A 72,089-nucleotide genomic window follows, 5' to 3' on the forward strand; every position below is an offset into this window, starting at 1 on the left:
CCCCCAAAGAAGGCGCAGTTGGTGGGTTTATTGTTAAGTAGATTCATCTGATCCATCCATGATTGAATCGGGGGAGGAGAAAGTGAGGAGGAGGAATTCGGTTTTCGAGGGATTCAGAATCAGTTAATGAGTTGACATCCAGTTTTGAATGGAGTCGAGAGTAGAGCTAAGGATGGAGAGATCGTGAGATTTGTTTTGATGCTAAAGGGGAATAACGCAGTATAGACCTTTCTTCATTGCAGTATTGTCCTTTCTTTGTTGCTGTAAGCTTTGAAGCCAAAAATGGGGGCGAGCGTTATGAAGACCCAAAGGAGAAAAGATGGACGCAGGGACGAGGCCAGTGAGAGTCGAGTGGCTGAAGATGCCACCGAGAGCCTTCCCCAAAGTCAGGAGTCTGGAGGAGATGGCGCAGCGCGGCTCCAAAAATTCTTCATAAACCACCACCTATAAACCCACAGAACTACTTACAAATTCTTTCAACTGGGCCCGTCCTTTCAACCTAACATTCATACACACATTTATTCTGTTCCGAGGATTCAGTATTGGTTCAAAATGGAATCGCAGTGCTATAGTGGAGTGCCTGAACTAAACTTTATTCATTATTTATAACTGCAGTTTTATTTCTAAATACCATGGTTTTCATTAAAGTAAGGGAAATAATATCACCCCACTATTCATAATTAATTTGGATCTGCTAGTAAAAGTTGACTAAAGGAAGTATCAAGTCCAGCTTAGTTCTTCATTTATTTAATTTTTATTCTCGAAATTTCATTTCTCCTAGCATGATTTTTACGTTTAAAAGGACAAGAGAAAATAATTCAGTTTGCAATAAAATCCTGAAAGAAAAGGTTATATTTTCAATAACATTCATTTATTAGCAATGACAGCAAAAGGAAATAAGACTGTGAAATATTACCCAAATGAAGAAGCGAAGACATCAGTACAAAATGTAATAATCCCAAACAAAAATCTCTCTGCCTCTCTCCCTCTCTGGACTTCGCACCCATTCAAAAGTTAAAGTCGAGAAAATTAGGCCCCATAAAATGGCCACGCTGTTCTTGACCCATACTGTTCAGTCACAGGCAGCTTGCATCTCCGATTCTGTCGCCTGCGCACTTCTGTCGCCATCTCGGAATTTCAATCAGACTCCATTTTTTGTTTCTTTCTCATGTGCTCGCTTAGGCCTCAATTTAGGAACTATCGCGGAAACAAACACAAATAGATGTAAGTTTATGAAATGAAGCCCTTTCTGTTTACCTCCCCCCTCTAATGATAACCCAGTTAGTATTTACCTAGCTGATATTTATGCGTAATTTGACTTACCAGTCTTCATGATTTATGCCACAAGTAAACAGACAGAAGCACATTCATGCATATTCTTTTTAGATTATAATATATGCGTACATTTTATGACACAATATTCAACAAATTAGTAAATTATTGCTTCTGCAAAAACATGCAAATTAGTATCCCACGTGTATTTGTGATTGCAATTTACTCTAGGTTGGTTAATTTAAAAAACCACACGTTTAGTACTTGTCACTGTTATGGAGAGTTAACTTTACAAGGGGTATACAAAAATTTTGTTTTCCACCTTGCTCCATCAGAGACCACTACTCTCAAGGTGCAGAGGCTGCTGCGACGGAAGAAGTCGAGGATGGCGAGCAAGGGGGTCAGCTCCAGTTCTCAGGAAGCCAGGAGAAAAGGGAGGGGGCAACCACAGTGTTTTCCCTAGGCCTCAGGCAAGCTCAGCAAACCTGGGCAGTCACCAGCGAGCAGGCACCCAAGCAAGCGTCACGACAATCCAGCCCCAGGGGGGCAAGCCGGGACCTGGCGCATCACCGCATGACAGGAGGTCATGAAGCAGTCCAGTGCAGGAGCAGGTTGAAGCTTGAGGAGAGTAGTTGGGGCTACCTTGTTGAATTGACAGCAGGAATGCGTTATAATCACAGGAAGTCTGCTCTCGCATGTATTCTGTGTGACTAATACATGAAAAAGAAAGAGGAGTACCAGATGTTAAAGCATCCTCATGAGTAACCCGAATCACATGTGTACCTTAGAAATGTAACTGACAAAAGTATGCATCAACAGTTAGGGGATAACAACTAAATGTGTTTTGCTAATTTTGTTTAATATTACACTCATGACACTTATGGTTTGCAATTTATAACTGTTAAAGTATATGCGTAAAGTACAGCTTATTTGCTTGTAGCAGGGTGCACATAATGTAACCTGTGTGTTGTTAATTTAGCCTAACTTTAGGCCTGAAATTAATTTTCACTGTATTTTCCAGCTAAGCGTTTAAATTCATATTCTGCGTGCATCATGGAATGTTGCATGTATCTTGTGGACAAGTCTTATTAGTTAATAGAAAGAGTTATTGTTCCTAGTAGATAGAGAGGCCTGAGCAGAAGTTATGCAATAATGAATGGAGGACTAGTTCTCGTGGAAGAAGGAGGAGATGGCACCAAGACCTATGAAATATCTCAATGTGTGAACATGGAGGCAGAGAGATGATCCTGGAATAATGGAAAATTACTAGTAGAACTGTGGGAGGCGCCTTCATCCAGTGATTGCTTATATAGTATCGTAGTTAAGGACAGCTGACACTTCACTTTAAGACGCCTTGAGGTACAGTCTTCATCTTTGTATTTTTTGGGGGTATATAGGGTGAATCAATTCCGGAGATTTCGCTTCATCCTATTTACTTTGTATTTCTATACTATAATGCTTAGATTGGTGTACATTAACTGTTTCAGGGTTTTCAATAAACAAACTAACCCACATTTAGTTGTCAACCTGAGTTTTTGCATAGCAGTTTTAATACTTTGAAATTTAGATGTCGTGAAAGGAGTTTTCTCTTTACCACTCATACTGCACAACGAGAACCATTGACCAGGTTGCTGAGGAGGACGGGTCCCAAATTTCTCATATGGTAGCTAAAGAGGATGGTTGTGGACTTTAAGTAAGGGAGAACTTGGAACCAAATCCAGAATAGCTCTAGAACCCAACCACAGCGTCCCTAGTCTCGAGCTGAAATTCGAGACTTGGTGGACAAGCGGAGTTCTGGTGACGTTTAATGAATCCAGTGGCGGAAGAGAAGTGAGTATCAGAAGTGTTGCATGTGTGTGTGTGTGTGACTGTTATGTTAGATTGGGATGGAAAATTAGTAGTGTGATATCTGACGGAGAAATTGAGAGAGCTGTGTGAATGTGGCGACAAGTTATTGTCGAAATTGTTATCGGGTCTAACGTGGCCTAAGATCCCGGGAGATATAGTAAGGTGTAGAAGATACTGTGTTGTATTTGTCTGCTGAGTTTTGTGGGGCTTGTCGTAAGATATGGCCGACGGCCCAAATTGAGACAGGGAACTTTGTGTGAATGAGGCAATTGTGACCAGTGTGGCAGACCTTTTGCGCAGAAGGGAAACTGTACTGATTCAGGTAATTTTTCGCTGGTTGCGGTTTCATTTGCAAGAGTGTGCGTTCTTTGAGTGATTGAATTCTGTCAATTCTCTTAGTGAAGCAGACAATTGTTGTTTGAAAGGAAACGTGTGTGTGCGTGTGTGTGTGAAGAAAAATTGTTTAGGAGGGTGAGCTGCTGTGAAGAGAATAGACTCCTACCACCAGATTGAATTGTTGTTCCTAAGTAAAGATGTTACTAGAAGGGCGAAAGAGGCACATGCAAAAATATTTGATTTGGCCTCTAAGTTGGAAGTTGACATGGAATGGACAAAGACATTACAGAAAAATCATCGACTTGCATTTAGTGATCAAGGCATAGTGCATCATTACGATGGCAGACGCACTTGAGTCCGTCCGCCATCGATGGGGGTACTGGGACCTCCCGACTGCAATGCGGCGGTCCCGCCAATGTGAATACAATGCAACCCCCACGGTGGTGGTTGCATCATGCATTTTTAACAGTGCTGCGGGTGCTGCTGGCTGCAGCACCCACCGCAATACTAACAAGCATCGGCATAGTCAATAGGTCTCGCCTTTTGGACTTTATGTGTTTAGGCTGAATTTTTGGCTATGTTGTAGAGTAATGTTGCTGCTGTGCATTATGTTGAAAAGTTATAATAAATAGTGTTAATTATTTTTGTTATTTTTTAGGAAATGAAGAGGACATATATAACTAAAAATCTTTATTAAAAAAGATTTTAATGAAAAAATGTCTTCTATTTTTTGTACTTGTTTGTGGTGTGTAATTATGTTGCATTTCGTGGTATTATTTGTATTGTATGTTGCAGTGAATGTACTGTATTTATGTAGCATATAATGATGTGTCACTGAGTGGTATTGTTTGGAGTGTATGTTGCATTGAGTGTAGTGTAATTATGTTGTATATAATTATGTGGTACTGAGTGGTATTGTGTGGTGTATATTTTGTATTTAGTAGTGTTTAATTATGTAGTGGGTAATTATGTGGCATTAAGCGTTGTTTGGAGTGTATGTTGCATAGAGTGCAGTTTAATTATGTAGCATTTAATTATGTGGGAGTGTGTGGTATTATGTGGTGTGTATTAATTTTGCATTGAGTAGAGTGTAAGTATGTGGCGTGTAATGATATGGTACTTAGTAGTATTATGTGTAGTGTTTGTATGTTGCATTGAGTAGAGTGTAAATATGTGGTGTGTAATTATGTGGCACTGAGTGTTATTATATTGAGTGTGTTTATGTTGTGTTGATTAGAGTGTAATTATGTGCTGTGTAAATATGTGGCAGTGAGTGGTAATATGTGGAGTGTATTTAAGTTGCATTGATTAGAGTGTAATTATGTGTCTAGTAAATGTGTGTTATTTAGTTGTATGTGCAGTGTGTTGAAGGTGCATTGAGTAGATTGTAGGTATGTGCCTTGTAATTATGTGGTACTGAGTGGTAATTTGTGGATTGTATTTAAGGTGTTTAAGTATAGTGTAGTTATGTAGCTTGTAATTATGTGGTACTTAGTGGTATGTGTTCAACAAAAAAAATGGCTCGCTAGACCTGGAATTCACTGTGGCTGTCCGAGGAGGAAATTCCTGCCACTCAAACTCCTCCTCCTCAAAGCCAACATCCAACACTCCAGTCTATACCCAGAGAGTCTAGCACGACACAAGCAACATATATTCTAAACTCCCAAGCAAGCATCCAACATCATTAGGAAGCACACATGAAGCGAGAAACCAAGCCCTGGCATGAGGAACCCGCTGCGATACCAAAATGATTCCGAAGATGGATGTGCTGGCATCCCGCAAGAGGACAGTTGGGAACCTCCACCCTAGCGCATTAGACAGTCATTGTTTAATCTATAGAAGAGAGAGAATTATTATTTATTTGAGCGCTGGACAAAGCAGAAGAGATGAACTGAAAATCCTTTGGTGTCCTTGCGAGCGGTAGGAGGCTTGCAGAGAATATAGCAACAGTCAGTCCATGCAACTTGACTGAGCGCCCCGTCTCCATATTCGGCCTGCCTCGCACCGCTTAGTGCTGCGACCCGAGCCGCGGTCAGCACGGCGCACTGTTCACTCACACGTGACAAAAAAGCGCTTCTCTCGTGGATTCACGTCAAGTACAGCCAAGCACTCATTACAAAACACGCTTCAGTGCTCGTATTGGTGGTTGAAGCTATATCTTAATGCAGTTAGAATGCACTTGTAATCTCGGCCACGAGTGTATTGAAAACAGAACGATCATGCAAAAAGTAACATCCATCAGCAGCAGAGAACTGCTTCATAAATGCAATGCTGCCAGTTTCGTTCCTGCTCTGTGTTAATGCTATGCTCCTCAGCCTTAGGATGATCAGCATGGTAGGCCCGCTTTCGCTACACCTCCAGCAAAATTTAAGGAGAGGGTGTGGGGCAGCATTTTTTTACCCTACGGAGGCATCCAGGGCCAAGTAATACAATTTTAATACTAATCCTGCAGCACATGTGCCACTATTGGAGATGACCACCCCCACACAATGCTCCATATAGCGCCCAGCTCCAAAACCATGTGCAATGCGATGGCGGAACCTCACTATCGGCCCTGATCATTAAGAGGGAGTGTGCATCGCTGCTGCACCGAGGTGACGCAGTGAAGGCAAGAACAGTCTGTGATTGTTGGAGCCTGTATCCTCAGAGCATGAAGTGCAACAAAGGCCAACATCATCTTCCTACAGTAAAGGGGGGCAGATGAGAAGCAGCATGGCTGAACAAGCAGTGGAACCGCCGCCTCTGCATGTTACACCATGCGCCAGAGACCAGGAGGGGCGACTTTGGCTTTTTACAGCAGCAGCAGCAGGCCAGCAGCACAAATGCCTCAGCAAGAGGCATTCTGGACACTTTAGGCAGAGGGGAGATAAGGGCCAACTGGCACAATGGGCTTAACAGTAGAGCCCCCTTCTGCACAACAGCAAGCCACAATAGCCCCCACACACCCCTGTCCGAGATCACAAGCGGCACTCTGGGGCACGATGGGAGTGCACACGGAGGTGCCAAGCAACCCTCTTGGTGCTGCCCATCCCACGAGCAGTGAAAAGCAAAGCCCACTCCATAGATAGTGACTGCAATGTGCCGTGAGTCACAAGAACAACACTCTCCAACCATCGCCTGACATCTCTAGTGGTGGTGAAGAGCACAACAAACTCACAACATTTCTTTCTTTGTCTCTTGTAAATTACCGCCGCTGCCCAGAAGCGAAGCAAGGTGCCTGACTGTGTGTAAGTTTATGAAAAGATGTGTGATGGCTGTTTTGTAACAGCGCAGTGATAGACACACTGAAGTGGCAGAGAAACTACACCCTCCGGCGCACTGTTTATAGCTACCACGAGGTTAAGGAAAACAAAAACAAAAAGCGGGCACCATCTGTTTCCAATTACCGCCAACACGATAATTGGAGACAGATGGGATTGAAGCTCGCGCCCGAGGACCTAGGCAATCAAAAAAACAAGGAGGTACAATCACCCACCTTGCATCAATTGCGTGCTGTGTTTTTAAAAAAGACACATGGACAGGCCAATTGCGGGCTAAGAAAAAAAAAAGCACACGCATGAGCGTGTGTTCAGAGCTCGAAAGCCCTTACTTAATGCCTCGCTGAGCAGAGCAGCACATGTGCGCTGGCTCAGGCGAGACCTATAAAGCACCTCCCTCAGTCGGAAGAATCTGCGACCTCAGAGGGGTGGTGGGTGCGGGCATGCACTGTGGTGAGAGGGGTCCCACCTAACCGACAGTGTGTGATCCTGCAAACATAAGACATCTCCCTGTGGCTTGGTTTCTTTGCCTGAGTAACGTTGAACCCCTGGTGCCTTGGGCCAGTCTTGGGGCCAGCCTTGGGGCCAGCCTTGGGGCAAGTCTTGGGGCGAGTCTTGGGGCCAGTCTTTCTTCATGGTCATCACTGGTGGAGCCTTGACAGTCTGGAGGGGGAGGTCACAAAATGTCCAAACCCATCAGCTGTGCTCAGAAGGACAGGGTGCCCTGGGCACGGCTGAAATTAAGGACTGACGCAAGAGGTTTATTTAGACTGTGAAACGCCATCTGTTCAAGAGAAAGACTGTCTTCCTAAGGGTGCCCTGTTGCTTCTATCTGTTGCTTTCACCTTGCCTTCACATAGAGGATGTTTCATCTGAGCTGCCAAGAATATTGAGATTCCGAGGGTTTACACCGAGTGAACCCTATGTAAACATATTATACATTCAGGGGAGAGGATGTGGTTCGCCGTCTCCCCGTGCCTGAATGTGTAATGTAAATACGGTGCTCATGTAAAGCGCTCCAATACATTCGAGTCGAGTTTGCGCTGTATAAAAATGAGTTTGAACTATTGGCGTTGAAAATAACAAAGCCTTTTATTTTTGTTGTCGTTTTACAAACATAAATAAAAGGCATTGTCATTTACAATGCCAATAGCTTAAACTTGTGTAACTGTGAGACCTATTGCATTGCAAATGCTTGTTTTTCAGGCAATATATTACGCTTGTCTAGTGCATAATTTGAAATGAGTCACATCCAGGTGTTTATAGTGGGACACAATTGGGCTGTAGCTGAAGGCATTGCAAATTTCTCTCAGTGGGGTGGTACAGTGTTCAGTGGGGGAGAGGATGTCGCACTATAGGCAGACCTGCTGAATTTGGAACTGGATAACCAGGTTTAGCCTTCAGGACCAGTCCACCAGACACCTCTCCTGCGGGAGCACATTTCCATGTTAGACCTTCAAAAGACCTTAGAAGCCCTGGTGTCTTAGCACAAGCAGGTGGACACTAGCAGTGGCATGTGTGGGTTAATCTTGAAAGCCTGTCCACCACAATCCATACTGAAGCTCACCTTCAGTCTTGCAGCAAGGCCTACGAAGCTCCACAACCTAGAGCAGAGGTCTTGAAACTGGGAGACCTCAAGTGATCCCGGGTGGGGGGGGGTTGTGGGGGTGCGCAAGGCTCTGACCAAAAGAAGCATTATGCTGAAAGCAGTACTTTGTTTTAAACAATCATGTATTTGGTTGTATTTTTAAAACATAACAGAATTTACCTGCAATGCTTAAATATGTTTTGTGTTTGAATAAGTTGAGCCAACTTAATAGAATAATTGAGGGGGGGCAATGAATTATATTTTTCACTGGGTAGGGCACAGCATTAAAAGGTTTGAAGACCACTGCTCTAGAGTAACAGTGACTCTGTTACTGAGGTGACAAGACCCTTGAGGCTAGTGTGCCTCACCCATTTATACCTTCACTGACCCTGTTTCAGCAGTAGTAGTGCAATTCAACAGGGATCGGCAGTGCAGGTTTTACAATCACACCAAACAAAGCCCACAAACTTCACAGTCTCTCTGCTTCATGCGCAAGCACTTTTAACATATGCTTCATGCTTTTGGGCCACTGGAATTATGCAGCAATGGAGGACAAAATCATGTTGCAGTATTGACTAAATTATGCAGCAAAAAAAGGCTGCAGAGTAATGTGGTACACTTTCCGATACTTTATTATTTATAAATTTTTACACATACTGACAGTCTCTGCAAAGATTTTGCCTCATTAGTATCAGTGTAACATAAAAATGCAGCAGTGAGGAAGGTGACCACTCAACCTTTGCAGAGGGCCCTCCACTTCACAGCAACACAACACAAGTCAAATTTTTTTGCCACAGATGGTGTATTATGTGGCAAATATGGCAGAGCCATAATTATGTGGAAAATCTTTGCAAACTAGGATATTTTGCCATTCACGTTTGAACTACTATTGTGGAAAAATAACAGAAACTGCATGGCTCAGTGACAAATGGCTTGGGAATTTCAATTGTAAGGATTGAATTGTTATTGGAAACATATCCCACTTAGTGAATGTATTTTAATGTCAGTAACTCATATTAAACCTTAAATAAACATGTTTTTCTATTGGTTGAATTAAATGACGTAATAATTTGTAACTGGACAGTGAAATGCCAAACAAAATTGGCATGTTTTGCTCTTTCTGGTCACACCTCTGATCCACACTCTGAACCAATCCTCTGGTTACTCTAGCCCTCAGATTCTCCTCCCACAGTTCCACTACTTCGATCACTGGGTATGCTGTATTTATATCCCCGAGATATGGAAAAGCCTCAACTTTTCTTCTTTCAAAAATTAGGTTCACTCGCTCGCAGAAAGAGTTAAAGTGTGCAAGAGGCTCTACAGGGCAGTGCAGCGTCAGCACAGGTATCTGGCTTCAGTTCTAGTCTGCATGCACTTCCTCCACTTCGGCGCAGAGTGGTGGACGTGGCAGGCTGAGCTTTGGACGGTGTAGGCTGGGGCAAGCCCTCGTTCTGTAGTCAGCTGAAGGCGGGGAGCACCTCTGGGAGGGGCAGAATACTGACTCACACACCTCCCTGACCGCCAGGGCAAAGTGCGTAGGTAGTCGGTGACAGATGATGCACCACACTGCCTGAAAAACACGTGGACTAGATGGGCAAACAGCAGGAGTGTCACGTCAAGCATGCCCCAGAGCCCGGCAAAAACAGACGAAATATGTATACAGCATACAGTGCGCGCACACACTCGCTAGAGACAGGCACCAGAAACACGCACACAGCAGAGCAACACAAACTAGAAAATATACTACACCAACAGAAACTGAACTCTAGTGGACGGTGTAATGATGCAAGTTAACATTCTAGTAGTTGGGGGCGGAGATGTGGGAGGGACAGGAAGGGAGGAGCGGGGAAAAAGGAAATGGGCAGAATAGAGTAGGGACAAACAGGGACCGGACGTCTGAATAAAGCACCTCAAGAAAGTACTCGAGTCCGAGTCTTATTAATGCCATTAGGACTCTACATCTGGTGATGTAGGGTGGGATGCCAGCGCATGGCCTGAACGTGCTACCCCCATGCAGCAGATCCGTCTCTGCGACGCCGCATGTGTGGTGTCGCCGCCATGGTGAGCGTGGTCATCGGGGTGGCCCCCCCCAGCTAAACGGACCGCGCCGAGCATCGCCTGCTTTGCCCCCTGAGCCCAGTTCACGCACTGTGAGGAGTGGCACCTGCAAGCGTGAGTGCGCGCCGAGGTCTGGGTGTCCACCCCAGCCTCATGTATTGTGAGGAAAGTTGCTGCCTGATGCCAGGAGCCCACCCCTGTCTTACCTGCCGCACAGGAGTTGGTGTGTGATGCTGGGAGCCCACCCCGAGTCATTGTACCACCTTGCTGAGACTGTCTGCCCAGTGAGTGCCTGCCTGTGGAAGCCGAGGCCCCGGGGATGTGAGAATTCAAGCCAAATCTCGTGGGAAGCGAGATTTCGACGGCGGTGGCCATTTTGAGGTCAGGCATCTGCTCCTATCCCCTGTCAGGGATAGCGGGAGGCCATTTTAGAGTCAGGCAGCAGTGACTCTGCAAACAAGCACCGGCACATGCAGGCCTGAAAATTACAATTTAATACTACGAGCTTGTGTACATGTTGTGGTGATACATAAAGGGGACAGAAGACAGGCGTTCCACAAGTCCACGACCCCGACAGTGGATGCACGCAGTGAAATAGCCTGCGACACCAGCGAGTGAGTGACTTGAAGAGATTGATTTCAACGCAAGTGACTGTCTGAGAATATTTATATGTAGTACACCTGTTTCTAAAGATGTGAAAATCACCGCCACGTCAAGCCCCAGCCCCAGCTGGCACCAGCCGACCCGGCATGATGGGCGTTTCCTTCCTACGCCCACCCGAACCGCTCGCACTTGTGGCTGGAGGAGGTATGGGCCTTCGATGGCAAGAATGGCTCGAGGACTTTGAGGACTTCATGCAAGGGTCCCATGTGACGGAAGAAGATCAGAAATTAATTGCGTTGCGCAATCTCAGTGGAAAGGAGGTTGGTCAACTCATAAAAGAACTGCCCACTGGAGATGCTGGGTCATATGTCAAAGTGTGCGACGCATTGAACAAGAAATTTCTAAACGAAAGTATCGTTGACTACGAAAGGTATACTTTTAACTTAGCCTCCCAAGAAAAGGAGTAGCGCACGAGCACGTTCATCACAAGGCTTCGACGGTTGGCTCGATATTGCGAATTTGACACATTCTCTACTGAAGACGCTCTTAGATTACGCATCATAGAAGCATGTCAGTCGGAGTCACTAAGAAGGCAACTTCTAAAAAAAAGGTACACATTAGATGAAATTGAGGAGATGACCAGAGTTCACGACCAGGCGAAAGAACACGCTAAGAAAATGGAGGCAGGGCGTACTGAGAAGCGTGAACAAGCTTCAATCTCGCACCACCCGTAGGTCCCCGCATGGGAGACAAAGATCGTCGAGACCAAAAACTCATCATCAACACACAGGACACAGATGTCGCAGCTCAAGCAAAACGGACAAGAGACGGGAGCGTCAGCTCAAGTGCTATCGATGTGGGTACGACTTCCCTCACGCTGATGCATGTCCTGCCCTGGGACAACAGTGCCAGAAATGCGGAAGAGACAATCATTTTGAAAACGTCTGTGGAGAATATCGAAGAGACAAGAAGAGAACCATTGTAGGTCATCTCGCCCAACGACTACGCACCATCATGCCAAAGCGGTCCGAGATCGCCGAAGATCGTCCACTGGATCCTCACAATCAAGAGGGGCATCACATAAATCATACTGGTCAAGGAGGTCGCCATCTCAAGGATCAAGATCACCATCGCCTGTGTCACAGGACAGTGACGAATATATTTGTATGGTGGCAGACCCTGATCAACTGAAGAAAGTACCCGCGCCTTGACATCCGTGTGGGTGATCATGCGGCGAAATTTGTGCTCGACAGTGGTGCATCCCTGAACTACATTCCAGTGACGGAATATCGTAGAATGAATCTAGCTCCCCCACTAAGCCCAGCGCACATGAGAGTATACACGTGGATGTCTAGAAAGCCACTTCCCTGTCTAGGAATATTTGCAACCACTCTCACTCACAAGGACCACACTGTGCCTGCTGATATACACATGATTGAGGGACCAGAAGCAGACTGTCTTCTCAGCCTCCCCACAGCTGAACGACTCCGGCTGGTAGAGATCCTCTATCCTGTAAGTGACGACCCGAACATCATCCACAAGTTTCCCAAACTGTTCACCGGGCTTGGAAAATGGCTTGCTGTGAAGTGTGCCTACACATCAATGAGCAGGTGACTTCTGTAGCACAGCATCACAGAAGGGTCTCATTTGACCTCCAAATGGCTGTTGAAGAGGAACTACAAGAGTTGTTACAAGATGACATCATCGAGAGAACAGACTGGCCCACTCCATGGGTTTCGCCAGTTGTGATTGTGCCAAAAAATGGTACCCCAGACAAAGTGCGCCTCTGCGTTGACATGAGGGTACCCAATACCGCCATTGAGCGAGAGTGACATCCGGGGCCGCATCTGAGTGATATGATCGCATTCCTCAACGGAGCCCAAGTCTTCTCCAAACTGGCCCTTAATAAAGGGTACCATCAACTTGAGTTACATGAAAAATCACGATACATCACTACTTTTGCTACTCATCTTGGAATTTTCAGATATAAGCGGCTCAGTTTTGGAGTCTCCTCTGTCGCAGAGATATTTCAAGAAGCCATAAGAAAGACAATCCACCACATTCCAAATGCCCTAAATTACAGTGACGATATTCTAGTTTACGGTGCGACAGTGCAGGAGCATGACACAGCACTAGATAGAGTTTGTCATGCCCTCTTGGATGCTAACCTCACGTTGAACAAAAAAAAATGTGAATTTCACAAGTCCACGTTGAAATTCTTTGGACATATATTCTCAGGAGCAGGGATGAAGCCAGACCCTGAGAAAGTGGCAACATTGAATGACACGAAGAGCCCTCAGGACGTAGGAGATGTAAGATCCTTTTTAGGAATGGCGAGCTATTGTGCTAAGTACATAAGAGACTATGCCACTATCAGCTACCCATTGTGCAATCTCACCAAACAAGGGCAGCCATTCAAATGGACACCCCAATGCGAACAAGCCTTTCAAGAGATCAAAAGGGCAGTTACTTCCGCAAACAGCATGGCATACTTTAATACTAAGAGGAAAACATAAATTACAGTTGATGCCAGCCCCGTTGGTTTAGGAGCCATCCTAGCCCAGTTTGATCATGACACTGACCAACGCCATATCATTGTGTATGCCAGCAGGAGTCTCACAGACACAGAAAGGGCTTATTCTCAGCCCGAGAAGGAGAGCCTAGCCGTCGTATGGGCCTGCTAACATTTCCATATCTTTGTGTATGGCAAACATTTCACCTTGGTCACGGACCACCAAGCCTTGGTCACCATCTTTGGCAATCCACGAGCCAAGATGCCTCCCAGGATAGAACGATGGGGCCTCCGTCTCCAGGAATACACATACACCAACATACACAAACCTGGGAAGGCTGCCAATCCTGCGGACTACATGTCGAGACATCCTAAAGTCACAATCACATCAGGGCCCTCCCTAGCTGAAGAATATATCCATTTCGTGGTTGACCAGGCCAGGCCACCTGCTGTCCTGTTGGAAGCCATACGTGATGCTACCAATCAAGATTCTGTTTTGCAACAAGTGAAACATCGTCTCCGAACAAACACTTGGCGGCATTCAGATGAGGATGAACCGAGAGATCCGAGTGAGAAGCAAGAACTGAGTGCATTCAAACATGTAAGAGATGAACTGTCTGTCGCTGTGAATGGGTTTGTGCTCCGAGATCAGAGAATAGTCATCACCATGCAACTTCGCCAAGGTGTAATCAATCTGGCTCATGAAGGACATCGCGGAGTGGTGGCAACCAAAAGAGCCCTCAGAGAGAGAGTGTGGTTCCCGCTATTGGATCAGATGGTAGAACTGACTCTCAAGGACTGTCCCCAATGCCAATTGGTGAGCCTGGGAGAACCTCCTGCTCCTCTTCAAATGTCCACATTTCCCAATGGTGTCTGGCAAGACGTTGCCTTGGACTTCTCTCATCCTCTCCAATCGGGGAAATACATCCTAGTCGTCATGGATGAATATTCAAGGTTCTCCATCGCCCAGTTCGTCACGTCAACAAAAGCTGTCATCACCATTGCTGTCCTTGATGAAGTCTTCGCTGCGTGGGGCATACCCAAAACAATTAAAACAGATAATGGACCACCATTCAACGTTCAAGAGTTTGGGGAATTTGCCAAGCACCTTAATTTTAAACATTGCAAGATTACCCCTCTGTGGTCGCAAGCCAATGGTATGGTCGAACGGTTTATGGCCACTCTGAAAAAGACACTCCAACAAGCAACACTTGACAAGAAGGATATCCAAACTGCTTTAAACGAAGTCCTGCGAGCGTACCGAAAAACTCCACATGCGACCACTGGCAAGTGCCCTGCTACCCTAATATTGGGACGATCCATCAGGACCAGAATACCCACTCTGGATGAGGCCTTACAGTCTGACATGCATGAACTTGAACATGACGACATTGCTGCCACTGATTGAAAGAACAAAGAGAAAATGAAAGTATATGCGGACGCTCGAAGGAGAGCCAGAACCCCGTCCATTCATGAAGGAGACAGGGTGTTAGTCAAACAAGAGCAACAGAGGAAAACAGACTGCCGCTATCGAGCTGAGCAATTAATAGTCACCCAGCAAAAGGGAACTATGATCACCGCGGAATATGAAAACAAGAGGATCACAAGAAATGTGTCACACTTTCAAAAGTGCCCTTCTGCAGTCAAAGACGCCCTTGCCGATTCGCCAAGAATCCTGGCTAGTGAGAGTGCAGTAGCCAGTAACGCTTTGTCAAGGCCCGAGACTCTCGTTGAGCCTGAAAGTGAGAATGCAGAAGCTTATCTGAGACCGCGATGAACCATCCGAAAACCTGTGCGGTTGATTGAAGAACTGTAAATACGTGCACACTGTCATTGAGGTAACAAGCCATTATGAGCATGATTGACTTTGCATTTGCTTAAGAAGAGGGGAGATGTAATGATGCAAGTTAACATTCTAGTAGTTGGGAGGCGGAGATGTGGGAGGGACAGGAAGGGAGGAGCGGGGAAAAAGGAAATGGGTAGAATAGAGTAGGGACAAACAGGGACCGGACGTCTTAATAAAACACCTCAAGAAAGTACTTGAGTCTGAGGCTTATTACTGCCATTAAGACTCTACAGGCAGGAGCAGACTGCTCCGACATACTACTGAGTGACAAGGCAGAGCAGAGACTAACAGCCAAAAGTGACGTAGCACAGACAGACATGGCATACTGATCAATCAGGCAGTCAAGAAACACTAATAAACAGACACAAGCAACACAACACAAAAGTGACAGAAGGATTCGGCACAAACAGAAACGTTGATAGAAACGATGCACAAATGAAAAAGTTCATCAGATAAAAGTTAATACTGCACACATGCACGAAGCACATAGACAATTCCAATGTATTAACAGACAACACGGATACAAACTGTAATAATAAGCACAACACTTTACAATGGGCACAAAGCTATACTTTGCTGACAGAAACACACTAAACAGTTTCTAATGCACCAGACCCAAACACACTTCATTTTCTGAAGCTGGCGGCATACAAAGCCCAGACACTAATACAAACGTTGTATATTTGAATAAACACACACAACAGCAAAATATTACCTTTATCATATAAGAAACCTAAGTCAGTAACACTGAATGAGCTCGCAAAAAAATGACAACACGGCAAACACAAGAGTGACAGATCACACACACCGCCGTGACACAGGCATCAGGGCCCATCCTAGTTTTAGTCTCCCTTAAACCTGGGATGTTTTACGTGTCTCGAACCCTGTTTCTTCAGTCAGGGAAGTAGTGCTCACCCGTTCCGTTAGGCTGTTCCCTTCCTCTGTACCTCCAGCACCCGGTACCTCCTCCAGGTATGCCAAGCTCAGCACCGGCTGCTACACAGCAGTAGTTCAATGGAATGCCATGTCAATACATGGCGCGCACCCAGGAGCAACACTGTCACCACTCACACTGCAAAGGAAGCGCAATCTCCCGTAGAAAGAAGCCCTAACGGTGAATCCTGGACCCTTCCCAGTCAGGGTTCCGCAGCAACCACAGCACCGAGACCGCTCTCAACGCCGCCACCGACGACATCAGGACCCTGCTATACAACGGGGAGACTGCAGCACTCATCCTCCTAGACCTGTTCGCCGCCTTCGACACCGTCTGCCACCGCACACTATGCGCACGCCTCCACGCCACAGGGATCCCAGACAAGGCACTGGAATGGACCACCTCCTTCCTCTCCGGCAGAACTCAGAGCGTCCGCCTCCCCCGTTCCGTTCCGAAGCCTCCGAGATCATCTGCGGCGTACCCCAAGGATCCTCCCTCAGCCCGACACTGTTCAACATTACATGGCCCCGCTCGCACACGTCACCCGACAGCACAACCTCAACATAATCTCCTAAGCCGACGACACTCAACTGATCCTCTCCCTCACCAAGGACCCCATCACAGCTCCGCAAGATCTACAGATGAATCCCGACAGATACAAGAAAGACAGTCACCCAGGCCCTCGTCAGCAGCAGACTCGACTACAGAAACGCCCTCTATGCGGGAGCCCCGACCAAGCTCATCAATCGACTACAACGCATCCAAAACGCCTCGGCATGACTGATCCTCGATGTAGCACGACACGGCCACATCACCCCCAACCTGAGAAACCTGCTCTGGCTCCCCGTCAACAAGAGGATATCCTTCAAGCTCCTCATCCACGCACACAAGCAACTCCACAAGACTGGCCCTGCCTACCTCAACAGACGGCTCTCCTTCTACACCCCCAACCGCCAGCTACGCTCCGCCGACCTCTCACTCACCACCGTCCCACGCATCCGAAGAACAACCACCGGCGGGAGATCCTTCTCCCACCTCGCCACCAAGACATGGAACACCCTCCCACTGAGCCTACGACAGACCCAAGACCTGCTGACCTTCAGAAGGATACTAAAGGCCTGGCTGTTCGATCAGTAGCAGCCCCCAACCACCCCCCCTAGCGCCTTGAGAACCTTGCGGGTATGTAGTGCACTTAACAAATGACTGATTGATTGATTGATTGATTTATTGAAACTTACCAAATGATGTAGAGAAGTTAAAATAGCAGCAATTTTCCTAGAACCTAGGAGGCAATTTTAATGATTGTGATCGTTCATGATGCACAGCACACCAGAGGCTACAATGGATATATTTTTATACAAAGAGCTGTTCATAAATAAATCAGATTTGAGTTTACAACACGCCCTATAATCAGAAGGCTCGCATAGTTTTATACTTGTCAGAGTTCCATATTTGAGAAAGATACGGCCCGCAGCAGATTGAAGCTACCTAGCCCTAATAAACAAACATGCGAGCCTCGCGCGGCAGGGGGCGGGTGCAATTCACTTGCAGGAGCGATAATTGCTGCTAGACGGCGGCGCACGCTCCCGCAAGTGAATCTCCTGACATGCATGCGTTGCCATTGAAGGCAATGGAACGCGTGCACGTGCTTGGCTGGAAAGCCAAAGTGATCGGAAAAGGTCTTTTTACCTTTGCAGCGCATGCGCACTGCGAAGGCGAGACCTAAAAATGTATGTCGTGCGTTTCCTTGCACTATGTGGCAGAGACCACATGGTGCCTGGTGCAGGGACATGTAGGGTATGGTACCACCCCAGTGCACACCAACCTCCCCCAACACAAGGGGGGCCCGTATAGGGCCCCCAAATGCAATCCCCGCCAGTCTGTGAATGGCGGTTTCACTGCCATACACCAACTGGCGGGGATGCAGCATTGTAATATGGCAGATCCATATTGTAGATGCGGGGTAGCTCCAGCAGGTAATTGTAATTATTGCCTATGGCCAGTGGCGGTCCGTCCATTATGGGCGTTGGGGTGTTGCCCCCCCCGCGCTCAGCCCGTCTTTGAATTGAAACAGTTCAATGACGCCGAGGGCTTGGAGAAGAAGAACTCAACTGTCTGCATGACGCCTGACCGCCCTGAAGGGGGTGGGCGGTCTGCCGTCATTTGTCAGACGTCACCAGGCCAGGGGGCATGCAGCACCAAGTCCGCATGAGTGGGGACGGAGGGCGAATTTTCGCACCGTGTCCACTCATGCGCACTTGTGTTTTAGCTTGGTTGCGCATGCCCATTAGGAGCCCTTCGGCCTCCTAATGGGTGTGCTGCGGGCGAGAAGGCCTGTGCCCCCCCAGGCGCCAGGATAGGCCTAGAGGGGCTTTGAGCTTGTGACGTGACGTGAGGGGAGCAGAGCAGAGCCCAGAGGTGGCGCGGACTGGAACCGGCAGCAAGGTAAGCTAAGAGTGTGTGTGTGTTTTTATTTTATTTTAAAGTGTTTTGTGCAAGCGTTAGTGTATGCATGCATGAATGTTTGGTGGAGAGTGTTGTCGTGAATGGGTGTGTTTGTGTGTATGCGTGTGTGAAATTGAATACATTTCTTATTCTTTGAGTGTTGTCTGTTGTGTATGTGTGTGTGTTATTATGCGTCCCACTGCCAGCACCCACGGAAGAGGACGCGAGGTCGGGTAAACTGTGTAAAAAAAACAAACCTGCAGCTTCACACCTCGCACACTAAGGCGTCCGTAGGTGGAGGGTGGAGAGGGGAGGGGGGAAGTGGGAGAGAGGGGGTTTAGTTTAAAAAACGAAACTAAACTGTCTCTCTTCTGCTGTGATTTCCCTTAGCCTGCCGGTTTTGGCCAGATTTGGTTGATTTATGAGTGTATTTCAATGTTGGGGGTGGGGTATCTTTGGATGAAATGTCGTACCCCTTCCAGTAGATCGGTTGAGTTGTGACTTGGGGAGGGTGTTTGGAATCGCTGGAACTAGTGTCCCACCAAGTTTGAAGATGATTGAAGTACTGGAAATACGGAAAATAGCATTTTTCGAGAAGGTCCGGTTTGCAATGTTATCCTATGGAAGTGTTAGGGTGTTTCTTTCGGAAAGTGAATAGTTTGGATTTTTGCCCATAAACATGTAGTTTTGGGTGATGGAGCTAATATGTGGGGTTGTGTAGTATATTTGTGAGCCATTTTGGTGTGATTGGTGATGGGGAACTTGAAGTGTTAAAAATGGAAACGTTAGTGGAGGTGGGGGGTCCCCCATGTTATCCAATGGAAGGAGATGGGTTGTGTTTAGGGTTGCGTAGCTCGTATTTTTGCCTATAAAACATGTAGTTTCAACTATTGTGATTGAAAGCTGGGGCGATTGTGTGTGTGAGAAATTTGACAGTAATTGGTGTTGGGGAAGTGGTCGATATTGCAATGTCGAGGAGGGTGTGGGTTTCCCTTTTTATCCAAAGGAACCGATTTGGGGTGTGTTAGGGGTGTCCTAGTTTGTGCTTTTGCCTATAAACAGGTAGTTTTGGTTGATGCAGCTGACAGTGCGGTTTGATTGCAATTAGTAACAATACCAACATGTTCAGTTGTGTTAGTCACAAGGTGGAGTTTTTCTGATTACTTTATGAGACACCCGTCTGTAGAAGATGGAGCATTTCAGGCAGGCCTTTGTCACTGAACACTTGAAATGTTGTTCTTATGGGGGCAGTAAAACCACGGAAGGCATGATGCATGTTCTGACGGCGTCATTGTGCAGGTCAGACGCAGCACTTTGTTTAGCCACTCATTGGTGTTAACATTGTCGAGGTGAAAGTGAACATTTGCAAATTAGTCGAGAGGGGTTTCTGTGACCTCAAATTTGCTTGAAAATTCTCCATTTGTCCACTCTCTTTTCAAAATTTTCCCCAGGTAGGTTGTTTGGGGTCGCTCGACACAGTGCAGTACGAAAAATATTTTACGCCCTACCACTTTCAAATGTCACCAGCCGCCACTGCCTATGGCGGACCCATGGCGGACAGTCTTGGCATCCGCCAGCACACAGTCCACCATCCTTCCTCTCTGACAGATCCCAAATGATCAAAATAGCGAACAGTCTTTCTTCTCCTGTGGCGGTAGGTCAGGGTGTTCCTCAAGGCTCTATACTTGCACCCACATTGTTCAATCTCTACTTAGAACCACTGGGAAACCTCCTAAGCAAATCTGGGATTCACTATCATCTCTATGCAGACGACACTCAACTCTACCTCAAGGTTGCCTCCACTCATGATCTCTCCTTCCTAAGCTCTACTCTGGACTCCATCCAAAACTGGATGTCAACTCATCAGCTGATTCTGAATCCCTCCAAAACTGAATTCCTCCTCTTCTCCTCCTCACTCTCTCCCCCCCCCGGTCCAATCATGGATGGATCAGATGAATCTACTAAACAATAAACCCATCATTGTCGACAGCGCAAAATCCCTTGGAGTCATTCTAGACAAAAAACTCAATCTAACTCCCCACATCAATTCTATTGCTAAATCTGCTCGTTACCAACTGCGCCTTCTTTGGGGAATCCAACGCTTCTTCCCGGAGCAGGACCTTATCACCCTGGTGCAATCGCTGGTCCTCTCCAGACTTGACTACTGCAATTCTCTTCTTACTGGCCTCCCCAAATCTCACCTGTCCCCACTTAAGTCTGTTTTCCATTCTGCAGCTCGCTTCATTTACGGGGCCAAAAGAAGTGATCACATCACACCGATGTTATCCACCCTCCGCTGGCTTCCCTTCGAGGCTAGAGCTATCTACAAGACCGCTTGTATCACCCACAAAGCCTTGCACTGTTATGTGTTATGTTATGTTAAAAAATTTGTACCGCGCACGTACACCGAGACGGTTTCTTGGCGCTCATAACAGACATAACAAACTGAGGCAGGGAGTATTACTCAAAGGCCAACTTAAAAAGGTGAGTTTTCAGGGTTTTTCGGAACAATTCGTAGGTAGGGCAATGACGAAAGGAAACAGGGAGGGAATTCCAAAAAGTGGGACCTAGAAAGGAAAACCGGAGGCCACCGTGTTTTTTTCGACGGATCAGTGGAATGCAGAGAAGATTGTTGGCAGAGGATCGAAGGTTGCGGGATGGGAGATATCGCTTGAGTTTGGAAGAAATGAACTCAGGGGCGTGGTTGTGAAGGGATTTGAATACGGTGCAACCGAGTTTAAAGGAGCACCGTTTGGCCACAGGGAGCCAATGAAGGCTCTTCAGGAGAGGGGAGACATGCTGATGTTTGGGTTGACGAAACACCAGGCGAGCCGCCTGGTTCTGAATTAGCTGGAGTTTTTGAAGCTGGTAGGCGGGAATCCCCGCATACAAGATGTTAGAAAAGTCAACCCTGGAAATGACCAAGGCCAAGATGGTAAGAATGAGTGCCTCTCTGGTTAAGAATCTACAGATCTTGCGAATCCTGCGCAGCTGGAAAAAGCAGGATGATGTGACTGCAGAGATCTGAGATTTCATAGATAGATCCTCCGAGATGATCACTCCTAGACTTTTCACGGTACTGACTGGACGAGGGGGGGCGCCAAGGGAAGATGGCCAGAAGTTGTCATCCCAAGGGTTGGTGGGGCCGCCCACCAGGACGAGTTCCGTTTTGGACGGATTCAACTTGAGTTGGCTATGAGCCATCCAGTCAGAAATACGTAGCATTGTGGTTTGGATGTTAAGACGGGAGGTAGGGGAAGTGTCCAGGGGAAAAATCAGTTGCAGATCATCTGCATAGTTGTATATGGTGGCTGGGGAGTGACGAAGGGATGCCAGGAGTGGTTGCATATATAAATTGAAGAGAAGCGGGGAAAGGGCTGAGCCTTGGGGAACACCACAGGTGAGGGGGGAGAAAGGGGCGGAGAAAGTGGAGAGGTGGACAGCCTGAGAGCGGCCTTGTAAGAAGGATCGAACCCAATCAAGGGCGAACCCACGGATCCCGGCGTTGTTGACACAGTCGATCAAGATGGTGTGATCGACCGTGTCAAAAGCCGCCGACAGATCTAACAAGACAAGAGCCTGGGGGATGTTATTGTCGGCGCCGGTTCTAAGAGTGTCCATTACTGTCGCAATCACCGTCTCTGTGGAATGTAGTGGGCGAAAGCCAGCCTGATGAGGGTCCAAGAAAGAGGAAGTTTCCATAAAGGAGCTGAGGCACTCCTCCTCTCCTCGCTACCTGGCGAATAAACTGAAACTCTCTGGAGGCTCTAGACCTTCACGCAATGCGGAGAATCTACTACTTGAACCTCCCACTTTCAAGAAGGAGAGAACAATGGCCCAATCCTTTTCAGGCAACGCAGTGAGAATCTGGAACTCCCTTCCGCCTCAGCTCCGGACCACCACCTCCTCCCAGGCCTTCAAAAGGGACCTCAAAATTCTCCTCCTCCAGAGACACCTCCAAAAGTAATTCACGTCCTCTTGTTATTTGGAGGAAGGCTTCCCACTACTGATAATTTCCACGACCATGGAAGTGCCTTCCCAGTGTATTCCTGGGATTGGAGTGTCTGCCTCTTTGGAGTATTTTCCATGTACTTGTGTTTTGTGCCCTTTTGTAACATGCACACACCACTTTGCCCTTGTAACACACGATTTGCGACCTCTCACATGTTTTTACCTTTGATACTGGCACAAGTGCCACCTCTGCCTACATAACACTTGTTCTTGTGCCGGAGTGTCTAGCACCTTTTGCAGTATTATACCCCAAATGATACTTTGTTTTCTCTTGTAACTGCACACTTGTCACTTTTTCCTCCTGTGCACTTTTTACTACCTCATGTATTTTTGGCTGCGCACAATTTTTACTACCTCATGTATTTTGTTTGCTCACAATTGTCACTATTACCTTTACTACCCCATGCATTTTTGGTTGCTCACAATTTTTACTACCTCATGTATTTTGTTTGCTCACAAATGTCACTATTACCTTATGTAACGTAACGTATGCTTTTGCAATCTGTTCTTTTGTAATGTTTCTCATTATGTTTCATTTCTGTTCCTTTTGTGAAGCGCTCTGACACCTTCGGGTAAAGTCTGCGCTATATAAAAAAGGCATAAATAAAATAAATAAATAAAATAAATAGTAATTTGGCAGGTGGAGAAGTGCTTCACATTGGAGGTGAAACTGCCACCGGCAGGCTGCTGGTGGCGGTTTCACGGCCATCGTAATAAGCCCCATAGAGAATTTGAGAGTGCCAGGATTTAAAACACAAATTCGGGAACTTATATTGTGCATTCGACGTTGGAGCACTTTGGATATGTGGGAAGAGAGAGGGATTAAAGGGAAGGCTTCCAAAGAAAAGGGTGCAAGTGTTCAAGATTTTCCTTTACGAGAGGTGCCAAGTGGAGGATATGTACATGTGCCATGGAATAGGGGTGATCTAGCCGCATTTACAAATGACTTCCCGAAACTGAGGCAAAAACCTCCAGAGTGGTACAAACAGGTCAATCGTTTGGTGAAAATCTTGAAGATCTTATGGATTGATCTTAACACGCTGTTTGAAATTGTGATTCCAAGCGATTAATAGTCGCATGTAAATTAGCCGTAGAGTGGCCTGACAGCAAGCCCGAAAGAGAGACGGTGACGCATGGTCTGTTGCCAGGGGTGATGAAAAAATATGATCAGGTGATCACATGGTTGAAGGCTGAGGTGTCTCTGCAGGATACACAGGAGCCTAAGAAGAGAGTTCATGTTTATTATGAAAGGATGTTGCAACCTTTTAAACAGTACAGTGGGATTGATACCCCTGAGGCGACGGACACCGGACAGTCGGTATCTAAATTTGTGACAGGCATTGTGAACTGAAAATAGCTTAATGATCCAATAGCCTTTAATTTGTTTGCAGAACCAGTCTATTACTCCAAATATTGCAGCAATGAATTTGATGAGACATAAAAGGATGAAGGAGAAATTGATGTTAGTGCAGATGAAGGCTGTTCAGAAAGGAGGTCAGGTTCAACCCTATAGTTGAAACATTGTCCCTATAACCGGAACATACCAACAAGGTGGTCAGATGCAGCAGAGTGGAGGAATGCAGGGTCAAGGAAGAGGCATCGGTGTTCCAGTAAATCCAAAAACTGCAGTGGATGTGGCTTCTTTAAAGAAAAACAGCTTGTACCACTACACCAGTGCATATGCCATCTAAATCTTGCAAATCAAGATCAGAACCGGGGATTTAACCAGCCACAGGGCAAAGTTGCACAGTCTCAGAGTGTATCTAGGTAAAGATCCCAAAATATGGGAGGACCCCAGGTCCCTGTATTGCCAGTGCTGCAGCCTCCGATGCCACCGCAAGCTTTGCAGAATGCCTTTTATGGTAATTTTCCATTCTAGCAGTATCCCATGTTGGAGGCTTTCAATGGCTCTCGCACCGAACAGTCCGAATGATGGTACCTGAGAGGGAAGGAAGACTGTACACTTGGCGCAATCTTTAAGGTAGACCAGAATGGACCATATAATGATACTGATGTAGATGGCCACAATGTCACCTCTTTGGCCGACACTGGTGCTATATGCTCTACTGTGAGAACAGTAGAAGCTCACAACCTACCATATTGGGCAAAACAATCCAAGTTGTAGGTGTTGCGAATAAGAAATTGTCAAACGCCTTGACAGAAGAAGTACCTGTGAAGATAGGGACCTTTGAGGACAACCATCAGTTTGTGGTGTGTGATTTCGAGCCCTGTGAGCCTACTGGGACATTTTGCAAGTTAGATTGCAATATATTAAACCCCAAAGGGTATTTAGATTCATACCAAGGAAGAGGATGTGTTTAAATTGGCAAATCAAGATCTGGGTGTTTTATTTTTCCCCTTACTGACAGTAGCGAATCTGCCGCTAGATCACACTGTAGCAGGTGTGGTTTGGGATTTTTCGGGCTAAGACACTGGACTCATCAAAGGAGTTGAGCCCATCCGTACTCAAATTAAGCCTAATGCAGAATATCCGAGACTACAAAATAATTTGACACCCAAGACAATTGCTGGGATCACGCCTGCAATCGAGTCCATGACTGAGCAAGGTATTTTGAAGGAGATACTGGGAAGTCCATGCAACTCTTCCATTCTGGGCTTACAGAAGCCTTGCGGCAAGTAACCTTTAGAGCAGGATCTCTTCAAAATAAACAATGGTTCCTTGTTGTCCTTGTTGTCATCTTCGCATTTAGGCTGGGGGTTGGGGGATCATATTTTAACCTGATTTCATGCCTCAAAAGGGTATATGGAGAGTCTTTCTATCTTTAACTAGATTTGTAAGAAAAAACTTGAGTCTCTGATCATGCCCTGTAATTCAGTCCTGGTGCAATAAATCGACTACCTCTTGGTTGCCATGAATACTGAGGATGCTTGCAGAATTGATACCTTTGCTCTGTTGAACCATCTGGCTGAGAATAGACATAAGTTGGCCCCAGGTAAGTTGCAGTACTGTCTGACTGAATCTATATTTGAGATATTGGAATGCAAAAGGTGTCAGAAAAGTGTTGCAGGAGAGAATATCGGCCATAATGCAAATTAATCCACCGCGTCCACAGATGGAAGTCAGAATGTTATTGGGAATGGTGGGCTACTGCTGCCAGTGGATACCCAGTTTTTCTCTAGTGGCCAAACTTCTCCAGAGTTTGACACACAAGAATGTGTTCGATCCGGTGCCCTGAGACAATGATTGTTTGAATGCATTCCTGGAGTTGAGAAAGTTAAGAAAGAGCCTCTGCTATGCTCTGCCACTGGGAATGTCTGATTACAACAAAGCATTTTCGCTCTTTTGCTATGAAAGGGAGGACTGTGCTCTCTCAGTGTTGACTCCATGGAGGTGCCCGTAGACCAGTTGCATACTTCTTAGCTACCCTAGATCCAGTAGCGCCAGTGTTACCCGGATGTCTCAAATCCGTTGCTACAACGGGTGTCAGCCTAGAGAGATGCAAAGGCATTGTGATGGGTCATCCACTTACTGTTTACATTCCACATTATGTGGAACATCTGCTAACAAAGAACCAAACTCAACATATGATAAACAGTAAGCTTACATGTTATGAGCAGGCCATCTTGCAGCTGAAAATGACACTATGAAGCTCTGTTCTATACTCAATCCTGCCATGTTATTACCATTGCCTGATTGTGATGGGAAGGAGACTGAGGGCGAGCATGACTGTCTTGATGTCTCTGAGCTATGCACCAAGCCACGTCCTGACATTGCTGAACAGTCATTACCCGAGTCTAACCAAATACTGTTTGTGGATGACTCATGTTTAAGGGATCATGAAGAGAATCTGAGAACTGCCTTTGCTGTCTGTACTCTCTCAGGGGTGGTGGATGCTGCTTGCCTTCAAGGAGTATTGACACACACCGGTTGTGTCTCAGACCAACTGAGGGTGACAATATTCACCGACAGTCAGTATGGCTATGGTGTGGTGCATGACCTCAGACAGTTATAGCCTCAGAGAGGTTTTATTGCATTGTCAGGATCACCCATCTGTAATGGGGAAGTTGCGAGAAAACTGTTCGAGGCTTTACAGTTGCCACAGGAGGTTGCAATTGTTAAGGTTTCTGCTCATTGTAAAGGAAATCATTATGCTTCTCTGCGGAATGAATACTCTGATGAAGTTGCATGCTACTGTACACTGAATGCTTGCAGTTTCAATGGGGAGTACACAAATGAGCAGAAAGATGAGACCGATCTCAACCTGTTGATGAAACTTGGAATGAAGTGAAAACGGTTAAAAGAGAAGGTTTCAGAGAAAGAACAATCGGCTAGATCAGGGCGGGATGTGTTAAGAGGGAAGATGGCATTTGAGTATCGGAGAATGGGAGACCAGTGCTGCCAAATAGTTTGTTACATCCTATGGCAACGCATATTCATGGTCCAACACGTGGGAAGGGATGCAATGGTGAGGTTGTTCAGGCAGACATGTTTTAACCCCAGATTTCGAGTGATTGCGTTTTGTCACTGGTGTGTGACCTGCCAACAAATGAATGTGGGCAAAAGGACCTTAGGTCATAATGGGAGGTCAGGAAGACTATTTAATCGGATGCAGTTAGCCTTTGTTGAGATGCTTGTTTGTAACAGACTGGGGTTTATTCTGGTGGTGGTATCCTTAAGCAACATTCCTCGGCACCTAACCTTTTACATACTCGTCAGGCCACAACTTTCAACATTTTTCATAAGCTGTTTTGTAGTTACGACTACGTGTAGAGGCATATCCACATTACGAACTAACCTTGATGCTGGCCATATTTCACATAAAATAATTTCATCTACTTATTTGTCTGGCAACTGTTGCAACTGACTAAATGGCCTAGTTATATTCTTTGTTCTTGTATAATTTCGCTACCTACAATTATAGATTTCCCTATTTCATCAGTGCTTCATGCCACCAGCATTGGTTTGTATTATTTGTAGCTTTCCTGATGAAGGTGTTTGCGTTTTTGAAATGTGTATGGACTCGATTCCACGAAGATTCATTGACAATTGAAGCCACTGCATTTCCTTTCATTTGAATACATTCACTGTGATATCCTATTACCCTGTGTATCATATTTTGATTATCATTTGAGAATCATGACCAGTATTAAATATTAGATTCGTTAATATAAAAAATTGTGTTATATATTATATAATTTGAGTCTAGGGTATTAGACAAAATAACATATCATTGCCATATTTAAGTCATATAGATTATGTTTTAATTAGTGACTGTATGTTCGGATGTGATTTTCTGTGTTTTTATTGTGTCATGTAACTATACAGACATTGACCATAATTGTTTTTAGAGCTTTTTTGTAAAAATAAATAATGCTTATTTTTTCTTCTTGGGTATGATTGGCATTCATAAAAATATATTTAAATTTGTGAGGTAAATTATTTGCTTAGAGATTTGTTTGTACAATTAACTGTACTTTGAAATCCAGGTTGGCTAAAGTATGTACCTCATCGTCTCTGAAATGGCCTAATGCTTTGCCTCTTGTGTTGCTAAGTCTTCTTAGCACCCCAGGCAGAAGGACTGGACTCTCGCCACATGAGATCCTCCATGTGATCTATGAGGCTGCCTGCTGTGCCTGCCAACGTACTTGTGGATATATAGGATGATCTGGTGCTCGACTACTGTAAGGTGCTGGCTAACGTGGTTCTTTCTGTGTCTCACCAGGTTGAAGCAGAAACTTCACTGCTACATCAGAAGCAATGCCATGATCTCAACCCTGGCGGCTGGGTGGTCGCCAAGAAGCATGTGAGGAAGAGCAGTCTTGAACCTTGTTGGCATGGCCCCTTCCTATGACCATTGACTAGGTTGCTGAGGAGGACAGGTCCTAGCTTTCTCAAAGCCACTCACCAAACGAACAGTGATCCTCTTAAGCAGTGGAGATACCAAGGCTTCTGGGGGCTCCAGTGATGATACCGATGATACTGGTAAGTCAGGCGCCGTCAGTCAGTACAGTAGGAAGGAGTGTGCAGTAGCAGGGATAACCCTCAGTAGGATTTCAGCTGCAATGTCCATAAGTTTTCAAAGGGCCACTTCAGGGGTCCCATATCTCAATGGCTTGCCACTGTCGTCCCCAGGAGGTCCAGACTCACTCCCCCCGGGCACCAGAGTACCATACTATGGAGACAGCAGCAGCAGAATGTCACCGCCCCATTGGGGACAGCAAGGCCAGACAAGCCACCCTAGGGGCCTTCTTCAGTGCTAGTGTTTCAGAGTGGCACTGTCGCAAGTGAACGCTCTGCTGCTCTCAAGTCTCAAATTGTGATATTAAACTTTTCTGTGCTTCCTATTAAAACAGTTCAGTTAGTGGCAGGAGAACTGGTGTACCAGTGAGACTTTTTCTATTGTTGCCTTTGAACATTTTTGTTTAACAGTGAACAAATCTGTATCCAAATTGGGTATGAGATCATTATTCCATCAACTATTATCTTCTACCTATCGCATCTCATCACTTTTTACCTATTGGATCATATATTTATTTGTGTCTTTACCAAATTGGTTGGGACAATTAAATGTGTATTGTTTAACTGTTTTACTGCATGTGTTGTTGTATGTGTACATCCACCATCACATAGAATTACATTTTCACCTTGGCCTGCATTCCCAAAAGGCAAGACAAGGGTACTTTCATAAAATCTTCGATCTGCCTTTGTGCGGTGCCCTGGTCACGTACTTGTGTGAGATTGAACTCAGCCATACCTACGTTTGGTCATTCTTCCCCCATGCTACCATTCTTCACCACAGACTACTGGCTGACCCAGGGCTTGTACATAAAGCGTAACTGTTAGTGAGTTACAGGGCTATGAAAACAATGACTACCATGGTTAATTTGACACTTGGCTATGGGAACTAATTAGTTCTACTGTGAGTGCGATAAAGGAATAGTATGAATGACAAGTTCTATAAATAGTATGAAAGATTCCAAGAAAAACTGATGAGTCCTACTATAAACATATTAGACTATGGAGAATGGAGAGTCTTATTGTTGATAGGAGCAACAAGACAGCCCACCCTTAGCAGCGGAGATGGCACGGGGAAAGATGAGATTAGGAAATGGGTTCCACCCATTAAATTCCCCTGGATTGTTTGCTTTTTGACTACCCGATTTTGTACTTTTATTGTGAGCGAGTCTCACCATGTAAGTCTCACTCCGCCTTTTAAGATAAGGTCACTTCTGCGTAGTTAGGGTAAGAGGCTCGGGCTGGTTAAATGCTAATATGTGAGCACATGAATGTGCACATGTGTGCGGGCTGAGCCTATGATACTACTATCAATCTCAGCCCAGTATCTGCACCCAAATAGCCTATTGCAGAAGGGATCATCCAGTGATTGGTGCTGACCTGGTGTAGGCTTGGTGAGCAAAATAACGATGGATTAAACCCAGATCTGTGACAGGGGGTGAATGTTTTGCCAATGTGCAACATTCCGTCCATCATCTTGTGTGTTTTGCTGTTCACCCTATGTGGGAAGGGTATGCCAAGACGTGGGTCCCGTGCTCACTTGGCTACGGGAGTCAAGCTATCCTGGCTGAAGAGGGGTGAAACCTCGAAACCGGTCCTAGGATGCTTTATTCTGGTCCAGGGAAGACATGGCTTGGCAGTTCGGTCTGGACTGTTCACATGGGGCACAGGGTCAAGACTGATTTGCATATGGCCATGTCTGAACTGGGGTGGCTTGGTGAGCAAAATAACAATGGATTAAACCCAGATCTGTGACTGGGGGTGAATGTCTTGCCAATGTGCAACATTCCGTCCATCATCGTGTGTGTTTTGCTGACCTTATAATGTGAGATCATAGGGTGATTGATGTGTTACACCCCCGCACCCACCAATAAATGTGTTATCTAGTAAGTAGTTGTATACAGGTACTTTCAGTCAGGTATGGTGAGGCGTCTGTCTGATTTCACCTGGTATTTCACATACATACAGACTCTGTCCTGCCTCTTAAGCCCCCCTCACGCCCTGCTTCTCGTACAATATAGTTTTATATGATATGCCAGCATGATTGTTGGGAAATATGAAGCTCACACCCTCCACTATTACTGGCTAAGCTACGCCTGTGTCTTTAGTGTTTTACTGAAACTGAAAAAGGCTGTGTGTTCTATGCATTATACTTTATGGGTGAAATGTGCACCACACACAGTTTTGCCATGCTTAAGCCTAGAATACTGGTAAATTATGATTCTTAGGGTACACATGTATCCTGAGTGCAGATCCACTGTTATTTTGTTAATAACTGTATCCTTAGGGCACTTTGAGATGCTATAATCACATACTAGACATTTGCTATGCTATGTTATAGGATTATTAATAATGCAAATGCCAAGGTGCTGAGAGACTATGCATTTGCCCTGATGCTGAAAGACTGAGAAGACCACTAACGAGAGACAGCAAAGTCCTCAAGATCAATAAAAAACTAGAACAAAACTAATGTCTGTAGCACCAGGTCTTCAAGGACTTTCTGAGGTGCAAATGCACACACATTTTTCATAGTATTATAGGGAGAGTGTTCCATAGTTTCGCTGTTGCCACCAAGAAAGCCCCACAACTGATCCAAATCCAATTAGAATTTCCAATGTGATAGATGGCTCTATGCACAAAACAAAGGGATTTAGAAACAATCCTATTGGGAGCCAGTACAGCGATTCATTAGCTGTAGAAGCACGGGTGTACCAAGGCAGAGCAAATTTAGAAGTGGTGCTTTGAATTTGTCCAAAACACTACTTCACCAATTCGTCCAATGACAGTTACCTGGACCACAATCCAACGGGCCTTTGTGCAAAGGCGTAGGGCACTTTTTCTAAACACCCTAAGTAGTAGTAAGCATGTGTAGGTCAGATGATTGGCTTGTTTCTCCAGATATAACTTGGCCTTGAAATGAAGGAGGCCAGGAAACAGAACCAAAAGGGTCTTGCTGGAGAAGTATGGGAAATCCAGAGTGCTTCAGTCTCGTCAGAGTTTAATTTTAAGGCATTGAGTCAAGCCAAGAGGCAACAGTCGGCATACAATGTTGAACATTTTAAGGATGCGCCAACCATGACATGTCCAAGGCAACAATCAATCGAGTGTCATCTGCATAAGTCATGACGGTGACCAGTGAAGCCAAAGTAAGAATATAATATTTAAGCGGGTAGAACTTAATGTAGAAACCTTTGGAACACCTTGACCCAATGCCTTGTATGCCAAGCCATTTGGGTAAGGTAAACTGCTTGAAGGTCTATCCTCTAAATAGGATTTGGACCACTGACGTGGTGTCCCCCCAATTCTAGCCTCGGCCAGTCTTAGTAAGAGAATGGAATGGGACACTAGTCGGATGCGGCGGACTGATCAAGAGGAACTCAGATAACTATCTTTTCTGCCGACATTTTAAAATCATCAAGGACTGACAGCAAAGCAGATTCTGTACTATGTGCCAGTCTGAAACCAGTCTGTATGCACCCTAGGATGTGATTAAGTTCCAGGAAGCCAGAAAGCAGTTGAACTTCTCCAATATTTGACCGCATGCTTCTTCATGATTTTGACCTTGTTGCCCACTACTGGGCCAAGTTAATTACTCTAAACACCAGTAGAAGGATCAAATGACTCCCCTCACAACAAACACATTAGCAATGCTTGGCCCAGTTCCTGGAAAAGGAAGGGGTGTGGAGGAAATATACTAGTGCTATTAACTCTTCTCACTGCACCTGGCCTAGGCAAGCCCACAGAAACCAAGTTCGAAGTCCAGGCTTCAGAAACCGAAAACAGGAGTGGCCCCGCTTTGAGGTTTTGGTGGGAAGGGATCAGGAAGCTTAATCATTTGGTGGAGAGGCTGAGACTACCAGGCAAGGTCTTTCCATAGACCACTGAAGCTGCCAAGTTGAAATGTCACAGAATGCTGTGCAGGAGGAGTTAGGGCAAGCGTAGAGATTATGTTGCACTACCTACCTTCCAGAACTTTCCATCCCCACTTGAAAAGCCCTGCACAAGGGAAGAGGCACTTGAGAAGACATTGGGCCTGCTGGAATATTGCCCAGCCAGAAGGAAGAAGACCCTTGAACCTCTGCAAGGATAAACTTTTGGACTCCGAAACTTCAGCTGGCACCCAGTAAGGCCTACAACTGGTCTCCTCAGTGCCAGTGAAGCTAGTACCCTTATGTTCCTGAGAAACAGTAGGGGGAATGGACCTGATGGAGAATCCTAGAGGGTTCTATTGAAACTTCTTTGTATAGGTCCTGTAGGAGGGCGCCGTTCTCAAGGGGGACAGGAGGAGAAGGGGGAAGCAGGCTAAGATGATGAGGCAATACGACAGGCTGTAGGCTGGTAAGGAAATCGAGTCAGAACTACAGGCAAATTGTGGGAGGGTTTAGTGGCACTGGCTCTAGAGGTACTGTTTAAATCCCGCAGCTGGACCTCATTGACTTGCATAGGGTCGTGCTGTTTTCAGTGCTGCTGACGCCACAACATAGATCAACATTTGGGCCTCATTGACCTGCATGGTGGTAGTGCTCTGTGGAGGCAAACACCCTAGTGGATAACTGTCTGAGTCTGTGGACACCAGCACTAGTTCCTGTAAGACACTGGGACTCAAGCCCCATGGATATTTCAGCAGATACGCTGGGGCTATTAAAAGTACACCAAAGCTTGGGCACTGCACAGGAACACAAGCGCCAGCATGGAGGTTTTCTGTTAATCTTCTTAACTAAGACACATTCAGTTGCTGCTGCTAAACAGCATGACCAAAAGAGGGGTGTGGGTTGCAGGCGATGCTATAACATTGGCCCTACAGAGCCTTCGGAATGTCCTTGTGGTAGGCATTCATATTTTTTAGTAAGCTCAAATGTATTAGAGAAGTTTGAATGCTTGTCAGATATCACATGTGTTCTAATGTCTGCACATGAAATGCAATCCTCGCCCTTTCACCTTTTCACTGATTAATCTTGATTGTTTTCCTAACATATAGCCTGAAAATCACAAATTTGTTTTTAAACATTTTACATAGTCTTCTAAAAGCGCTTTTTAAGTGCTTTAGTGACCACAATCCAGTGGTAATTGAGTTGATAAATCGTTTTTCTCTTTTAAACAAATTTGTTCCGACACTGGCTGTAGTGGAAGTTAAAGCCAAAGACCAGGGGAGGAGGGTAAAGTGGAGTAAGGTGGTGCCTGAGGACTTCTTTAATACTATTATCAGTAAGGCTGCTTACAATTTAAACATCTGTGGAGACCCCCTTTCAAACGGGGTGGAGGTAATAACCTCTTATGAAGCTATCTGCTCCCAAGTAGCCAAAGAACTCACGTCCAAAAGTCGACCTACTAAAAATAAACCGGTAAAGGGCTGGTTCGACCATAAATGCACCAAATCCCATAATCTCCTCAAAAAAGCTCTTCGGGAGCAACCAAGGAACAAACCTTTGGTTGCTCAGCTTAGAAGTGAGTACACAAGAGCAGTTCTGGAAAGGAAAAAGGAAATTAAACATGAAGCGTGGGAGGAGCTTATGGACAAAGCAACCCTAAAAGTCCTAAATTCTGGTCTATTATTAACACGCCCCTGTTTTCTAATACACAAAATAATGTCTTGGAAGTAAATATAGCAGAGGAGGACTGGTTGAGTCACTTTGAACAAATTTATGGAAGTCATCTCGAGTTAGAAACCTTTGTGGCCCCAGCCTCAGAACCTCCTGTCATGCCAGCAAGATTTTATCTAGTGGAAGTTGTTAAAGCAATTGAAGGCTCAGCAGGACGAAAGGCACCAGGCCCTGATGGGGTTCCCTCAGATATGTACAAGGCAAACCCGTTGTACTGGGCAAACATCTTGACTAATGTCTTTAATACCTCGGCCTGTGTAGGATTCCCTAAATCTTGGTCTCGATCAACAATAATCCCAGTGTTCAAGAAGGGTCAAAGGGGAGACCCCAGATGCTATAGGCCTATATCCCTGTTGGACTCCTCCATAAAAATCTTGGGGAAGGTTATTCTAGCAAGGATAACAGGGTGGGCTACTGACAATAACATACTGTCAGATGCCCAGTACGGCTTTAGAGCGGGGAGGAGCACGGAGGACCAATGTCTGAACCTACACCTAATAATAGCTAAATATACAAAGGGGCTCTATTTTCCTGGGTTTCATGGATCTGTCCACGGCCTTTCACCTTGTCAATAGGTCAAAGCTGTGGACAATGCTCCTGGAGCTGGGCCTGGATCGGCCTCTTGTATATTTTCTAGCCGAGCTGCACAAAGACCTTAATGCCTCAATTAGGATGACGAACGAGGGGAAATGAACGTCAAGTTTTAAGTCCGGTAGAGGGGTGCGACAGGGATGCATCTTGGCCCCCATGCTGTTTACGCTGTATATCAACTCGTTGGAGGTAAACCTGTTATCAGCGACTCCTGACATCCCTCGCATGGGAGGTAGACCGGTTTCGGTGCTCCTATATGCGGATGATGCTGTTTTATTAGCAAGGACCCCTATGGGCCTGCAAAGATTGCTGGACTCATTTGGGGACTTTATGAAAAGCCTGGATCTGGTGGTAAATTATGGCAAATCTCATGTCATGTCACTGGGTGCTTCAAAGAACAAAGTGAAGTCCTTTTACTGTGGCGGAGAAGTAATCACCAGAGTGAAGGCATTTACCTATCTGGGAGTAGTTTTTGCTGATAGGGGCTCATGGTCCCCACAGCTCTCAATAAAGGTAAATGCAGTGAGAAGTTCCTCAGCCGCAGTGTTAGGTTTTGCCAAAAGGTTGGGGGGAAACCCTATGAGGCGATTTTGGCAATCTACAAAGCCAAGACCATATCTATTGCAAGGTATGGGGCATCAATATGGGGATTTACAAAACCGGACCTCATCCAAACAGAGGAAAACAAATTTCTACGGGCCCTTCTTGGCCTCCCGCAATCTACAGCTACCCACTCTGTCCATCTTGAACTGGGGATAGGTTACATAGCAGACATAATTAAAATAGCCCCCATACTGCTATGGATTAAAATCTGGCTGAATCCTAACCTTTCCCTAAATCATAAGATCCTAAAGGACTGTATCAACCTTGACAACAGGAAAGAAATCCAGTGATTGTCCTATATAAAAATGTTAGCCATGTATATGGGGCGACCTGAGATCTTTTCTAATCCAGAATCCTTATGCAAGGCTGACCTAGAGTGGGTAAAAATCAACTTTATCAGGTTAAGGGAGGCAGAGCGGGAAGCTGTAGAATTAGGTAAAGTATCGGTTAGGGGCCATGTTTTGGTTACCTTGTCTTTAGCGATGTCACCTTATTTGTCTATAGTGACAAATTCTTTTCATAGATGGCTACTGACAAAATTCCGGTTTAACCAAATACATTTTGTACTCTGGGATTTGGAGGGCTGGAGTAGACCCGAAGATGCCGCCCCGTGTAAATGTGACGATTTTTCCCCCCAAGACACCTTGCACTTTATGTTTTTTTTCCCTTTGTACCATGATGCCAGGAAAAGGTTTATCCTCCCTCTACTAAAGAAAATGGATTTTATCCAGTGTAAACCTGCTTTATTATTTTTACAACTGTTGGAATCTCCAGTAACTATGTTTTGTGTCGCCAGCTTTCTTGCCGCGTCTGTAAGAAATAAGAGGGATAGACAGAAAGCTGCACTAGAAATCCATCCTTTTTAATATAATGACATTGTAGCTGAATCAATTGCTCTAAATTTAGAAATGTCTGTTAACGTTGTTTTAATGAACTTGTACTGTATCTTTATTTTGTATATCGCATTTTTAACCAATGTTTAATGTTTTTTTGTACATGTATAGCATACTTTTATGATTTTAAGTAATCGAATAAAGTGGTTTGACTTGAAGTGCCTGGTGTAATGTTAAGCTAGACCTAAAAATGAAATCTCAGAATCTTAGAAGTTCTGAAACCCATCATTAACTATGGTGCTTTAAAAAAGCACACCACTGCGCTACACAAGTTTTTTACGCTAACAGATGGAGCTACATCATGGGTTACGGGGGATTGGTCATTATCAGATTAAGTGCAGTGGTTTTATTCTACTCTGTTTTTTTCGAAATCACATTCTTTCCTTTCATGTATTTGTTGCCCATAATCCTGTGCAGTTATCTTCACCTATTGTGCCATTGACTCCCAATGAAATCGTAGTAAGTGAATGACAGGGGTTTTATGGAGCTAGGTAGTGCACAGTGTATAGGTGCCCTGCCGGAATATATATCCTTTCTAGTAAAGAGCATAGTCATGCAACATTATATTTTTCCTAGTTTAATTTGGGGACTCTTATGGTTTATTCAATCCGTGCATGTTTTGTGGACTAAGTTAAATGTGTCATTCCATGGATACTGTTATGATTTATATTTGTTTCTCAAAGTATAATCATTTAACCAAATATATATTCTTTCCAATAATTACCTGTGTCTATACAGCACACACCTACAGCATAGCCACTGTGTACCCTTTAAATGGTAAACAGCATGAATGTATCATTTTCTCTATTCTTCTGTAGAACAACCCAGGAGCAGACAACAGGGAATTCTGACTGGAGCCAGGGAAACTATTAGACCTGATGCTTGCCTTGAGTCAAAGAAACCTGCCTATGACCTGAACATGAGACGGAGATCTGAACAGGAATACCTGATGACGAGGCCCAAGAGCACAAAAATAGGCCCACCAGAAAAGTTCATAGTAAAAAGGGGCCTCCAACCACAAGTACCTGACGTCGCTGAACATTAGGACATCCTAATGCCTTGGCAGCCTCACTACATGCCCTTGCTGTGTGCCTGCCACACCTGCATTACTTCCAACCCTGCCTCCCTCTCCATTGCTCACTCATTTCTTAACCACAATTCAAGCAGTGCTGCACAGTTCACTAAAAAACAAATCATGAAAAGAGCCACAGTTACTCACCTTTAACCTCCAGATCGCACAGGACATCATCAAGGCTGCATACGCCTGTAGACCAACACAATCATCAGCACACCAATGCCCTGCTCATGTATGCAAGAATATCCTCAATCATAGATCTGCAGCTACACAGCCAGAACTATCAACAACTACCTGGATACAGGGCTCTTCCAAAAAGAACTCTTTCAAATACAGAGGCCCCCAAACAAAGGTTGCTTCTAACTTCCGTCCAATAACTAATTATTTCCAGTTAAAAGGATTGAAAGATCTGCTTCAAACCAAATATCTACATTCATCAAAGAGAATAACCTCTCAGAATACCAAAACAGATTCTGGTACGGCTGTGGCACAAAAGAAGCAGTGATTTCCACATGGGAGGATTTAAAGATTGCAATGGAGTAAAACGGGGGAAACAGCCATTACAATGCAGTCATTACAACACACTACCTTTACAACGCAGTCATTACAACGCAACATCCTTTACATCGCATGCCATTACAACACATGTCACTACAACGCATGCCATTACAACGCATGCCATTACACCGCATTATAAGGTAAGTAATGGGAAATAGTACTTTTTACCCCTACACTACCCAACACTTACCCCACTGTTGCACTCACTGTAGTGGGAATAGTAATTTGTAGCCCTACACTATCCAACACTTACCCTACTGTTGCACTCACTATAGTGGGAATAGTAATTTTTACCCCTACACTATCCAAAACTTACCCTACTGTTGCAGTCACTGGAGTTGGAATAGTAATTTTTACCCCTACACTATCCAACACTTACACTACTGTTGCCCTAAAAGTATTATGCGTTGTAATGATGTGCGTTGTAATGGAATACATTGTAAGTATAGTTTCTAAAAATGCATTGTGATGGCATGTGTTGTAATGAATGTTGCGATGTAAAAACCGTGTTGTAAAGGCATGCTTTATAAAAGTTTGCATTGTAACGTGTCCTATTCCTGAAACGGTGTACTGCCACACCTATTACTTGCCCTCCCCTTTGCCTTTGATTCTGTTAATCTCTTAAGGGAATTTGACCAATCTTCCAAAAAATTACTTTGTATGTGTAGTTTAGCTAGACATCTACTGTCAAAGCTGTCACCTTTGCCCACAATACTCTCCTCCCTATAAGGTAACTTTTTTGCCAGCTCATCAATAACAGCCATGTGCATTCCTGCATGGATGTTGCTCAATATTATACTGCTCAATGTGATGTGCTAAAAATACCCATTTTATTTTATTTAGTGTAGCACAGATCTGTGGTAGTATATGTAAAGGCAGCAAGATTGCCAACGCATTGGCACACATTTATTCTCAAGAAGAAGGAATGATATTTTGGGAATTGAACCTGTGGCTTACCAGTCACACACCCCAATTTAACATGTGGTAACCTACTAAGCAGTCCTTCATTTGTAAAATAATAATGCAAGGCCCAAAGTTTTGCTCAGGAGCCCATGCCTGGATATTTCAAATGTAGGGAGAGCCGAATACCAAGATTACTGACACATAATGTTGCTGTGTGCCACTTTAATCCACCACCAGGCACTCTCTAATTCTTTATCTCCCTCTTTTTATATTTTTTTATTTCTGTTTATTAGTTTCATAGTAGTTATACATACATTACCAATCAGTGTTACCGACAATCACATAATGCGTTATTACATTATCGAGGGGAAGAAAAGCACCAGTTACATAATAGCTATATCTCGGTCACCACTTTGTCGCAGTTCAAGTTCCACCGATGGGCATACACATATATTTCCACGATATACATTCCATTTGTGCCACTTCTTGTCCCCTTTCTTTGGGCACCTCCGCGTTGTAAATACCTCCTTTTCCACAATCATACATTTGTCTAGCTCTTTTGCCCATATCTGGATAGACAGTGAGTCCACCGCCCCCCATCCCCTTGCTATTTCTCGCTCAACAAGGGTATAGCCTAGTGTGGCCAGCTGCTGTTCTACTTCTGTAAGGTCCGTGGCCATCCAGATATTAAGTAGGCCTAACCTTGGTGTGAGATTTCTTTCTTTCCCTAATGCAGTCTGGATATAAGTTGTGGCCCCCTCCCATATTCGCAGGAGCTTCGGGCACTCCCAGACCATAATAAAAGGTAGCTGTTTGATTGCATCCCCTGAGGCAAAGTGCATTTGATCTGGTGCCCATCTTCGCCAAAACAACTCCTGTCAGGTATGACATATGTAGGATCCTAAGTTGTATCAGTCGGAAGCGGAGTGTGATAGCCACTTCTCTGGGGGACATTGGGGCCATTTGACAGTCCTCATCATCAATTGGTCCCACAACTCCCTGCCATTTCTCCCGGAGTTTATGGAATGTGTCAGGTAGGTTGTTACATAATTTTGTGTAGGTCAATGATATGGCTTTTGAGTGCAGAGGCCTATCAAGCAGTTGATCTTCTAGCGGCGACGCCTCTGCTATATTCGTAAGATCTAGAAAAGCAGTGGTGAGGGCGTGTGTAATTTGCAAATCTCTAAACAGTTCCCCTTGTGCCATGCAATACTGTCCCCGGAGTTCTTCAAATCTAAGAATCAACCCTTTCTTAATCAAGTCTCCGACTACCTACTGAAATCCCAATATTATCCATTTGTCGAAGCCAGGCTGATAGCAGAGAGAACGCAGTCTCTGGCATGCCACAATGGTGTCGTTTTGTGTGGACATTCTAACAACCCATACGCGAGTTTGCCTGGCACCAGATCTCTATGGTATGATATTTAGGCCCAAAATATCGCCCTTTCTTGACTTTTGAGTAAAACTGGGAGGGCTATTCCTCCATCATACCACCCATTTGTTAACTTTTTCATTGCAATGCGAGGGGCTTTGCCATCCCATAGCAATGTACAGACTTTGCTTTCCACTGCTGAGAAATATGTATCTGAAACTCGGTGTGGGCAATTCTAGAGAATGTATAAAGAGGGTTGGGTCGGACATTACATATAATCCCAGATAGCGGAAACCTTCTGTTGCAACCTAAGCCTTGCAGTTCACCAGGAGATTAGGAACCTGGCCCCTGAGCACAAACAACATCGACTTACTCTAGTTGATATTGTAACCAGAGTATTTCCCAAGATTCGTAAAGATGTTCAGCACGCCATGTATGGATCTATACGGAGAGGCGAGGTATAATAAAATATCAGCGTATAAGGATATTCGATCTTCTTGTCCCTCTGCCCATTTCAAGCCCCTTACCATGACATCCCGACATATCCAAGCGGCCAAAGGCTCTAGCATGAGGGAAAATAGCAGTAGGGATAAAGGTCATCCCTGTCGGGTACCCCTCAGTAATGTGAAAGCCTGGGCAGTGCAGTTATTCGCTCTCACTTGACTCTGCATATCGGTGTAAAGTAGTTTCACCCATCCCAAGAACTTCGGTCCAAATCCCAACCTTGCCAGAACTTCAAATAGATAGGCCACTCTATAGAGTCGAATGCCCCAGAGGCGTCTAAAGACATCACTACTGCGTCTTCTTTAATGTACTCCCTACGTGCGAGCACATTGTGGCGACGGCGGATGTTCAGTGCCGTATTCCTCCCTGGCATAAAGCCAGATTGGTCAGGGTGGACCAAGGAGGAGATTACTGTGACCAGCCTGGTGGCAAGGACTTTCGCTAGTATCTTAGCTTCTACGTAGATTAATGAGATCGGTCTATATGAGTCGCAGTTATCAATGGGCTTCCCTGGTTTACGGATAACAACTATGGATGCTAGACGTTGGTCGCTGGGCAGTTTCCCTCTCTCATAGCTTTCATTTTACATAGCCTGCAGGTGTGGTGCTACTTGAGAGGCAGTTACTTTTAAGAATTCGATGGGAATCTCATTGGGCCCTATCGCCTTCCCAGAGTGGATTTGGCTTATGGCCTTCTGGATCTCCAAGTATGTCAAATCTTCCTCTAGGGCTACTGTATCAGTCTCAGAGAGCATTGGTATGTTGCTATCAAAAAGGAGTTGACGGGAATCCTCAGCTGTGTATTTAGTGGAGGGAGTATGTATATGCTCTAGGTGATCTGCAAATGCCTCCGCTATATCCTTAGGATGTGTAATCGTCTTACCATCTGTAATAGTCAATCTCAACACCCATCTATCTCTTTGCTCTCTCTTTTCCCACCAGGCCAATGTTTTATCGGCTCTATCACCTAGTTCATACAGTCTGTGTTGCATATTAAGGTGTTTAGCCATCATGTGTTCCCTTGCTCTGATCCTAGTATATTCCTCTTGTTTAAGTGTAAAGCGATGTAGTGTGTCTTCTAATGGCATATTGTTGCTATCGAGTTCCAGTTGCTGGAGCTCATCTTCTAGTTGGACTAGCTGGTGACGTTTATTCTGGATATATCCGGTCTTTAGAGACAGGGCTTGTCCCTTCAAGATTACTTTGAAGGCTTCCCATATAGTTAGCGCTGATTCAACCGAGCCGACGTTTTATTTAAAGTAATTGACGGTTTGCTTGTATAATTCTGTCTTGAGATCTGGAATTTTCAACAACCAGGGGTTTAGGATGATAGTGGTCCGCGGCTGTCATTCCCAATGTGTAAGTTCAACCCTAACCGGGGAATGATTGGAGATGCCTCTCGGCAGGGCATGGGGGTTTAGAAAATTAACAATTGAGGCTGTGTGTGTTAGAAAATAATCGATACAAGATGAGATTTTGTGCGCATTAAGAAATAGGTGTATTGAGTCTCATTCGGTTTTAGCATACGCCACACATCTGGCAGACCCATAGCAATGGTAAATTCTTCCATTAGCACGTTTGGATGCGCCCCCGACCGCTGTGGTTGTCTGTCTATTCGGTCGTCCATGGTCATATTATAGTCCCCTCCCAGGATCAGGGTGCCCATTGGAAGGTCAATTCATAGTTTGCCTAAGTCTGTCAGTGCTTCCTCGATCAGTGCTGGCGGTAGGTATAAGGAGATCACATTGAGCGCCCTTCCCTCCGATTGGGCCTCTTAAACAGCAAATCTGCCCCCGGGATCTGCCCAAGTGTGCTTCACGATAAGAGCTAGGTTCTTTTTAACAAGAATCCCCGTTCCGCGAGATCCAGTGGTGTGGTCAGCATTCATTAGGAGTTTATAATCGCACCTTGTAAGGGCTTTACTTTTATTGCCAACCATGTGCATCTCCTGCAGTAATACTACATCAGGAGCCTGTCTTTTTAGGTAATGCTGAACAATTCGCCGTTTGATTTTGTCCCTCAGCCCGTATACATTCCACGTGAGTATAGAGAGTGACAATTCCATTTTATCCCCCATCATCCGATATTAGGACAGTAAGAGTACGGTGTGTCAATAGTAACATGTGCTTAGAATTCCCGTCTAGCAGATCTGGTGAAGTCTGGCCCAGCTCATCCCCCCTGCAACTAAAATCAGCAATGGAACCAGTATATGGCAGTATGCAATCACTACTTTGTGAGTCAAACATTCCTCGAAAAGGTAAACACCCATCCCTCCACCCCCGCCATCCCCCCTCCCTGCCCGTGGATTTAAAACTACTCACTCCCCAACCAGGCAGAGTGCCTCTCACCCTCCCAAAAATACTGAAAGGTGTGGGCTTGTTGTTCCCCCACCCCCGCTAATAGCCATTGATATCATTCATACAATCGTTTAGCTCTCAACCCAACTATTAAGAGATCCAAATGTCACATCTCATAAGTGGGCCTCTTTGATAGTGACAGTCTGAAAATCAAGTCTATTTATGTCCCTCTGTTCGGCAACAGCTTAAGAACAGTCTTACCACAACAGTGGAGCACATAGGTGCGTTAAGTTCCTACAGTCTCGACCTCAGGCATGGTTGCATCATCTGTGCGTCATCTCTTTTCCTTTTGCTTTAGCGGAGTCATCCTTAGGTGAAGTCCCGCCACCCTCTCCGCGCACCCTCTGTCCTCCGATTCGATCTCAACATTGGCCTCCCACTCTGCGCCACCCCTCCAACCAGTCCCACGCTTCATCCGGTGAAGTGAAGAACCACGGCTTACAGTCTGATTCCACTCTGAGTTTCGCTGGGAAAAGCATGGCGTATTGCGGTCTCTAAGCTCTTTTTTCATGGCTTGGAAGCTTCGTCTTTGGGCCTGGACTTTGGCAGTGAAATCTGAGAAGAACATGATTTCGTTATTGTCTAGCTTAAGTGGAGGGTTAGATCATGCCGTTTGTAGGATGGTGTCTCTGTCTGTATAATTAAAGAATAAAAATAACAGATAAGTTGGCTCACCAACTATACGGCAGCTGACAGCGATACTTTTAAATAGCTGCATGACTTGAACATAGCTGGTGCATTCATCAGGAAGCAGAAACTGTTTATCCTCGGCTCTGCCGGCAGAGGACATAATCCTACAGTTATCTGGGTAAACTTGCACATAACAGACGAGATAAATGAAAATTCGATATTCGGAAAATCAGGAGCGTATAACGATGCCCAACTTGTCCTAATGGACTGAAGAATACCGCAGTGCTGAGTGCAACGGAACTACGGCCTGGCTGGGGACGCGAGCATCGGGATCGCCGCGCACACCGGACACCAACAGACTCAGCGGACCTTGACGGTCGTCTCCTGACTGTGAAAGAACTGTGCCACAGAGCGAGAGCTACGAGAAGCCGCCAGAGTCGGGAAAACAGGACGGCAACGATCGGGTAAGCGGGTGAGGCTGGGAGTACGTAAAAAAACAGCCAAAGGAGGCGAAAGTATACAACCGCCCCACAGTGACACACCGGACCCGTTCTAAGGTCCAGCTTGGCAAAGGGGTACTATCGGCGGCAAAAATTGGCTCTCGGGCTCGGTAGGACATTTCTCCCTTCGCCTCTGCCTGACATGGCGGCCGCGTTTACTTAAATGGCGGCGATCGCCGATACTCCCGTTTGTGCGCTAGGACTGACTGCTTCTTCCAGGTTGGAGGGCCCACCGCTTGAGGCAATTGACATCCTGCTGTCTCCATACTCTTGAGAACTGATGCATACTACTGATTTCCTGAGACCCTCTTGCGCATTTCAGCTTTGATGTGTCCCTGCTTGTACAAGACCCCTGCTGGGAGATCCAATGCGGCAAACTCATCTAGGCTGAAACATCCCATGATGACGACTATGACAGCCCCGGGGAGAAAAGCTGAGACCTAGCTACTTTTGTATGATGCCCTGTGGAGCTACCTCGCTAGCTATAGGGAAGATTGACTTTTGGCTCCCTCCTTTGACTATCACCTACCCAGCCGGACTTCGGGCTAACGCTCCTGCGACTCTCCTGACCTTATCTTTCCCCTCTCCCTTCCCCCAACCCTCCCCTCCCTCCGCTCCTACTCTTTCCAGCTTCTGTCCTCTGCCCTCACATGCCCTTGCCCTTTGTCCCCACCCTGTTTTTCTGTGAACCTCTTCCCTCGCCACTTGAGACCGAACTATTTTGTCTCCTCCCGCATCCTCCCTCTATTTATGCCTCTCCTTCACTCCTCTCTCAATGTATCGAGACCGAACTATTTTGTCTGATGCTCGATTGAGCTACCTGGTTTAGCTATAGGGAAGATGGGCCATGGATTCCCTCCTGGGTCGTCACCTACCCAGTCGGTCTTTAGACAGACTTCCTTTCGTCTCTACGGTTGTCTCTTCCCTTATCCTCACTTTCTCTCCTCCCCTACCCCCACTACTTTCTCTCTCCTTTCTCTCCCCCCTAATGTATTGCTGATTGTTTGATATAATGTTTACTTGTTGATCTTTTTCTGGTATATTGTTGAACCACATTGTTGCACTTCCTTTCGTCTCTCCTGTTGTCTCCTCCCGCATCCTCCCTCTATTTATGTCTCTCCTTCCCTCCTCTCCAAATGTACTGAGACAGAACTATTTTGTCTGATGTTCGATGGAGCTACTTGGTTTAGCTATAGGGGAGATGGGCCGTGGATTCCCTCCTTGGTCGTCACCTACCCAGTTGGCCTTTAGACAGACTTCTTTTCGTCTCCTTATTGTCTCTTCCCTTATTCTCCCTTTCTCACCTCCCCTGCCCCCTCCACTACTTTTCTCTCTCCTTTCTCTCCTCTCCTAATTGTATTGCCTATTTTTTGGGATGTATTCTGTAATTGTTGAACTTTCCCTGTTACATTGTTGATTCTCATGTAAAGTGCTCTGATACCTTCGGGTCTAGCCAGCTCTATATAAAACTCTTTAAATAAATAAAATAAATAAATAAGTGGCCTCGGAGGGGTTCCTGGTTTGGCCTACCTCCTGGCACTTTATGCACTCTTTCAATTGAGAAATAACTGGATAGTCTCTTGGGCTGTAGATGTTGCAGTATTAATTCTTCCACATAAAGGTCAGCCGCTGGCCCCTTGGCCCACTCCAGCACCCCTAGTATACGTATGTTATTTCTTCGAGCCCTCCCTTCATATTCATCAAGAGTTTGCAGTTCAGCGAATTGTGTCTGAAGTTGAGACGTATCGGTGCAGCGATGTCGTTACTATTTTGAGGTCTTTCACTTTATCATCCATTTTGCGAAAATCTGCTTATATAAGGGACACCTCTATGGTTACCGAGTCAAGGGAGGAGCGCACTCTGCTGATAGGTTCCATGACATCGTGCAGTGTAGGCTCCGATGGCGGTCCAGGATTTTTCTGAGTCTCTAATGCCTCCATTTGTTGTGCCTCATGATCGGCCCCTGACTTGTTGCAAGCGAATTTAGCTAGCTTGGTGTGCGCATTCACTTTCGGTCCCTTGCCCGATGCCATGTTGAGGCTGTGATGCGCGCGAGGGGGTATTGTGTCCGCGATCAGTTTAGGTAATCTTCGCCGCCTACCCAGCGAGGAGGCTTTTCTCGCCGTTGGCCTGTCGGGTTTCCCCAGAACCGATTACCAATTAACCTCTTTGTTCAGATGTCCTCGCTACAATGCGACATGCAGGGCCTGTCAAGGAGTTCGGCGGCATTCACGCGCTGTCCATTGATCAGGGTACAACAATTGGTGCACCGATCTGCAAACCTTGGTGCTTCCACGTGGGTCTCGGACATAGGGGTCTCCTTTATCTTATGTCCTTAGTCTCACCCCGGATCCTGTTAGTTCTTCCCCTGTCTGTGCGTCAGCTCTGACCCTAAGGGGGTCTTGGGTACCTCCAGGGGGGCGTCCACTTGCCCGGTGCACTATCGGGTCACTAGGTGTGGGGGGGGGGGGTTGGCTACCTTAAATCAGGTATGCAGCCCACTCTGGCCTGCAGCAGCCTTGGTCACCAGCGATTACTCCCAGGCCAACTATATTTCCGGCCGTTGTTACAGTCCCCCTGGCCCCATCCAGTGTGTGGAACGTCGTCCCCAGGTTCAATCGGAACAATAGCACACCATGTAGCGGCCGTCTCTGCCCTTTGTAGCGCAAATTTGGATCTTACACAGGTCCAGTAATAGCCAATCGGCTCCACAGGGGGGGCCTTATCCACCGCAGTGCTCAATGGCTGCCCGGGCCCCTTGAGAGGTGCTCAGTTCTGTGTATAACCGGCGTCATGAGCCGGGGTCCTGATCTCGGGCCACCACGTGATATGTTCCTGTTGCCTCTTCCGATGGTCTGCGTCACCCCCCGTTAAAGCCCGGGCTTTGGGAGATGCGAGCAGCGCTGGGGCCTAGCAGGCCTCCGAAACCGGGACCTCAAGTAGCAGCCGCTGCGGTGTGCATCCGGTCTCGCTGCTCACACACAGCCATCTCGGTCTCACAGGCACCAGTATTTGCCGCAGTCAAGGCCGACCAGCAGACACGTACAGAGCCGAGAGTCTCCTCCTGCTGACCCCACCCTGCGCGCTCTCTTCACTAACCTCCTCCTAGGCATCTTTGCCTTCTCCATTTCTCACAATCTTTCCGTCTTTCTCTTCCTCTTTCTCCTCTCAATCCTCTCTTGACGCAATACCTTTTCGCGGCTCCTCAATGTACGCTCAACCAGGAACATTCCCTACGGCATTCATCTCACAATAGCGCCCTCAGCAACCCTGCGAGCTGACCTCACCATCACCCTGTACAAAAGCGGAATTGTATTGATCCAAGCCTCAACCTCAAACCTTAATATTTGCAGATATTTTTACCATCCTACGAAACCTGGTGCATGACACTGGGAAGGCGACCAACACGCGTCCCTCCGATCCTCCGATCCTCCTGCTCAACATGACTAACTTTCCACAAGCCACCTCCCTAGGAGTCTTCAACACAGTTCCTCCTAACGCCCCCAGCTCATCTACCAGCCTTGCTAACACTACCACCCTGAGACTTCGGGTCTCCTCCCCTCCATCTCCCACCACGGTTTACACGGCTCCCTTCATGCTCCCCACTAGGACTTCACGGTTTCTAACACAGCACCCCCTAACCCCCTCAGCCCTCCTACCAGCCTCCCCAACGCAATCGACCCGAGACCCTTGGTCTCCTCCCTTCATGCTCCCCACTCGGACTCTAAGACCAGTCCGCCTCCAATGACTTTTATTGATGCAGGTCAATCTAGCCCCGCTAACACTCAATCCACCCCTTCTATGACACCCCTAACACAGTCCATCCTAACCTTCCCAGCACCTCTACCGCGCCCCCCTTACATGGATATCGATATTCTGCACTTTAGAGCCACCAAAATAATTCAGAGCATCCACTTCTCCATCCTGGATCTAACAAACCTCCTTCACCTCGCCGAACTCTCCTTCTTTAGCCTCAAGCCTCAGCTGAATTCCACTTACCTTCCTATCCCAGAGCTCCCCAAACACCCACTACCGACATCCTTGAGGCATTTTCGCCCTCGTAAGCAACCTAGCTACCTATCGGAGGAGGAATCCCTTGCCCTCGCCCTCTTCTACAACCCTTCCCTCGTCACAACAAATCCGCTAGAGCTCACTGAAAAGGAAATCCTTGACATTCTCGAGGACCATAATGCAGCCCCAATCACTCCTTGTCTATCAGACGCGAGTGCTGAACATCCCATCCACACGGTCGCTATCAACCCCTGCATATCTGCTGCTCTCTGTAACAGAAGGGTGATCAGAAGCAATCTAGCGCCTTTACACCTGTCTGCCCCGACTCCCGACACCACCTCCCTCCCCTCCCTGACTGGTCTCTTAATTAACTGCCGATCGGCAGTAAAGCATGCCGCCGATGTCGCTGCTCTCATTCTGAACAATAACTCCTACTTAGCTATTCTAACAGAATCATGGCTTAATAATTCCTCATTCCCATGCCTAGACCTCTTAGTCCCCCCCAACTATAACATTGCTAGGCTAGACAGACAACATAACAAGAAAGGTGGTGGCATCGCCTGCATCTATCGCTCTAACCTCCTTGTCACAGAGCTTCTGGCGGATACTACCGATTCCTGCGAATACCTAGCCCTCTCAATTTGCAGTAACATTACCCAGCTGTGCAACCTGTACAGCTTTTACCACCCCCAGGCATGAACGACCCCTTCACTGACCGCCTCATGGAAATTATCACAACAAAGAGTTACTCCAACACCAAAGACATTTTCAACCCGCACTGGACCAATCTCAAGGATCCTCATGACAACGCCATTAAAGACCTCCTGGCCGATCAAGCCCTGACCCAAGCTTGTTCACTCCCAACCCATTCGAAAGGGGCCACTCTTGACTTGATCATGTCTAAGGAGGCAACCGTCAAGCTTATCTCTATAGACCCCTGTAACTGGTCTGACCACCACGCCATCGCCTTCCTTCTACCTGGCACCCACAAGATAAGGACACCACAACCGGTGCTTCCTAAATGCTGGGTCAGAGACACCAAGAACCTGGACCGCAAGGAACTTGAAGTCTGCTGCAAATCTGACCTCCCCCCCCCCACATATCACATAAGGTCAGTGACCTCAATGATCACTACTCTGCAACTATGTCGAACATTCTGGATGACCTAGCCCCTCTTAAACTAAAAATAACTCAACTCAAAAATAGAAACCCATGGTTCACTGGTTCCCTCAATAATGAGAGGAGATCCCTCCGACAAGCCGAAAGAATCTAGAGACAGCACCCCTCGGCCGCTCACCTAAAACTTCTCCGCCAGGCCAGAAATACATACAACAAGAACATCCTCAACTCAAAAAAAGAGTTCTTCAGAGCGGAACTAGGAAATGCCCAGAACAGACCACGCAAACTATTTGAGCTGGTAAAACACCAATCGAACAAATTGGCCAAAACATCGAAAGAAAACCCCAAGTCTCTCATCTCATCCGAGGAATTCTCCTCGTTTTCATAAAAACAAATCAAAACCTTAGGTGACAAACTTAGTTCTGCCTCACTCTCTCTACCGACCCCTGACCTTCCGCCTCCTCCCCCCCGTCTCTACAGTCTTCACCTAAGAATCAAGCACACTGGACCGACTTCTCACTCTACGACGAAGACTCTGTCACCAAAATCCTTTCCACCTTAAACCGAACAACCATTTCAATGACCCACTCCCTTCAAACTGTCTTGCGACCGCCGCCCAATCCAATATTCCTAGCTGAACTGCGATAATCAATGCCTCTCTCCGGCAGAGATCAATCCCTGACTCTCTGAAAGCGGGCCAAGTCCTTCCTATTCTGAAAAAGCTGTTGCTGGATCCAGCCTCCACAGACAATTTCAGACCGATTTCCAACATTCCTCTCTTGGCTAAAGTGCTGGAGAATAAGGGTCAAAAAAGGTTTTTATCCCAGGTCTGGGGCTCACTGCTATAAATTAACGCTATGACTCAAGAAGAGTAACGATTGTCAGTGGAGTTTGAGGTTCAAAAAGGGTGAGGGGATAAACCCTATAACCCCCCAATGAAGTGTCAACCTTGGCTGACACTGTATTAAGACAAAAAACAGATACCCATGCACACTCCAAGATAAGTGAAGAAATGAAGTCAGTGTGGACTCAAAGAATGATGTAGAGACAAAGGCATGGAAAACAAAATTGCAATAGTAATATTTAAGAAACAAAATCGGCGTTGTTGTGAAGTGTCTTTTAATGTTCAGACACGGGAAGGACCAGCCGACATGTGTTTCGTCGCATGCAGCACAGTCTGCCTGCGACTCTTCAGGGCTGTACAATATGGAACAGTATGATGGCGGTATGCTTCAGGTCTTGGGGTCAATAAAGGTTCAAATGCATGTCGTGTAATAATGCTCTGAGAAATCCCGTTGGTATTTCGGGAATGGAGTGGATAAAAGGGCTAGGGCACGTGCTAGTAGACGGGTGCGTCAGTCAAGCATGTCCTCTCGTCAGAGCATTATTGCACGACATGCATTTGAACCTTTATTGACCCCAAGACCTGAAGCATACCGCCATCATACTGTTCCATTTACTTAATAAGGACAATTCGTGCGGGAAACGCTCTTTCCGGCACATACGATTTTATCCGGTCCTGAGCCCTGTCGGGTTGGAATTATCACCGACTGAGCGACCTTCGGCTTCTTTTCCATATTGTACAGCCCTGAAGAGTCGCAGGCAGATTGTGCCGCATGCGACGAAACACGTGTCGGCTGGTCCTTCCCGTGTCTGAACATTAAAAGACACTTCACAACAACGCCGATTTTGTTTCTTAAATATTACTACAGCAATTTTGTTTTCCATGCCTTTGTCTCCACATCATTCTTTGAGTCCACATTGACTTCATTTCTTCACTTATCTTGGAGTGTGCATGGGTATCTGTTTTTTGTCTTAAAGTGCTGGAGAAGTGTGTGCAACTGCAGCTAAGTCACCACATCAACAACTTCCACCTACTCGATGACTGCCAATCTGGTTTCCGACCTGGACACAGCACTGAAACCACCATGCTCCACATCGTCGATGATGTCCTACAAGCCCTTGACCAAGATAAAACCTGTCTCCTAATCCTCCTAGATCAATCCTCAGCCTTCGACACGGTCAACCACGGGATGCTACTTGAACGCTTCAAACTTAGGATGGGATTAGATGGACCTGTCCTTGACTGGTTTAGTTCCTTGCTCCAAAGCCGATCTCAGAGATTCCTAATCAACGGTAACCTGTCCGCTCCCTCCTTGGTCACGGTGGGAGTCCCTCAAGGATCAACGTTGTCCCCCACCATTTTCAACCTCTATCTCGAACAACTTGCCGAAGTCCTTCGCACCGCAAATATCTCCTACCATATGTACGCAGACGACACTCAGATCTACATAAAAATCTCATCTCTCAAGGAGATTCTCTCCCTGAATGAGGCCCTGAAGCTGACCGTCCAATGGCTCTCCTCCAACCAACTCAAACTCAATGAAAGAAAACTGAGTTCCTCCTAATTTCCTCGCCTGAAAGCAACTCCGAGATCCAGACATGGATTAAAGCCATCACAGCCTTAAACTGTCCCCGGACCATTGTGAACTCGGCCAAATCTCTGAAAATTACCTTGGATTACAACCTAAACAGGCAAGACCACATCAACTCAATGGCCAAATCTGCCAGATTCCACCTGAGCTACCTATGGAAACTGAAACCCTTTCTTGATGCTCCCGACCTAAAACTTGCAGTCCAAGCACTAGTTATTTCTAGGCTGGAATATGGATGTCCCACCCTCTCTGGTTTACCCAAGATCTCCCTAGCACCCTTAAAAGCCTGCCTCAGTGCAGCTGCCAGACTACTTACCGGCACAAGGAAATTTGATCACATCACTCCTCATCTGAAAGCGTTGAACTGGCTTCCTCTCGAGGCCAGAATTCATCTCAAGCTGGCATGCATCATGCACAAGGCCCTACACTCAAACTCCCCTGCCTATCTTGCACAGAAACGTGTGATATCCGGAGGAAGCAGAAACTCACGATCGGCCAGTACCCTCCTACTCCAGCCTGCATGCTTTCGTAAAAAAAACCCTATAATCAGGCGTTCGCTGGGGCTGCACCAAGAATATGGAACTCCTTTCCACCCGCCATCAGAAGAATCCCCTCTCTGGCACGCTTCAAAAAGGAGGCTAAATCCTTCCTCATGGGTAAATTCCTTAGCTAAACCCTGTCCCACAACCACCTCAGAGACTATTGTCTTCCTCCTTCGACCACGCCCCACCAAGAAACCGGGAGCCTGTCCTCAGCAACTGTAATATTGGCTATCCTTGTATACTCCCATTCCCTCTTGTATTCAGCACCCCCTCCCTAATTTACAGTATACTCTTGTGATATCCTGCCTATTGTATGACTCTTTGACTCTGTAAAGCGCTCTGATACCCTAACGGGTCAAGTTTGCGCCCTATAAAACACTAAAATAAATGAGGATAAATAAGTGCTGGACTCCAACAAATGAGTGCAAGTGGGCTCCACCTGCAACCAGCGGCTCATATTAAGCCACTAACCAAATATTTTGAGACCTGTACATAAGGGCAGCCTCACCAATGAATACTTTGCAACATCCCATTGGGTAATCTAAAATTGTACCTCCAGATAACAATAGGTCAGAAGCATTTTTCTACACTTGCAATGGTAAGAAATTTACAAGACAATTGTCCTGCCACAGAAGGATTCAGTGAATTCACGAAAAAGGGTGTTGTCTTAAAATAACTGCAAAAACTTGTCTCATGCTTTGGGTTAAAATCTGTGGAAGCAGTTTTTTACATGACAGTGAACTCCATCTGCTTTTCAAAGACCACTGAGAGTACCCTAGGAACAGTGTCAAATCTACAAAATATGTTCATTATAGTATCAGGCATGTCTAATATATTTAAATTACACAGTTTGTGACTTCTTTTTCTCATACTGGCTATTAGGATAGCGCCGACCTCATTTCTGGAAATGCTTGTCCTGCCTAATTGCAGGAAGTGTTAGCAGCCCAATGTTCTGGTCTAGTTGGCGGTGCAACTACTAGTTGCACCCCTGGATACGAGAGAGTGTTCCATTCTGGAAATACAAGAGGCTCCTTATACACGAAGCCTTTCCACTTGCTATATCCCGAGTATCACATGACCCGTAGGCAGATATGTTGTAGTGGAAGGTACCCTGAAGGGGTGCCCCATCTGTTTTCTGAGTGTAGATGTCCCTCCAATCTTGAACAAAGATATATTGCCAATGCTCTGAGACCTGATACTCGGGCTGCCCCCTGAATTCACTGTCATGGAGGGGGGATATCAGCAAATAGTGAACCCCAAGATAGACTCCACAGAATCTCAGGGATCAGGGCGTGGTTCTAAAGAAAAACTGAGGGGCTGGCTTGACGGCATGGGACTCTGTGATGCAAAGAGAGCATGGCACCCATACAACCAGGCTTGTATCCACTTGTGGGCCGTACATAAAACATTGTCATGCATTGACCTCCTCCTGCTCCCAGCACTCGACCTGGCCTGTACCTGTACAACGGGTGCCCGTATACTACGCCGGGGAATTTCAGATCCCACCCCTGTTACACTCTGAATTGGATCTCTGAGTGGGGGAATTCTTCTATTTTGGTGTCTCAACACATGGCACCTCACATAGGCGCCCTTTACAAAATTCCTTACACAAGAGATCAAACAGTATTTTGCAATTAATAAAGATTGTCTCCTCCCACAGCTCACTATGGCCCGCCGGTAAGGCCACTCTGCGCATCATAGCTAGACTTGGGGGGCAGGGAACAGAAGACAGACCAAGGTATGACTGACCTAGAGACTGATGTCAATATCCTAGACCTTCCTCATCAGAGGATCCCCTCCGAACAGACACAATGACGCCTAGCTATGGCCAGGGCATGCCTCTGACGATTAGCGCTCAACAAGGCCTTGTGTAGGAGAGTGTACGAATGGGGCAACACAAATCAAGTAAATTGCTTCACTGGCTGCTGATGAGAGACACTGCTTCATATATATGATCACATTGGTGGGTCACTGCCAAAAGGGAGAACCCTCTCTAGGCAGTGAATATAGCAGCAGGATTCACAGCATATTACTGACGTTTCGCAACGCTCCTAATACCTCCACTTTTTAATATATATCAAGAAACAATTGCCATGGGGCATTTCCTCCTGGAATTAGACTTGGCCCCCATTGTGGTGCTGCACAAGTCAGGTCACCCCATGGACCGATGTAACACATACCAGCCAATATCCCTAATTATTTCAGTGCTTAATATCTATGCTAAACATTAGCCAACAGGATTCACCCCCTACTGCCACACTTGGTTCACCCTGAAAGAGTGGATTTGTGCCACACCGGATTACCAGACACTGTATGTGCATTTATGCAGATGGCCTCCTTTTGGAAACTCGAGGCCCCACTACCTAATGCTCGGTTTCAAGAAGGGCTATGACTCCATCGATTGGTCCTTCATGGAGAGTGAACTCACATAACTGGTCTGAGATTTCGCTCCTATGTCAAGTTCAATTGTTCTTCACCCAGTCCTCCCTCTTGGGCTCTAACCTCCTCCAAATGCCTTAATTACATGATGAGGCATCGGGTCCACAGGTCAATTTTACTACATTCCTCTTGATTACATTAAAGGGTGATGTGAGTGTAATGGCCAATCTGCAGACTAAGCCTTCAGAACATGGGCATATATATCGCTTGGGGCCCAGCCTCACTTGGAGCTAGAACCTGTCCCCTCTCGAAGCTCAAGTCTCAGGAACTCTCTCCCCATTGCCCAGGCTCCCACTGAACGCACTCAGTGGGTGGTGGTATTTAAAATGACCATGCTCCAATGCATCCTATACATGGTTCAGAAATTCCCTACACCAAAACCCCTTGATTGGTTCCAAAAAACAACTGCTAAAATCCACTCCTTCCTCTGTAAGAATCGGCCGGCCAGAGTGGCACATGGCAACTGCGTTCAGTCCAGGTACGATGGGGTAACGGGCATGGCAGAGATCCATCTATACTACTGGGCTGCTCAACTCCTGGTAGTGAATAGATGGTTGTGTGAGGGTTGGCAGGATTCGGCTTTCCACGTTGAGTTGGCAGAAATTGGTCAAAATAATATATTCAATAAAGTTATGATGATCCTATCTCCCTGACATCACCAAGGTGGTCCTCAGGGCATGAGGCTTTGTTCTGAAATAGTCTGGTTGGGACAGGAAAATGACCCTCAAAACCCCGCTCTGGACAGGTACTTGATTAAACCACATGGTACAACTCAGGGGGTTTGAGAAATGGAAACTCATCAGGATTACCAAAGTGGGTGACGTTTGGCAAGAGTCACACCTCAAGACTTTTTGCGAACTCCAAATCCGAGTTCTTCCACTACTTACAACATCGAAATGCACTCCACACCACCACACATGTTTGGAGTCCACACCTGAGTACAGTCCACTGGAGGCACACATCCTGATGGGCCCTATGGATAGAGGGGGTATCTCCCGCATATAAAAGTCCCTGGTTAATAACTCTCCCAATTAACTCCTGGACATATAAGCAAGATGGGATCAGTGAGTGGGTCCCCTCAGCCGGACTGCAGGGATGCGTGCATGTCACTTAGAGTGCTGGTGATACCCTCGAGTCTCTGTTTCATCCAACTTCATTATCTGCACATAGCCTATCTTACACCTTTATCTTTGTAGTGGGCCAACAGTTTGGCTGCCCTAATATGCAGTCTATGTGTGGTTCATTAAACTAACAAAGAACAGTGTCAACTCATCTAACAGTTGTAGGAAAGCATTGATGGATATCAGTGATCACTAGCAGGATATCTATCAGTCACCACTCGGAACCGTCCTTCATCATTTGACATTCCTGTTAACCACAACAGTCGGTACACTGCTGGTTCAGATGGAGGGTCAGATGGTATAACCTTTTGAGAACCTAATAGTGGCCAACGGTGGTAGAGTGTCACAAACTACCCATCAATAAAAAATATGGGGGACTGATTTGCAGTGCTGTGAAAAGAGTGTGATTAGTGAGTGAAAAATAAAATTGGGTGAGGGAGCAGAAATAAGACTAACTTTATTCTGTTCTATGCTCGCTCCACCAACATTAAAAGAGCAGCATAAGTAGATTTACCAAATATCTACCTAGATGGAGAAATGGTCAACATGTTTCAGCAATTTACAAGGGACTGTAGAGTCCATTGCTTTCATCAGGACCGGAATGCAACAAAATGCTACTGCAAAAAGTTAAGTGAAAGGTTTAAAAAGGGACAAAGTATTAACATTGCTGCAACATGAAAAAAGATCACCTGATTTTGTAGGTGTGTTCTTTGTTCGCAGAAGTTGAGTATGTCACTATGAAACAAAGAAAAGACACGGACTAATAAAAGTAAAATGACCACATATATATAGACAAAACAACATGTGGATAATCCACATTGAGCTATAAACCAAGATTTTTGGTTTGATCACACATTGGTTCTATATTTTATCAGCATAAAGATACGTGAATATAATATTCTCATGTAACATATTATACTTCATCTTACCATTATAGTTGAAGCAAATAGCTCCACCCCACCTGGCAACGGCTCAGGACATGAGGGAAGCACCGCACTAGTAGAAAGAAGCAAAAAACAAGGGTATGTCATTGCTTCCTGGTCAAACGAAAATAAAGCACATTGAAAAGTACCCAGAGAAAATGACTCATATGGAGTTCGTATTGTTTGGAAAAGCATCGTTCAGGCCATTGATGTTGTTATGGTGACTGATTCAGAGCAGAGATCTACGCTGACATGTCAGCTGACATGCTGAGTGTCTAGAACTCGTTGAACAGTTGGTGTTTGTCACCATTTTATGCAGGACTCATTTAGCAATATATTCTTCTTCGTTGGTAAATTATTATGAAATCACCGGCTATCAACAAAGTCCGTCATTGTATCTTACAAATAACGAATGTCCAATCTACTCGATTAGATGCCCAAAGAAATTTTGCAAAAACTCTCAATATTCGTATTGTTTGTAAAGCGAATAGGACAGTCGGTTTCGCGCTCTAATTAAAAAGGACACAGCTTGTTCGAAAAAGGCACACCTAGCGTGTACGGCTTGCTAGAAAAAGGCACACCTAGCGTGTAGCTCACCTCTCCGTCGGTACTCCTTCGCCACCATCTGAGCCGGTTGGGGAGGTGCCGACTCAGAGTGGAGACCTCGGATATAAGCCGTGCGTTGATTGGTTGAACCACGGTCATGTGACCGGGTCCACCAAACAACGTTGTTGTTACAGCGCATTCTTACATGGACCAGTCCGGTTTATTCATTGGCACAGTAATGGTCATGTGATCGGACTCGGTAATAGTTTATTGGACAAAAAAAGGTAATAGTGTCGCCGGTTGCCTAAAAACCAAGACCGGAATCAACAAAAGACCATTTCCGATCATTGCATGAAAACATTGCTTAACTATACAGATCGAGGGCACATAACTTGATCGCCTCATCAGTCATCAGAGAGTATACATCCAGTAAAATCTATTATTTTAAACCGGACAAAGGCCAGATGTTATAGATCGAAGGCCCATTACTCGATCCCGTTCATTCTAATGTCTGATGTATAGTCTGTCATTTTTAGGGGGAGAGAGGACAGATCTTACACCTAACTCTTTCATTTATATTCCCACTGCGAGGATAGGGGTCTAAAAAGCCATATCTTAGTAGTCTCTTGTTCCTACAAAGTTGGAGGGACAATCATGTCCACAAAACATTCTAGTAAGCATGGCTATAAGGCAGACCACGGTATGTCGTCGTTAAGCCCACCTTTGTTGGTTCTCAATTTAAACACCCATTTCTGTTCCTTACGAAGAAGGAATTTAGTGTGGTCTGTAACGTGGGGAGGAATATATGGTTGTTCAAGCACAGTCCATGAAAAAGCAGTTGGAGCATGTTGTTTTTCCAGGAAATGCGTGGTGAGTTTGGTTGCCTGTCTTTTGCAACGAATCGTACTTTTGTGCTCGGAGATTCGTATTTTTATTTTCCGAGTCGTCATTCCGACGTACTGTAGACCATAAGGGCAGGTTATGAGATAAATTAACTTCTCAGTGTTGCAGTTGGTAAATTTGACCTGCTTCCAGGGTCTATTTGTGCCAATGTCAATTTCCGTTGTCCTGGTGGTTTGAGGACAAGCTTGGCACGATCCACATGGGTGATGCCCTACCACAGGTGGAAGATCCCAAATAGTGCCAAGAGCCCTTGGCATTTTAGTATGGGTTCTGGTGTGAACAATACGATCCTTAAGGTTTGGACCCCGTCAGAAAGAAAAGAGAGGTGACTCGATGGTTTCCTGTCCTGAGTTTAGTATGGACCAGTGTTTCTTTATTATATTTTGTATTTTATTAGATAGGGTCCCGAACGTGCTGACACAGGTCAATCTATTCGATGTCGCTTTAGGCACTGAAGGTTCCAGCAGGGCTAGTCTGTTGTTGTTTTTCGCACGCTTCATTGATTCTTTCACCAGTTTAGGGGGATATTTCCTACAGTGAAGCTGATGTTGTAAAACTTTTGAATGTTTATTGTAGCCTTCCTTGGTGGAACAGTTTCTCTGTACCCTCAGGAACTGCCCATAGGGCAGGCAGATTTTCTCTGAGAGACTTGGGATGATGGCTATCGAAACACAGTAGGGAGTGTTTCGCCATTGGTTTTCTATACAGCTCCGATTGCAGACCTTCTGATGTAGAGAAGATCCTTAAATCTAAGAAAGCAATCTCAGTTTTGCTAGCCTCTACGTTGAATCGAAGGAAAGCATTCCTACTGTTCAACCAGTTCAGAAAAGCCACAAGATCTTCATGTGTCCCTCGCCATATCACTAGTATATCATCGATATACCTTTTCCATACTTTTATACAGGTGACATACGGGTTGGTGTTAGTGAGGACATGCTCTTGCTCAAAGTGATGTACATACAAATTAGCCAAGCTGGGAGCAAAAATGCTCCCCATGCTAGTACCGGAAGTTTGTAAGTAGATTGTCTCCTCAAATTTAAAAAAGTTTTTCTTCATGGCCAATGTGGCACAGGCCATGATGAAACTGACCGGCGTGATGCTATCTAGGTCGCGGGCCAACAAGAGAGAAGAGATGACTTCTAGGGTTTCATCTTGTGGTATAGATGTATAGAGCGACTCTACATCAAATGATACAAGGTGGTCATTATCTGCATCAAATTCAATGTCAGGAAGGAGACGAAGCACATCTGTTGTGTCCTTGAGGTATGTGGGCATTACTTGCACCATAGGCCGCAAGAAATGGTCAACGAAGGTGGAGAGTGGTTCCAAAATGGACCCAATAGCCGAGATTATCGGGCGGCCTGGTGGTGGCCTTTGTGTTTTATGCACCTTCGGGAGGCAGTAAAAATAAGGCATCACTGGATGTTCTTTGACTAGGAAGATCGCTTCCTGCCGAGTGATCCAACCCTCTGTGAGTGCTTCCTCTACCATCCCGCTGATTATCTTTCGTATGTCAGTTGTAGGATCTTCGTCTTGGGGACAGTATGCTTGTCTGTTATTGAGTTGTCTCACGCATTCATTTCGATAATCACTGGTGTTCATCAGGACAATTGCTCCCCCTTTGTCTGCCGGTTTGATGGTGAGTTCTGTATTTGAAGACAGGGATTTCAGGGCATTTTGTTCGGCCTTGGAGAAGTTGCAAAAACTGTCTTCCTCTGTAAGAAATAGTGTTTCAATGTCCTTTTCTATGGCCTGCTCAAATGCAAGTACTTGTACAGGAACCATATGGGGTCCAGGATTGAAAGTAGACTTTTTCTTTAGACCAGTGTTTGTGTTTTCTCGGTCTAGTTCTTTCTGGCTTGATTTGGAAAAGAAAAACTGTAGACGGACCTTACGAAAGAACTTGGCATTTCTATGTTGGTTTCATAATGGTCATTTCTGACGGTACGCAAAAAAATCTGAAGGAATCAGATCAAGAAAACCTAGCTGACAGATAAGGTATTTCCAAAATTGGATATGTCTCAAAAGAAACAAATTGGGCAAGGGGAAAAAAAACCTTTTTCTTTAGTCCCCTCACTCACCGGAGTTTCCTCACGGTGACATGCTTCATCATAGGGGCTTCCCAACCCGCTGCGGGTTGAGGCGTGCTACGACTAACGATATTGCGTAGGAGCACTTTTTTGTGTAGACTATGTGTCATGTGAAAAAGGGGGGAGTGAGTGGAGTGGTGAGGGTTAAAAATATCCTACTAGTGAGCTAAACAAACTTTATTCATGCGCCTAGCGGATACATTAAAAGTGGGGTGGTTTACTAGGTGGGCTGGTTCTATTACGAAAAACAGTACCCTAGTAAAAAGGTCAACTAGTTTCGAGCTGTACCCCTCAGCTCTTCTTCAGGACTTCACAGGGTCCTGCCCTGTGAGTGCCACTCCAAAAGTGTGAAAGATAAGCCTAATTTAATATGGAATTATACATACTATTTTCTCTGCAATTCAATGGCATATGTTTAAAAGGCTAAACTGGGCCTCATGGTCAATCGCGGGAAGGATATGGAGTCCCCGTAAACACTTGTTACGAGACTCTTTTCAAACGGAAAACCTACTCGGCTTCCCTTGAGACCGGCGGACTGTGTCAACTCATCTAACAGTTGTAGGAAAGCATTGATGGATATCAGTGATCACTAGCAGGATATCCATCAGTCACCACTCGGAACCGCCCTTCATCATTTGGCATTCCTGTTAACCACAACAGTCGGTACACTACTGGTTCAGATGGAGGGTGATTAGTGAGTGAAAAATAAAATTCACTCACTAATCACACTCTTTTCACAGCACTGCAAATCAGTCACCCATATTTTTTATTGATGGGTAGTTTGTGACACTCTACCACCGTTGGCCACTATTAGGTTCTCAAAAGGTTATACCATCTGACCCTCCATCTGAACCAGTAGTGTACCGACTGTTGTGGTTAACAGGAATGCCAAATGATGAAGGGCAGTTCCGAGTGGTGATTGATGGATATCCTGCTAGTGATCACTGATATCCATCAATGCTTTCCTACAACTGTTAGATGAGATGACACTGTTCTTTGTTAGTTTAAGAACCACACATAGACTTTTCAGACCCTTTGACACTCTTGTGTCTCTGTCTGGTCTATAAACTCCCGTAGGCCCTCCCTCACCATATTGTTTCTTCTGTTCTAGAGCAGCTGCAGAGCTGCGGGCCTTCTATATCATTGCAAATTCAATTTGCCGAGTCTTACGCACAGTAAGATTTTAAAGCTCTGTACTGTGTCCTTTGACATAAAGCATATTTAGGTACCACTGAGATTTCTGACAAACATGGCAGAGAACCATGGTTTAGCGTTTGATGAAGACGATGTACAGCGGGTTCTTAATGAACACCCTAATCTTCTGGATTCGATACCAGCAGTCACCAACAATAGCACATATGACTGGGGAAAAATTTTGGGTCTAAAGAAATCACAAACTCGTACTATCTTGCATGGAGCCATAATGGCGCAATACCTAAGGAAAAACTGTGCCCCCTCAGGTCTGATTGTGACCAATGCCCCGAGACTATTCCTCAAAGATAAGGAATTCCTAAAGAACTTGTCCCTCATTGCTTGGAGGTGTACCAGGGACTGGTTCGTTTTAATTTTACAGACATCACAGAGAATAGCGGACACAATTCTGATTGAGATTCAGGTCTTGGAATCTCAAATAAGGACAACTTTGACTAGTAAACTTTTCAAGCAAGGTCAAGACGAAACAAATAAGAGTAATCAAGACTTTAAAGATTTTACTCTATTTACTAAGATGGAGAAATTTAAGAAGGACCTTGAGAAATTCAGCTTTGAAAAGGTGTACCCTTACACGAGTGATTCATACGTACCCCCAGATTTCAACACCAAAGGTCGTAGAAATGGGTCATCATACGGATCATCATCCTCTGAAGACAACTCAACTGACTCTGACTCTTCTAATCAAAGTAATGCCCAAAAGGGTGCCAGAGGCAAACGACATCAAATAAACTGGAGAGGTAATCAAAATCAAAACCAGTCATGGTGGCAACCTGCGCCGTGGCAGTTCGGAAATCCGATGTTCCCACAATCGATGGGACCTTTTCCGCAACCGATGGGTCCTTTTCCACCACCCCAATTTGCATGAAACTTTGGGGGTCAACCGCCTTTTTTAGGGTTTGGCCGTGGAAGATCCCGGGGACGAAGAAGAGGTCAGCAACCTCGGGTTCATTTCAGTCCTCCGTCAACTTCAAGGAGGAACTTGAGTACGACAACGAAGAACAAGACGACGGGATCAGCACAAGCGAGCACAGAGGCGGGCTCGTCATCAACCTGAGCTTCCATACCACTACCCCGATGGAAGACAAGGTCCTCAATAGAGGGCTGGGGTTTGTGCCTACCGTCAGAAATGACCATTTTGAAACCAACATAGAAATGGCCAAGTTCTTTCGTAAGGTCCGTCTACAGTTTTTCTTTTCCAAATCAAGCCAGAAAGAACTAGACCGAGAAAACACAAACACTGGTCTAAAGAAAAAGTCTACTTTCAATCCTGGACCCCATATGGTTCCTGTACAAGTACTTGCATTTGAGCAGGCCATAGAAAAGGACATTGAAACACTGTTTCTTACAAAGGAAGACAGTTTTTGCAACTTCTCCAAGGCCGAACAATATGCCCTGAAATCCCTGTCTTCAAATACAGAACTCACCATCAAACCGGCAGACAAAGGGGGAGCAATTGTCCTGATGAACACCAGTGATTATCGAAATGAATGCTTGAGACAACTCAATAACAGACAAGCATACTGTCCCCAAGACGAAGATCCTACAACTGACATGCGAAAGATAATCAGCGGGATGGTAGAGGAAGCACTCACGGAGGGTTGGATCACTCGGCAGGAGGCGATCTTCCTAGTCACAGAACATCCAGTGATGCCTTATTTTTACTGCCTCCCGAAGGTGCATAAAACACAAAGGCCACCACAAGGCCGCCCGATAATCTCGGGTATTGGGTCCATTTTGGAACAACTCTCCACCTTCGTTGACCATTTCTTGCGGCCTATGGTGCAAGAAATGCCCACATACCTCAAGGACACAACAGATGTGCTTCGTCTCCTTCCTGACATTGAATTTGATGCAGATAATGACCACCTTGTATCATTTGATGGAGAGTCGCTCTATACATCTATACCACAAGATGAAACCCTAGAAGTCATCTCTTCTCTCTTGTTGGCCCGCGACCTAGATAGCATCTCGCCGGTCAGTTTCATCATGGCCTGTGCCACCTTGGCCATGAAGAAAAACTTTTTTAAATTTGAGAAGACAATCTACTTACAAACTTCCGGTACTAGCATGGGGAGCATTTCTGCTCCCAGCTTGGCTAATTTGTATGTACATCACTTTGAGCAAGAGCATGTCCTCACTAACACCAACCCGTATGTCACCTGTATAAAAGTTTGGAAAAGGTATATCGATGATTTACTAGTGATATGGCGAGGGACACATGAAGATCTTGTGGCTTTTCTGAACTGGTTGAACAGTAGGAATGCTTTCCTTCGATTCACCATAGAGGCTAGCAAAACTGAGATTGCTTTCTTAGATTTAAGGATCTTCTCTACATTAGAAGGTCTGCAATCGGAGCTGTATAGAAAACCAATGGCGAAAAACTCCCTACTGTGTTTCGATAGCCATCATCCCAAGTCTCTCAGAGAAAATCTGCCCTATGGGCAGTTCCTGAGGGTACAGAGAAACTGTTCCACCAAGGAAGGCTACAATAAACATTTGAAAGCTTTACAACATCAGCTTCACTGTAGGAAATATCCCCCATAACTGGTGAAACAATCAATGAAGCGGGCGAAAAACAACAACAGATTAGCCCTGCTGGAACCTTCAGTGCCTAAAGCGACATTGAATAGATTGACCTGTGTCAGCACGTTCGGGACCGTATCCAATAAAATACAAAAGATAATAAAGAAACACTGGTCCATACTAAACTCAGGACAGGAAACCATCGAGTCACCTCTCTTTTCTTTCTGACGGGGTCCAAACCTGAAGGATCGTATTGTTCACACCAGACCCCATACTAAAATGCCAAGGGCTCTTGGCACTATTTGGGATCTTCCACCTGTGGTAGGGCATCACCAATGTGGATCGTGCCAAGCTTGCCCTCAAACCACCAGGACAACGGAAATTGACATTGGCACAAATAGACCCTGGAAGCAGGTCAAATTTACCAACTGCAACAGTGAGAAGTTAATTTATCTCATAACCTGCCCTTGTGGTCTACAGTACGTGGGAATGACGACTCGGAAAATAAAAATACGAATCTCCGAGCACAGAAGCACGATTCGTTGCAAAAGACAGGCAACCAAACTCACCACGCATTTCCTGGAAAAACAACATGCTCCAACTGCTTTTTCATGGACTGTGCTTGAACAACCATATATTCCTCCCCACGTTACAGACCACACTAATTTCCTTCTTCGTAAGGAACAGAAATGGGTTTTAAATTGAGAACCAACAAAGGTGGGCTTAACGACGACATACCGTGGTCTGCCTTATAGTCATGCTTACTAGAATGTTTTGTGGACATGATTGTCCCTCCAACTTTGTAGGAACAAGAGTCTACTAAGATATGGCTTTTTAGACCCCCTATCCTCGCAGTGGGAATATAAATGAAAGAGTTAGGCTGTAAGATCTGTCCTCTCTCCCCCTAAAAATGACAGACTATACATCAGACCTTAGAATGAACAGGATCAAGTAATGTGCCTTCGATCTATAACATCTGGCCTTTGTCTGGTTTAAAATAATAGATTATACTGGATGTATACTCTCTGATGACTGATGAGGCGATCAAGTTATGTGCCCTCGATCTGTATAGTTAAGCAATGTTTTCATGCAATGATCGGAAACGGTCTTTTAGTGATTCCGGTCTTGGTTTTTAGGCAACCGCCGACACTATTACCTTTTTTTGTCCAATAAACTATTACCGGGTCTGATCACATGACCATTACTAGGCCAATGAATAAACCGGACTGGTCCATGTAAGAATGCGCTGTAACAACAACGTTGTTTGGTGGACCCGGTCACATGACCGTGGTTCAACCAATCAACGCACGGCTTATATCCGAGGTCTCCACTCTGAGTCGGCACCTCCCCAACCGGCTCAGATGGTGGCGAAGGAGTACCGACGGAGAGGTGAGCTACACGCTAGGTGTGCCTTTTTCTAGCAAGCCGTACACGCTAGGTGTGCCTTTTTCGAGCAAGCTGTGTCCTTTTTTTGATTAGAGCGCAAAACCAACTCTCTTATTCGCTTTACAAACAATACGAATATTGAGAGTTTTTGCAAAATTTCTTTGGGCATCTAATCGAGTAGATTGGACATTCGTTATTTGTAAGATACAATGACGGACTTTGCTGATAGCCAGTGATTTTGTAATAATTTACCAACGAAGAAGAATATATTGCTAAATGAGTCCCGCATAAAATGGTGACAAACACCAACTGTTCGACGACTTCTAGACACTCGGCATGTCAGCTGACATGTTAGCGTAGATCTCTGCTCTGAATCAGTCACCATAACAACATCAATGGCCTGAACCATGCTTTTCCAAACAATACGAACTCCATATGAGTCATTTTCTCTGGGTACTTTTCAATGTGCTTTATTTTCGTTTGACCAGGAAGCGATGACATACCCTTGTTTTTTGCTTCTTTCTACTAGAGCGGTGCTTCCCTCGTGTCCTGTTTTAATATGGGGGTTTTACCCAGTTAGAGTTACGGGGACCTGGGTTAGCTAATGAGTAAGAGGAAGGGGTCCCAGTAGCATAGGAACAAATAACCACAGTGGTACACTTAAATCAATGAAACAAGGAATTAATTAGATCCACATTGTTTTATTCACAATGTCCCATTGTGAATAAAACAATGTGGATCTAATTAATTCCTTGTTTCATTGATTTAAGTGTACCACTGTGGTTATTTGTTCCTATGCTACTGGGACCCCTTCCTCTCCCTCGTGTCCTGAGCTGTTGTCAGGCGGGGTGGAGCTATTTGCTTCAACTATAATGGTAAAATGAAGTATAATATGTTACATGAGAATATTATATTCAGGTATCTTTATGCTGATAAAATATAGAACCAATGTGTGATCAAACCAAAAATATTGGTTTATAGCTCAATGTGGATTAACCACATGTTGTTTTGTCTATATGTATGTGGTCATTTTACTTTTATTAGTCTGTGTCTTTTTTTGGTTTCATAGTGACATACTCAACTTCTGCGAACAAAGAACACACCTACAAAATCAGGTGATCTTTTTTCATGTTGCAGCAATGTTAATACTTTGTCACTTTTTAAACCTTTCACTTCACTTTTTGCAGTAGCATTTTGTTACATTCCGGTCCTGATGAAAGCAATGGGCTCTACAGTCCCTTGTAAATTGCTGAAACATGTTGACCATTTCTCCATCTAGGTAGATATTTGGTAAATCTCCTTATGCTGCTCTTTTAATGTTGGTGGAGCGAGCATAGAACAGAATAAAGTTAGTCTTATTTCTACTCCCTCACCCAATTTTATTTTTCACTCACTAATCACACTCTTTTCACAGCACTGCAAATCAGTCACCCATATTTTTTATTGATGGGTAGTTTGTGACACTCTACCACCGTTGGCCACTATTAGGTTCTGAAAAGCTTATACCATCTGACCCTCCATCTGAACCAGTAGTGTACCGACTGTTGTGGTTAACAGGATTGCCAAATGATGAAGGGCGGTTCCGAGTGGTGACTGATGGATATCCTGCTAGTGATCACTGATATCCATCAATGCTTTCCTACAACTGTTAGATGAGTTGACACTGTTCTTTGTTAGTTTAATGAACCACACATAGACTTTTCAGACCCTTTGACACTCTTGTGTTTTTTGTATTCAGTTAGGGAATGTGTCTCTGTCTGGTCTATAAACTCCCTTAGGCCCTCCCTCACCATATTGTTTCTTCTGCCCTAATATGCAATCATTGCAAGTGTGCAGGGGCTCATTTCTACCATGTGACATGGGATTGCCCCATTATTAGGGGATACTGGAAGGGAGTGTTCAGTGAGCTCTTGCGGGTAATCTGAGATGCCGCAGAGCCCTCTGAGAATTGCCCTGCTCTGGATTGTGGATGACTTTGCTGAATTGAGGGGTGACCGCAACAGTGGGAGGTGGGGCGTGGGGGGAGGAGGGAGTGAAATACAAAAATTAAAACCACACTTACCTGTCTGCCGCCCGCCATCGCCACTGCCTCCTCTCGCTCCTCTTCCCTGCTTCCAAGGCAGGAAGCAGGATGCACATGGCTCCCAGCCTCCCGATAGTCAAACACAACACTGCAGTGGAGCGTTGTGATTAGACTGAGCACCGTGGATCGGTGCTCAGCCAGAGAATGGGGGCTAGGCATGTTCTCCATGCAGGCTGTAATGCAGCCTGAGGTGGAAAACATCCATGTGCACCTTAAGGAGTGCAAACCACTCCTCCCCTCCCCTGCTCTGTCAGCAGAGCAGCTCTGCGCCGCCTGTAAAGTTGCAGCAACAAGAAAAAATTGAAATGATAATAACTTCGAGTTATTATCATATTATTTTTCCTTTAGCAACACTGCTTAAAAGCAGTGGGGCAAGAATCTTTTGCCATAGTGGAAGAGCCGCCATTGAACCACACACTCCTCGACATTGGAACAATAATCGCCAAGCATGACTTTGCTCAATACTCGTGCTCCCCATCCCCCCCAACATTGATAAATTGGAGAGTGATGATGGACTGCAGTGCTCAACTTGAGGAGCTGATTAACAAATCAAGGGGGTGCCTCCGGAAACTTGAGGGGGTATGGGGGAAATGGATGACTCACTAAGCCTAAGTTGAAATACTATATACAGCGTTTTGTCAAGATGCTTTGTATTGACTCTAGTTGCAGTCTGTCCACTGTTGTGTCACTGTATAACCTGGAAAAATGAATAAGAGTTTGAATATAAAAAAAGCCTGGGATCCACTAAGAGCCCAGACTCCAAAGACATTATATTTTGACATGCCAAATTGCTTTGTTCCTGTGGCGAACATATGCCCTACAGTGCCCAGCACTCTGGTCTAGTGCTTACGAGCCAATGTAAGGCAGTGGGCAGACCATGCCAGACACTGCATGTATCAAATGGGTTCTGTCCATTTAGTCCACCAGAATGTTATGCTTTTGACTACCCGATTGTGGTCCTTTTACTGTGAGCGGGTCTTGCTACCTGAGTCCCACTCACAGTAAATGCACAGTAATTGGACTGATTGTGTTAACTGCCAGTGCCCACTATTTGAGGTAAGGTCACTACTGCACATCTAGGGTAAGAGGCTCTGGAATCTTTACACGTGAACACATATGTGTCTACACATGTGTGTGTTGCACATGTGAGACTACTATCTTGCGCAGCCCAGTAACTGTACACAGTGTTGCAGAAGGGACTCCTCAGAGACTGGTACTGACATCGGGTAGGCCTTATAATGTGAGTCGGCATTCACAGTGTACTCTAACTTTGAATTTACAGTTCACAACAACCCACATCCACACCTAATGGCACTTTAGGAGTTGTCCTTTCGGCTCATATACAGATTCTATGCTTTTTTCCCCCTTACTGGGCCAAGTTAATACATCTGCTCCCCAGTGGAAGGATCAAAGGCCTTCTGGGAAAGGAAAGGGATGGAGGGGGGGGGGGGGATCTGCATCTGTTAATTAGATTGTCATAATTCACCTGGGCTGTCCCAGCGCACTGGAACAAAGGAAGAGGGCGAGCCCTCCTGGGGCCAACGCCCAGGGTGCTTGCCTTTAAGGGTTTGGTGGGAAGGTTACAGGCAACTGTGTCATCAAGGAGTGTAGCTGAGGCTCTCAGAGGAGCTCTTACCACAGACAATGTGAAGTCATAATTTTCGATTGTCCCAGAATGTTGTGCATGAGGGTTGGAACAATGGTGGAGGGATGATATGGCATCCTAGTAACGGCAGAGATGCCTGTATAAAAAAAATCCCACCTCACTTAAAAACCTCCTCTTAAGGGAGATACAGATGAGAAGACTCTGGACCCGGAAGTGATGATGGCAAAAGGATGCCCAGCTGGACAAAGAAGCCACTTGATGTTCTGAAAGGATGGACTGAAATACTTTCGCTTCAGCTGATCTGCAGATCCAGAATGGGTTTCTACAGGGCCAGTGGTTCTGATCCCTTTAGTTATCTGAGTAAGAGCTGGGTGAAAGGATCTTCCCGTGATGGTTCCCCTAGGACTTCTGTGGACTGGCCCTGCCTTTGCTGACACACTGGTGCCCTTCGAGAAGCCAGAAGGCTCTGCAATGAGGGGAGTGCGGCCGAATGAATGTTTGCTGGCCGGGTGCAAAGGGGCTTTAAGACTTTCGGTATTCACAGAAGGCCTTTAGGAGTCCTAAATGCCATCTGTTAATACCGAAAGTCTTAAAGTTAGGATTTTTCACAGTTTAGGAGTAGTAAAGTTAGGGGTCCTAACTTTAAGACTCCTAAATGACTTCTGTGAATACCGAAATGACTAAGTGCCTTCTGTGAATACCAAAATGAGTAAGTGCCTTCTGTGACTACCAAAATGGTAGTACGTTTAGGAATTTGTCTTAAGTTAGTCCTGTGAATTGGGCCCGATGTTCCTGTCCTGGGTGAGCTTGCTTTACATGGACCCGGTGAAGAGGGTCAAAGTGATTGGTGCATTTTTGGAGAGTGCCCACTCGGCAGGGGCACCCGTCTGGGGTGCCCATTGTCACCTCCATTGTTCGCCTTAGCGGTTGAGCTACTGGCCTTCTGGCTGTGAAGGGATGCACTGATGAGGGGCATACGTTGTGACCAAACTGGGAAGAAATCGTATCCCAATATGCAGACGACATTCTGTTGTACCTCGCAGATCCAGACCAGTCACTCACGAGGTTGCTGGAGATTCTGGAGGTGTTCGGTCCTATTCTAGGCTTAGAATCAACTGGCACATGTGTGTTGTATGCCTACTATTGAAGGGGGAGATTGGTCCTGTTACTACCAAAAAGCATATGCAAAAAGAACAATTGATGCACGGAATGCTGAACAATATCAAGCTTCCACCCCCAGTACAGAGATCTTGGCCTAATCCATCATTTTGTTGCCATTCCAGTTTGGACCCAGCCATATGCAAATCAGTCTTGACCTTGGTCCCCATGGGAACAGTCCAGTGCGAACTGCCAGGCCAGATCCTCTCTGGACTGGAAACAAGCATCATGGGACTTATTCCAGGGTATCACTCCTCATCAGCCACGCTGGCTTGACTCCAGTGGCATGGCAATAGGCATACAAGGCTGGACTACAGCAATGCCATTTACCTAGGCTCCCCAGAATCTACTCTTCAAACTCTGCAAAAAGCTCAAAATGCCGCAGCCCGACTCCTAACGAACACCCCGGCCAGATCATCTGCGAAGCCCGCACTTAGGAAGCTGCACTGGCTCCCTATCAGGGAAAGGGTCACTTTCAAGGCCCTCTGTCTTGCCCACAAGGTACTCCATAACACCGGCCCCCCATACTAAAGAACTGGATCACCCCTTACAGACCCACGAGAGCGCTTCGCTCGGAGCACGGAAACCTCATCACGATCCCCAAGGTGAAAAAGGCCCGCATAGGTGGCCGCCGCTTCTCGGTCAACACAGGAAACAAATGGAATGCACTCCCTCTGAGCCTCAGAGTAGAACCCAACCTCCTTTGGTTCAGGAAAGCCCTCAAAACCCTACTCTTCCCCTAAACTGTCATTTCTCCCGACCACTCCCCTCTGCGAGCAAAAGGTTCAGCGCTGGGATACCCACTGGGTGACTACGCGCTCTATAAAACCATAAAATAAATAAATAAAATAAATACCAGGTGGCATGGCACTCAAGAGAGTTAAAGAATCTTGGGATATTTGTTACAAGAAACCGAGAACTGTCCCTGGCCCAAAACCAGGAGAAAATCCTGATGTAATATAAAATTTATGCGGAACACTGGAAGAAGCTGTTATCATCTCTGATGGGCAAGGCGGTCCTATACAAAATGATTTCTCTCCCCGACCGCAACACCACCACCCTCTTGGACAACCTCGCCAACCTCGGACTTAAACAACTAGTCACTTCCCCCACCCACATCGCAGGTCACACACTCGACCCCATCTTCACCTCCAGCAACCATGTCTCCTTCAGCCACACTACGGATCTCCTCTGGACTGACCACAGCTGCGTTCACTTCACCTACAACAAACCAAAACCCAACATCCACCTCCAACCTACCCTGCAAAGAAACTGGAACAAAATCACCACGGACCAAATCTCTGCATCGCTCCTTCGAAACTCCCCAGCCCTCTCCTCTAACGCTAACGAAGCCGCCGCCAACCTCACCCTATGGTTATCCAACACCGCCGACACCTTAGCTCCACTGAAAAAACGTCAAAGCAAACCTGGCAGCAAGAAAGCCTCATGGTTCAACGATGATCTCAAGAAATCCAAGAAACTCTGCCGCTCCCTTGAAAAGGCCTGGAAAAAAGACCCAACCACCAGCACCAAGGACGCCTTCAAAAGCGCCACCCGCACTCACCACCAACTGATCCGAAAAGCCAAGAAAACAGCATTCAAGGATCGACTTGACAACAACGCCCACAACAGCAAGGAACTTTTCAACATCGTCAAGGAATTTTCCAATCCCTCGGCCAACTCCAACGACATCACCCCCTCTCAAACCCTCTGCGACTCC

Source organism: Lissotriton vulgaris, chromosome 7 (genome assembly GCF_964263255.1).
Source record: "Lissotriton vulgaris chromosome 7, aLisVul1.2, whole genome shotgun sequence".
NCBI lineage: Eukaryota > Metazoa > Chordata > Amphibia > Caudata > Salamandridae > Lissotriton > Lissotriton vulgaris.